The sequence below is a fragment of the Glycine soja genome, chromosome 19 (assembly GCF_004193775.1).
Source record: "Glycine soja cultivar W05 chromosome 19, ASM419377v2, whole genome shotgun sequence".
Lineage (NCBI taxonomy): Eukaryota > Viridiplantae > Streptophyta > Magnoliopsida > Fabales > Fabaceae > Glycine > Glycine soja.
This window is the reverse complement of record NC_041020.1, coordinates 49,335,903-49,404,743: the sequence shown is the minus strand read 5'-3', so window position 1 is coordinate 49,404,743 and position 68,841 is coordinate 49,335,903. Positions and strand designations below refer to the sequence as shown.

The 68,841-nt window shown below is 32.1% G+C and overlaps 9 protein-coding genes, 1 long non-coding RNA gene and 1 pseudogene across 18 annotated transcripts in view; 6 read left to right on the top strand and 5 right to left on the bottom strand.

Moving 5' to 3' along the window:
• The first annotated feature begins 19,254 nt into the window (after positions 1 to 19,254).
• LOC114397995 (ankyrin repeat domain-containing protein 13C-A-like) lies at positions 19,255 to 23,875 on the top strand. Its single transcript, XM_028360097.1, has 3 exons — positions 19,255 to 19,509; positions 19,790 to 21,766; positions 23,096 to 23,875. Exons 2-3 carry the CDS (start codon positions 20,105 to 20,107, stop codon positions 23,483 to 23,485), a joined length of 2,052 nt encoding a protein of 683 aa, XP_028215898.1. The 5' UTR covers positions 19,255 to 19,509; positions 19,790 to 20,104; the 3' UTR covers positions 23,486 to 23,875.
• An 85-nt stretch (positions 23,876 to 23,960) lies between these two features.
• On the bottom strand, positions 23,961 to 28,002 carry LOC114397996 (annotated as a pseudogene).
• A 2,135-nt stretch (positions 28,003 to 30,137) lies between these two features.
• On the top strand, positions 30,138 to 32,012 carry LOC114400525. The gene is made up of 4 exons (XM_028363011.1): positions 30,138 to 30,364; positions 30,442 to 30,497; positions 30,568 to 31,699; positions 31,779 to 32,012. Exons 1-4 carry the CDS (start codon positions 30,290 to 30,292, stop codon positions 31,857 to 31,859), a joined length of 1,344 nt encoding a protein of 447 aa, XP_028218812.1. The 5' UTR covers positions 30,138 to 30,289; the 3' UTR covers positions 31,860 to 32,012.
• Positions 32,013 to 32,148: 136 nt separating this feature from the next.
• LOC114400527 (peroxisome biogenesis protein 12-like) lies at positions 32,149 to 36,365 on the bottom strand. Its single transcript, XM_028363012.1, has 9 exons — positions 36,045 to 36,365; positions 35,845 to 35,975; positions 35,547 to 35,766; positions 35,254 to 35,363; positions 34,416 to 34,490; positions 33,390 to 33,476; positions 32,982 to 33,068; positions 32,589 to 32,726; positions 32,149 to 32,371 (listed from the first exon to the last, which is right to left on the bottom strand). The coding sequence occupies exons 1-9, from the start codon at positions 36,256 to 36,258 to the stop codon at positions 32,300 to 32,302; spliced, it is 1,134 nt and encodes a 377-aa protein (XP_028218813.1). The 5' UTR covers positions 36,259 to 36,365; the 3' UTR covers positions 32,149 to 32,299.
• A 632-nt stretch (positions 36,366 to 36,997) lies between these two features.
• LOC114400573 (protein PHR1-LIKE 1-like) lies at positions 36,998 to 41,096 on the bottom strand. Of its 5 annotated transcripts, XM_028363085.1 has the most exons (9): positions 40,154 to 40,608; positions 39,536 to 39,775; positions 39,246 to 39,454; positions 38,614 to 38,767; positions 38,455 to 38,531; positions 38,323 to 38,362; positions 37,811 to 37,868; positions 37,510 to 37,579; positions 36,998 to 37,411 (listed from the first exon to the last, which is right to left on the bottom strand). In XM_028363085.1, exons 1-9 carry the CDS (start codon positions 40,170 to 40,172, stop codon positions 37,151 to 37,153), a joined length of 1,128 nt encoding a protein of 375 aa, XP_028218886.1. In that variant the 5' UTR covers positions 40,173 to 40,608; the 3' UTR covers positions 36,998 to 37,150. The 5 variants fall into 5 exon arrangements, with proteins under 5 accessions (XP_028218886.1, XP_028218882.1, XP_028218884.1 ...); XM_028363081.1 differs by lacking the exon at positions 40,154 to 40,608 and adding an exon at positions 40,854 to 41,096 and having other exon boundaries at positions 39,246 to 39,775; XM_028363083.1 differs by lacking the exon at positions 40,154 to 40,608 and adding an exon at positions 40,854 to 41,096 and having other exon boundaries at positions 39,246 to 39,770.
• Positions 41,097 to 44,442: 3,346 nt separating this feature from the next.
• LOC114399027 (peroxygenase 2-like) lies at positions 44,443 to 46,273 on the top strand. Its single transcript, XM_028361121.1, has 6 exons — positions 44,443 to 44,856; positions 45,068 to 45,217; positions 45,396 to 45,481; positions 45,579 to 45,673; positions 45,746 to 45,871; positions 45,975 to 46,273. Exons 1-6 carry the CDS (start codon positions 44,520 to 44,522, stop codon positions 46,126 to 46,128), a joined length of 948 nt encoding a protein of 315 aa, XP_028216922.1. The 5' UTR covers positions 44,443 to 44,519; the 3' UTR covers positions 46,129 to 46,273.
• A 986-nt stretch (positions 46,274 to 47,259) lies between these two features.
• On the bottom strand, positions 47,260 to 49,442 carry LOC114399850. The gene is made up of 3 exons (XR_003663847.1): positions 48,437 to 49,442; positions 48,077 to 48,174; positions 47,260 to 47,850 (listed from the first exon to the last, which is right to left on the bottom strand). It is a non-coding gene; the product is annotated as an uncharacterized LOC114399850 (long non-coding RNA).
• A 634-nt stretch (positions 49,443 to 50,076) lies between these two features.
• On the bottom strand, positions 50,077 to 51,627 carry LOC114399849 (histone-lysine N-methyltransferase SUVR4-like). The gene has a single exon (XM_028362067.1). It carries the CDS (start codon positions 51,322 to 51,324, stop codon positions 50,470 to 50,472), a length of 855 nt encoding a protein of 284 aa, XP_028217868.1. The 5' UTR covers positions 51,325 to 51,627; the 3' UTR covers positions 50,077 to 50,469.
• Positions 51,628 to 57,113: 5,486 nt separating this feature from the next.
• On the top strand, positions 57,114 to 60,417 carry LOC114400299. Of its 3 annotated transcripts, none has more exons than XM_028362688.1 (3): positions 57,288 to 57,402; positions 58,247 to 58,573; positions 58,712 to 60,417. In XM_028362688.1, exons 2-3 carry the CDS (start codon positions 58,417 to 58,419, stop codon positions 60,286 to 60,288), a joined length of 1,734 nt encoding a protein of 577 aa, XP_028218489.1. In that variant the 5' UTR covers positions 57,288 to 57,402; positions 58,247 to 58,416; the 3' UTR covers positions 60,289 to 60,417. The 3 variants fall into 3 exon arrangements, with proteins under 3 accessions (XP_028218490.1, XP_028218489.1, XP_028218488.1); XM_028362687.1 differs by having other exon boundaries at positions 57,310 to 57,402; positions 58,243 to 58,573; XM_028362689.1 differs by lacking the exon at positions 58,247 to 58,573 and having other exon boundaries at positions 57,114 to 57,402.
• Positions 60,418 to 61,110: 693 nt separating this feature from the next.
• LOC114399360 lies at positions 61,111 to 63,214 on the top strand. 2 transcript variants are annotated; one of them, XM_028361548.1, is made up of 6 exons: positions 61,111 to 61,257; positions 61,418 to 61,491; positions 61,590 to 61,659; positions 62,005 to 62,114; positions 62,711 to 62,825; positions 62,913 to 63,214. In XM_028361548.1, exons 2-6 carry the CDS (start codon positions 61,428 to 61,430, stop codon positions 62,995 to 62,997), a joined length of 444 nt encoding a protein of 147 aa, XP_028217349.1. In that variant the 5' UTR covers positions 61,111 to 61,257; positions 61,418 to 61,427; the 3' UTR covers positions 62,998 to 63,214. The 2 variants fall into 2 exon arrangements, with proteins under 2 accessions (XP_028217349.1, XP_028217350.1); XM_028361549.1 differs by having other exon boundaries at positions 62,905 to 63,214.
• Positions 63,215 to 64,114: 900 nt separating this feature from the next.
• The window catches only part of LOC114400722 (inositol phosphorylceramide glucuronosyltransferase 1-like), a 5,807-nt gene continuing 1,080 nt past the window's right edge, over positions 64,115 to 68,841 (top strand). The window contains exons 1-9 of one of the 2 annotated variants that reach the window (XM_028363329.1): positions 64,115 to 64,594; positions 64,748 to 64,868; positions 65,328 to 65,513; positions 65,695 to 65,858; positions 66,762 to 66,869; positions 67,042 to 67,179; positions 67,272 to 67,406; positions 67,710 to 67,995; positions 68,104 to 68,227. In XM_028363329.1, the coding sequence (XP_028219130.1) occupies positions 64,340 to 64,594; positions 64,748 to 64,868; positions 65,328 to 65,513; positions 65,695 to 65,858; positions 66,762 to 66,869; positions 67,042 to 67,179; positions 67,272 to 67,406; positions 67,710 to 67,995; positions 68,104 to 68,227 (1,517 nt within the window). In that variant the 5' untranslated portion in view covers positions 64,115 to 64,339. The remainder of the gene's footprint in view (positions 64,595 to 64,747; positions 64,869 to 65,327; positions 65,514 to 65,694; positions 65,859 to 66,761; positions 66,870 to 67,041; positions 67,180 to 67,271; positions 67,407 to 67,709; positions 67,996 to 68,103; positions 68,228 to 68,841) is intronic. The other variant, XM_028363330.1, reaches the window with a different exon arrangement.

Below are 68,841 nucleotides of genomic sequence, written 5' to 3'. Positions count from 1 at the left end.
GTCATTGTTAATTTTGTTAGTAAAAAAAATTTGAACTCACAATTTATCTTTTTTTTTTTATCATCAAATCAATCTTATATTTTAAAATTTGAAGGTAAAGTTTATTGACATAAGAATATAATTAAAGAAGTTGATCACTATATTTAACCATATTAGAAAAGTAAAAACATTTTTTTCTTTAAATAAATACTACATAGGAAGACCTTATCACATATATTTGTAATAATCTATAGAGAGATGGGCCACTAGAAGAAACTGCTAGCATAATTGAAAATGCAACAATAATGACTTTGAATCGTTTTGTCATAAAGTACCATTGCTTTGTAGACTCCAACTGACTCTTTAAAACTAGGGCGTCCTGTAAAAGGTTAAAAGTAATGATAGTTTTGGGAAGATAGGTCAAAAGTAGTATGCGGCATGGACAAAATGGACTTCTTGTCCATGTCTTGCTACTGTTTCTGCCGCCTCTTTCCATTGTCCTCGTTAAGTGCTGCTTATCATCTTCAATCTTCAATGGTTTTTGCCCTATTTTGGATTCTTCCAGCACCAGGATGATGCTGCAATACGTACAACAAATAAATAACACATGAAATTTGTGGCTCTCAAAATTCACGCATGTATATATCTTTTTCTTTCCTGTTGCATTATATTATATAGGAAATTGTTATTTAAATTAAATGAGAATACTTTAGTTACTGTGAGAAAGGAAAACAATAAAAAAAATAAGTTAAATTTCAATTTCGACCCATCTTTAATTTAATTCTTAATATGAAATTTTGATTTCTTTATTTTTTTTGTGATTTTAGTTCTTACATTTTAAAAAATTATAATTTTAGTCAAATTCTTAATTTTATATATGATTTGTTTTCTTTTAATTTAATTGGACTATAAATCTAGCATTCAGATAAGGTACAATCAAAAAATAATTTAATTGATTAAAATGGAAAATATAAAAAAATAAAAATACTAAATTAAAGATTAGACTTAAATTACAGATTTTTTAAAATATAGGGGCTAGTTAAAATCGAAAAAAAAATCATGAATCAGAAATTAAAAAGGTATTAAAACTGTAATTTAATCTAAAAATTATTAAATTTTATGTAAACGGTGAGAGGAATTAATCCTGATATAATCAAGTTTGTTTTAATTAATTTCAATCTTAATTTTCCTTTGTCCATCTCAATTGAACTTCATTTTGTTGTGTCTTTTATATATATATATATATATATATATATGCGCTCTCTCTTTCTCTCTGGCGATCTTTTCTATATACGAGATTCTTATATTAGAATCTTAGTAATATACATTTTTAAATACATCCTTTATCATTCATATATATCTATTAAAAATCATAAAATTAATTAAATCTCACTATTTATTTCATTGGATAAATGTTTTTTTATTATTGAATAAGTGTGAATTTAAATCAATATTGACAAAATTAATTTTGTAAAATTAATTTTAATTAAAATTACTTTTTAAATAACGTGATTTGTGTTTTGATATTTTTATTATAAATGCATGTTTGGAGTAAAATTATTTTAATCCAAAATCAATTTTAAACTATTATTCTTCGACACTCTTACACGCATACTATAAAACATGAAGTTTACTGTACTACGAAGAAATCAAGACACTATACATTCATGAAGAGTACGGGCTTTGAATCCATGTAATGTAATGCACTTTATGTTGTTTTTTTCATTCATCCCCTTTCTTCATATTCTTCTTCTCGCTTTGTGAGACATCCTATGAACATCAAGAAGATATATCTCGCCCGTGATCCCTCTTGAAAAGGTAGGAAAGTGGCTTTTTCAAGAAAAAAAACGTTTAAAAAAATGATTTCTTAAAATAAAAAAATCTTATTAAAGTAATAAATAAACTCTTATATTTTATATATTACTCGTCATTCTTTAATACATAATTATCTTTTTATCACTGATTAATACTTGTCCTATATTTTTTGAAATTTCTCAACTTTTACCCTTAGATTTCTATTCTTTTTAATTTTGAATTTACTATCGTAAAAAATATATTATATTACCCTAAGATCTCACCTCAAAAATTGTTTTAGATTTAAAGATAAATTGGATCGATGCTGAAAATAAGGTAACAATTTTTAATTAAAAAATAAAAGTAAGAAATAAAAACACAAATGAATTATTACAATCCCACGTGAATTGAATTACAGGTTGCAAAAATACTACTATCTAAATTTATGTAGTACCAAATTTTCCAACGGCACCCAATATATTCTATTCACGTTTAAGATATTAAGAATATGTGTCGGCATGGCATGGCATGCCAAACTTATGAAAGTGAAAGGAAGTGGGTTTCATATATATATAGCGCTCAATGGTCACTGCAAGATTTTCTTAGAATAATTTGTCTCCGTATCTCTTTGGGCATATTGCAGCTAGGTCAAATCATCATACAAAGGTTGACTTTGGTGTGAAAAAAAATATATAAAAGAGAGAAAGACTCTTCTTTACTTTGATCATTACGCCTTCAAATTAATTAATGAACTAAAAATTTGTGCATATATATCCCAATTCCCAAAACATTGAACTTAGATCACAATTGCAAAACTCAAACAATCATATCAACTGGTGATCCTTTGTTTAAATTTAGTTTTCTTTAAGTTTGACTGTTGATCATATTTAACAACAGATTTTACATTAAGATATGTATAGGATGAGAAAAAAAATAGTTTAAAAATTAGGAAAAAGTCAAAGAAAGAGTTTGCACCACGTTAATGCTTTGTTTAGTAGAGAAGAAATTGAATTTTGTCAACAGTGTTTTAAGGGTAGTAGTAAAAGATTAATAAAAACATTTTACTGAAAGTTACAGTGAAATGTGTTAAATATTTTTTTTTATATTTTTATTGTTTAATCAATATTTAAAGAATGTTTGTTACAGTAACGTTTTCCTTATTATTTAATTAAATATTATTAATCATCAAAAGATAAAAGTTAATAAGTATTTTAAGGACACTAATTAATGAAATAAAAGTATGACCTTTTTTTAACAAAAATGAATATTTATTGTATCTGCAGAAATGCAAAAGTCATATACTAACATTTACTTTTAAAATAATTTAAAACATTTAATATGACATATTTACTTGTATTTCTTAATCATTATCTTTAAAACACCCATCAGTAAGACCTTCATTTAAAAAAGCATGTACTAAATAATTTATTTAAATATATATTTTGATTAATTTAAATATCACGAGTTTCTTTTATTTAATCCATCCTTTTAAAAAAATTATAATTTTGTCGATGTGATTTTTTTGTATAATCATCTTAAGTACTCTTAAGTTATATTTTTGCTTAAATTTTGGTTTTTTAAAATATCAAATTTTGTATTTACTTCCTTTTTATCTCATTTTGTCTCCAGTTTTTAGAGTTGTGTAAGTATATAGCAGACAAAACTAACATAAGACTCATAAAATAATTAGATGGAAGAGGGAAAAATAATTGCAAGGATTACATATTTTTTAAAATAGGTAATTATAATTTTTACTTAGAGTACTGCTTAACATATTTTTGTGAAAGGATAGCATTGAACTAACCAAAATATGTTTGAATAAGTGAAGGTTTTGCAAAGAATCTAAATGCTTAGACAATTCCTTTCTTCATATTAAAAGAGATAGAGTAGACGCAACTAGAAGGAAAGTCATATCGCTTGGAACTTACATTAGTTTGTTTTTGACTGAATTGAGCAAGAAAGAGATACAGTAGAAGAAATGAAGTAAAAAGAGGAAAAATACGACTTTACGTTAAATACGATTTTTATTTATATTAAATACGACTTTACATGGAAAATGACGAAGAGGGTGGTGGGCGAAGAGAATATAGTTATATAAAATGAATTTGTAATAAGGATGTAAAAGTTTTTATATATAAAAATATATATTTCTTACTACTCAGTTTTTTATTCATTCAAATAAGATATTTTTAATTTTTTTTCTCTTCTTTTTTCCATCTTTGTTTATTTCCTCATCAAAACAAATGTCTTACCCCTTGCTTCTTTCAAAGAAATAAAAATAAGAAGAAAAATTTCAAATAATTTTTTTTTAAAAAACATTTTTTCTATTTTTTTTGTTTTATCTTCAACCATTCTCATTCTCACTATTTTATCAACTCTCATAACTTTGACTCCTTGTGGTATTTTTTTTTATTCAAAAAATATTAATTTTGTTATAATGTTAGTTTGGTCCTTAGAAGGAATCAAACTTTGAAATCTTTTCACTTTTTTATTTATTTTGTAATCATCCAACTCATCTTATATCTTTGACACCTCTTAGTATAAATGTGTAACAATGAACAAATTATATAATGCCTTCATGAACACAATAAATGCTAAAAGGTGGCTGCTCTTGGTGGTTTGTGATGGCAAAAGTGATCTTTCCTAAAATATAGAGATAAACATAAACTCCTTCAACTGATCAATGCTCCTCTTTTGGATTCCATTTCTCCTAGTGTTCCTTGAAATGAAATCATGATTTGGATATGCATTTGCTTAAGATGTCTTTTAAAATTTGGTTGACTTTTCTAATAGACTTGCCACTAAAGATGAATTGTTGAGACTAGATGCAAATGATGTGTGTCTATTTCATATTGAAAGACATAGGCATCTCTTCTTTAAATTGTTGGAACTAAAATAATTCCTTAGATAAAAATCATCATCTAATAATCTCAAATTAATCATGTTAATCATTAAGAAATTAAAACAGAAGCATAACTGAATTCATAATTACTAATTACTTTGTAGGGATAAGAATAATTATCATATGTATGTCTTAAGAATCATAACCTATTTAATAGACAATCCTAAAATTATCTTTTGGATATCTCTATCTTAGCTCATCATAAAATATAGGATTATCCATCCATACAAATTAAAGGCACATAGCATATTAGATATATTAAAGCCCAACTTACCTAAAATTATTAGATCACTTTTAATTGAGCTTTATGACATTCGCAATACTTAATTATTTACATATAAGGCGAACGTTGGATATTAAGGCTAGGATCGATCCAACATGAATGCCCCGGTTCAAGTGAAAATTCTGAAACCATTGATCAGCTTGGTTGACGTTTTACACTTGTTTGAATTTGACCATTAGTGCTAAAAAGGATTAAAAAAAAAACACCCACTTTCTTATTAAAAGTAATTATTTACTGGGCAGCAATTTATGCTATGTCGATGACTCGAAATGCAATTATATATTTTTCACCATGAAATTCGCAACAATTAGAGCATTTGCTTTACCTTGCTAAATTATCTCAATATTAAATAAATTATAAAAAATATAAATTTTACTAAATTATATTTTATTTATGTAACTACTTTTATTGAAATTATAATTATTACTCAAACATGTTTCTTTATAAAATATTTGAATAATAATTACTGAAAGGGATCAATGAAAGAGATATTCCTTATCCTTATAATTTATTTTCTAGAAATCTAATGATTAAGATTAATTCATTATAATCATTAAATTTTTAAAAAAATGAATGATGAGGATAAAAAATAACTCTAAAAGAATTATTTTTAAAGTAAGTTGATAATTTCTCATAATTTTTAATATTTTAATTATAATATAATTTAAATTTATGTTTTAAAGTTATATATATATATATATAAATATAATATGCTAATTTATCTAATCAGTTAGTAGAAATAATTCTTCTTGTTACATTTTTTAGATTTAATGTATTTTATGACTATTTATCGACATCATATATTTAAATTTATTCATAAAGAATATTTACCGAGATTAATGGCAAACTTTTTTTCTCTCCCTGCTAGCACTCTTCTCGGTGAGTAAATTCAAAGTGTCTGGTGATTTTTTTCTGTTTTGTTTCTTGAATCATGAAGCAACCTGAAATAGACAAGTTGACCTTGGATGGAGAGGAGGAAGAGCTCGTAGCCTAAGAGATTTTGTTTACCTTATCATCAAAATAAAGATTGGTCTCACTCTCACGTAGTACATTTGCCCAGTTTACTGTTTAGTGATTTTTTATTTTTATTTTTATTTTATTTTTTATCTATCTAAATTTATTTTGCTATTTTTAGTTCCAATAAGTTTATATTTTTTAATTTTAATCTTTGTAAGATATTTAATTTATTTTTAGTTCATGAAAATTTATATTTTTTTAATTTTGATTCTTATAAATACAAACTTATGGTAATTATAAAGGAAAATTTTAAATATTAAAGAAACTAAAATTTAAAAAATATTAACCTGTAGGGATCAAAATTAAAAAAAAAAACATCAATTTTCAGAAACTAAAATTAGGAAAAACTTACGGAAACAAAAAAAAAAAAAAAATGCTAACTTATATTTAAGTCTACTTTGTACAAGTCGATAAACTCTTTACATTGCTATGAAGAACTAAAACTCTTTTGAACTTGTACACACTTGTAGCACAAGCTTACAATATTTGCTGAATTGTTCATTATGAATCTAAAAAATATTTTATTTATTCAGAAATGTTTATTTATTATTATAAAAATAGTTATAGTTATACTCTACATTACAAAAACTAAAACTAAAATACCAGAGATTATAAATAAATTTACCACGCATATCTCATTGTATCATCGCATCTTTTCTATAATTTGATCCATCGTACATATCCAAGAGGTGAACAACCAGATTTTTTAGACAAAGAGCAACTTCTTAGAAGAATAATTTGAGGTGAAAAACTAAATCAATGGGATAATATTGACAAACAGAAACCATGATCGAATAAAATAAGGTTTTCTGACGAGCTGCATATACAGTACGTCGGAACTCTTAACGTATTCTACCGTGCCCAGGTATGTCTTTTTGATACATAACCTATAAGTGTTTCAAAAAACATTAAGAAATTGAAGAATCTGAAAAACTTAGAGCAATAAGAGGAATCATTGGTCCCGTGTATCTATTTCTTCTTCCGAATCTTCATCATATTTTGCCTCAATAAGCTCCGGCTGAACCGATGGCTTCCACTCTAACGGTTCTCCGGTCCGTGTTTCTATGATTGTTCAAGCTGTTCCTTTTTCTCTGGTAATTCAATTTTTGTATAGCACACACGTTAAGGAGGCACTATATGGATCTGTGCTCACGTGCTTATGTATCACATTAGATACTAGGATTCTTATGAATAATTGTGATCATTAATTTTTTTAGTTTAATTTCTTTATAAAAATAATTTACATTCTCAATCAATAAAAAATAATAATAAGTATAACTTTTAAAATAATTATTATAAAAGATAACATATTACTAAATAGTAATATTTAATAATTTCATAGTAATATTTAATAATTTCAAATTGGTTGATAGTGTATATGATATTCATATACTACTTACTTTTTCTATATAAAATACAAAGGATATTCTCTATTTCTTCCTCTAAGATTTGCACGGTCAATTTGATTTTGCAAATAGACTAGGGAGTCAGAATCCTCTGCAAGAACATATTCGTAAAGTGAGGATGGTCAGAAAAATAAGAATGACATCTAGAAACTATCAATATAACAACCAAAATGATTCATATTACATGTAAGTAGAAGAAAATGAATCACACATGCTAAGAGTTTTGTTATACATTCATGATAAAAGCCTACTTTTGTGAATCTAATTTTTAGTGAATAATAACCTTAGAAATCTATTTGGTATTTTTTCAAATTGGAAAAAATAACGAGAAAATAAAAATTGAAATTGAAAGATTGATAAGTTGAAGATAATTTATCAAATATAATTATTTTATAAGAACTTAAGGTTTCACACACTAATCAAAAGAAACACTCTCTTGGGTGTGTTTGATATAAAATTTTATCAAAAATTGTAAGTGATTAAGGAATCTATTTATAATCCTACCAATAATTCCTAGATTAGATCTAAGGCCCAATAACCAATCAAATCAAATAATTTAAAGTTTAAAAGCAAGAATAAATCATATCCTTGTGAGCTGAAATTTATGGGCTTTGATTCTTATTTTTTGCTGTAGTGATCATGTTAAGTCCACCCAAATCAAACTCTTCCTACTTGATGATCTTCTATCACTTCATAAAGCATATCTCTCACCCAGTCCCTTTCATAAGTTTGTCACCTCCTGGTCTTAAAAACTCATGTATCAACGATCTATATTGCTTACGCTGTTGGCAACACATAAATAGTTTCAATGTTCCATATCCAACATGATAGTTAGTAAAATAGTGTGGGATGAATATAACGTGAAACCCATATTTTGGAACAAATTTTAACAACAAAGTAGAATGGGTACGACGGCTAGGCCGGGGCTCAAACCCCTCCATACAGTATGGAAGCCATTTTTTTCACAAAGGAGTGGAGAAGAAAATGATGTAAAATAGTATTAAAAAAATAGATTATACCTTTATCTATTCATTTTATATCAGTCCGATACAAAGGCCCATGAATTAAAAAAAGTCCTCTATAATGGCCCATTGACATTTAAAAAATTATATTAATAACTTCATCCAGCACTATGTTTCTGTTAACACCCAGATTATAACAAAAAAACACTTGGCACTTCACTCAATCATGTACGGTAACACTCAAATTGTATGTTTTAAATTTAGATTGAATTGATTTTGAAAAAATTACTGTTAAATTAATTAACTTTGAAAGAACTGAGGTAGAGAAAAATGACTGTAACTCACTTTACAAGGAATAGCAGAAAAAGTAAAAGCCAATGACATGTACAAAATGTCAATGCTTTAATCAAGGGTTATTATATTCATACACTTGATTTCCATGGGATCTCACTTTCACCTCATTTTTCTTCTTATCTCTCACTTTATTTCCCATTTTATCATTTGTATTTTGTGGCATCTATCAGTGTCTATCTCTTCCTTAACTTTTCCTCTCTATCTCTCTCTTTCTTCTAATCAAACACTCAGAAATTAGGGTGTGCTTTTAACTTTTTTTGTTAATCAATCAAGCCAACTTAGAAAAGGAGCTCCCTTCTCTCCCATATTCTGTTAACTGTGTGTTACTCAAGGAAAAGTCAAGGTTTCAACCTGCAGTGGAACAAAGATAAATGTTCGATCCAGTAGTGGAACAAAGATATATGTTCACTAAGCATAGAGTCAGGGATCCATACTTGTTTTGTTATATCCTCGTGAAGAATTTCAGCCTTTTCTTGAACCTCCACCTGCCAAAATGCTAATAGGGAAAACAGAGTAGTTAAATCCCATTTTCTAAGCTATGACAAGATACATTCAGGAACTGACTGTAAACTATACAAAGACAAAAATCAATACAAGAATAAGTAGTAGAAATATGGTTTCCTATTACACTAATTTTCAAATTCTTAATTCCTATTTCAGATAGTTGTGTCCTTTAAAAGATAAAACACTTGTTCTTTATGTATCAAACAACTTACAACACTTAATTTTGGGAGCAAGCTGGCTTTCACTTTTTGCTGCAAATCCTCACATTCTTGCTGTAAGCAAAATAACACAATTGGTTATAATATATTCTAGGACAGTGAGAGAATCAATACTTATGTAATAACCATATAGTTTCCTATGCAACTATGCACTGAAATGTTCATAGTTGATTCAGGGGAAAAAATAATAGGTTCATTGCAAGTCATTTACCTCTGTGAAGTCTTCATCAGACAGCTCAGAAATGGGAACAGCCTTATACATGAAAGAAACTCGCAAGAGAGTTCCATTTAAGATATACATAGAGCCACATTAAGAAATATAAAGTAACTTAACAAAAGTAGAGAAAGAAAGTGGTCAGCACACAGTATCAGATCTGTATGTAATTTTGTACCTAGAACCCTCGTGAGATGGTAAGACTTCCTTTGCCTAGAATCATTGGAATCCACTTTGGCTCTGACAAAAGTTCCAACAGCTTCAACCATAAAACTTTCAGGCTGTTTTTGATAACTCTAGCACCAAACTTCGTTTTAGGTAAATGAGGTTTATATTATTGGCAGTAATGGACGCAAAGCGGCTATGCTAGATAAAAAAATCTCCCTTTTTCAATGGAGGTTTTCCAATTAAGCTTGATAGTCTGCTTCCCATGCTTGTAGTCTGATCATTGAAATGCTTGTCTGTAGAACTGTTTTCTATTTTATCATTATTTTTCTCCTCTGAATTGTACCAGTTCTGTCTGGCTGGCTTATATAATCTTCACCCCTATGCCTTGACATCGAATCATTTTGTTTTTCTTCTTCACCTTTACAATTTTTTCTATGATGCAGTAAATCTTTACCCTTTTTGTAGTTGGGCTGTGCAGCAAAGATATCATCACTAGTCAATCCTTCTTTCATCTCTGAATTGTACCTCTTCCGTTTGGCTGGCTTAGAATCATCATCAATAACCCGTGACATCGAATCATTTTGCTTTTCTTCTTCACCTTTACTAATTTGTTTATGATGCACAATTTATTTACCCTTCTTGTAGTTGGGCAGTGCAGCAAGGATATCACCACTAGTCAATCCTTCTTTTACCTTAATAATTTCCCAATACTCCTTGAATAGACATTCATATGTTTCTGTGTCATCTAAGGTTATTTTGTTCTGCAATGAACAAACAAGTTTTAAAGGACAATATATAGATAATATCTCTTTAAAAATAATCTGAACATAAAAAGAACAGGGATAAGCAACACATGTACTACCATCTGATTAAATCAGTTTAGCTGTTCCAACAACAAAAAAATGGACTCTAGAATTTTGGCTCTATACTCATCTGTAGCACAATGACTTGACCAACCATTTTCACTTTAACCACAAGATTCAAGCTATGTTTTCGCCGTACACAATCCCCGATGTTGCACATTATTTTTACATTTAGAAACTGAAAACATCTTTAGCTTCCACAAAATTATAATGCTGGCATCACCCAAATCTTTGTCTTCACACCATTATCACCTAATTTTTTTTCCCTTTTTCCCTCTAATCCATTATGGTATTTACATGTCTCCAGCTTGAAAATGGATAATTTAGCCTTTAGGAATTTGTAAATTATTGTTGAAGTAAAGATAACTAAATTATGTGCAGTTATAGTAAGAGAAGGAAGGGTACGACAGGGGAACCAGATTGAGTGCATTCACACAGTCGTGAATCATCACTGTTGGATGAAGAATGAGCGGTTTACATTCCATATACATTTTTTAAGTTTGATTTAAGAGAAAAATATGATCCATCTGATCTTCATCTAACAGTTCCGGGCTCGTGTAACAAGTAAGTTTGCTAAAGCCTATTCAAATTCATGTTATCACACAGCTACCCTCTCTGAGTCATTGTCCAAATTTCGTTCTACAATCAGCGCTAGTTCAGAACAGTCAATGCATAAGCTTTTTACCCCTCAAACAAAAGTAAATTCTGAGGCAGCAAAGCACTTTCTGCACACACCTTTTGGACAGCCAGTACAATGAAACTTAGAATGTTCATTACAGTCGAAGCAAAAATGGCGACCTGAAATTGAAAAATATATAGAAAGAAAAGCGCATCATTATATGTTAAACTATATTTGCATAAACCTCTCACTACAGCTAATCACTCCCAAAAAGAGAATACTGACTACAAAACTTGGAAATATTCAGTAGGAAACCGAGAATGTGGCAAATAGAACTTATCCCCTCCCCACATGCAAAACGTTACTCTTATATTTCTATCACATGATGGACCAAGTATCTTCGTTAGTACTAATTAATAATTAATACTAATGGAGTATTGTTTTTCGGTAGATGCGCAAAATAAAATCCTCGTATTCAGTTTTATTGTAGGCAATAAAATTTTCAAAGAAAATATAATATTCGGATTTTATTCTGATTTTATTTCTTAACCTTTTTAACCATAACTTCATAAGATAACTTTAAATATATATATATATAAACAATAACTTAAAATTTATAATAAACAAATATTTTAATATTAAATCATAATTAGAATTTTTTAGAAATGAATATTTCTAAATATATAGTGAATAATTTAAATTATAATATATAATTTTTTTAACTATTATCCATTTTTAAAAAAATATATTAATGAAAAAATAACAAATTAAGAATACAGATAAAAAAATAGTATTTTGGAATGATTGAGAGATTAATTCTTTTTATTAATTGTAATGATAGTGTGTAAAATATAAATCCAAAGGAGAACGAAGATATAATATATTTTTTTAAAAGCAAAAAGATCAAGTTTTATATATGATATTCACAATATCTAAGTTGATTTATAAGTAAATATGTTCAATTTTGTTTTCGTTATCTCTAAACTGATTTCATCACTATTTATTATGGTTGAAACCTTGACAAAAAAATAAGTATAATAAACTCTGAAATAAATTTGATCACGATTTAATTTAACATGCCAAAGTAAGATAAAGTCTTTTGTCTTTTATTTATTTTTTAATTAACTTAGGCCCTGTTTGGAAATGGTTTTTGTTGTTTTGAGTTTTAAAATTTTTATAATCAACAACCAGTTTTATTTTTAATTTCAAAAAAATCTTAAACCAATTTTTAAAATATGATTAATTTCAAAATAAACTCATTCTGAAAGTTTTATATTGTATTAAGGTTTTGTGTGATGGTGATGATAATAATGATGTCAACAATAAAGATTTGTAATGACAATAACCATGATAGCTATGGTGGCCACGGGTACTTGGTGGTGTCAGCATTGATGTTGGAGGCATGACTTTGAAAAAATGTGTGTTTTTTAAACTAAAATCAAATTTACAAAATATTTTTTCTTGGTTTAAAAAATGAAGGTAAAATTCTTTAGAAAATGATTTAGAAACTATTTTAACTCCATTTCTTGCCAAACACATTTTATTTTAAAATTTATATTTAAAATCAAAAACTAAAAACTCACAGATCACACCAAATACATCGTTATTAAACTAAAAATTTTCTTTTCAATTTTTTATGGTTATTGTTTTCATCTTCTTAATTTTAGGTATTTTTTAAAATAAATAAAAGACATTTGTGATAATCAAATTAATAAAAGTGATTATCAATACCTTTTATACTTTTCATGGTAATTAAATGAGAAGTGAATCCAAAGTAGTTAGTGTTAAAGCTTTATTTATTAAAAAACTCGACAAGATATCAAATTAATGTTAATTAAAAAGATAATTTAAGCAACTTATTATTAACAATAAAATATATATTTTTTATTAAAAGACATTTGATTTCATAAAAGGTCATCATCAATACTTGTATCACACTGTAAGACTTAGTTATTCAAATACACTAGTTTAATGTCCCGTGTCTTACATAAATATTAAATCTATATTTATAATTTATAGGAATAATTTTTATATTATTTTTAATATATTATTAATTAATTAGTTTAAAATTTAAGAAATGTATATAAAGGTATTTGAATGAAGCATATGTATACGAAAGAAATGGAAACTCTTATTCATGTGTGACTCTTAATTTATGAAAATTTTAGAAATTGATAGTTAAGAGGAAAAATATTTTAAATTTTAATTTAATACATTAATTTTTTAAAAATATATTTATTGATTTAATTTTATATTTATTAAGTATACACAAATTTTGTATTAATTATAATAACTACGTGATTTTTATGATTTAAACATTCAAATTGACAGCATATTAAAGAAAGTCTCAAAAAGACAACATTAATTCAAAATATTTTCTATTATTATTATTATTATTATTTATAAAAATTGTGTATATATTTAAGTTACATGTATATGCAAATATATTTATAAAGTGATTATTTGTAAAAAAATATATTTTTATTGTATATTAGTATCAATAGAATATGTTCTCCACGGAAATTAAAATATTTATTTGATCGAATAACTGAACTAAATAATGTTATTTAATAATTTTGAACGAAATGAATAAGGGATTATCATATGTCATTACTTCATAGAAATTAAATCAAATTTTATGTAGTGGTTTTAAACTGTCATAGATTGTAATTTCTTAATATTGTTAGTCCAATTTACATGATATGATAAAATTGAATCAATTTTAAAAATTAGAGTAATAAATTAAATTTAAAAAATTAAATCAAAACTAAAAAATAAATTAGAGGATTGATAAAGTAATTTAACCTAAAAAATATTGAAGACTGGGGGGATTCAGCAAGGTACATTGACCAGGGAAGAATGCTTGAAGATCAGATTTGATTTTAGCATTGACCAACCAAAGCTCTCTGCACGACCAGACCAGTACTTGCTTTCCTTTATGTGAGTTGAAGCAGTAGCCATAAATAAGCCATCGGTGGTTACAGTAATCAAACTTCACCAAATTGAGCTTCTGTTTCCTTATGCACATGCATATTGAAACTTTTTTCTTTGGCTTACGCATATGACTTGTCGACTGATAAAAAAATATGACTTTTGCCCTTTTTGTCATTTTTTTGTTGTATTTTCTGGTTGTATTTATTAAAAGATTGATTTTTTTCTATTTTTTGTTATGGGTATATTCACGGCTCTTTGCCATTTAAATTTTTCTCAACTTTTTTGTATTTTTATTTTTATTTTATTATCCATACAAATTGGGTGTGTTCACAAAGAACTAATTATAACGTAGTCTAGACAAGACTCATAAAGTGAAACTTGTTTAAATGGGTCAAGTTAAATATGTTTTAAAAGCTTATTTAGTTTTTTTCTTCTTAAATAGGTCATAGTTTTCAATACTTTTCATAATCATTAATCATAAATAAATAAATAAATTCTAAAAACCAAACATGCTATTGGCACGAGGAAGGAAGAAAACTTCCATTGCGTTCTCCTTTGCCTCTGCTTTGTTGGCTCTTGTATTTATTTCTGATTCTGATTATCGCACTTCACTTCACTTGTACCCATATTTTCTTTAAATTTCTATATTCAGTGACAATATATTTGTGGGTGCCCGTGCCACCGAGATTATGAGAAATAAAACATGTTATTGAATGCAACTATGTCTATGGGGATTATGGGGACCAAGAACGTTGCCTATTGCCTGCTAATGCTATGAGCAAAAATTGGGAACCCAAAGTTGTCGGATCGTAGTAGGAAGCAAAAAGGGACAACATATTGTAAATTGATTCCGTGCTGAATCATATAAAACAGACGGGCTTAGTATTTTTTTTTTTCTAACTCAAATATTTTTTACCCAAAAATTAGGAATTAATTTCTTAAGATATTGAGACACATTTAAAAAATTAATATTTTTATTTTTATTCTTGTAATTAGACCGTGCCTCAAAATAAGAATACCTAATCTTAGAACATTTAAGTGTAAAGTGTAACATGTTTGATGTTTAGGTCAAATATTAAGTTATATTTTTTATGACATTCAATTGGGTCGTGATATTTCAATGATAATTTTTCGCAATTGACATAACCATTATTCCGAGATCATCGATGTGCACCCTAGGCAGTTACACGGTAACGTTGATATGACTTTAAACTAAAAATATTACTCATTCAAGATCAATCGGTATACGGAAAGGGAGTCAATCAGTATATGACTTGGAAGATACACAATCCCTTAACCTGAAACCCAATAGCATGAATAGGCTAAAAGATAATCATTTCTAAGTTGGCATATGACTAAAAGGGTACAGAATATATATATATATATATATATATATATATATATATATATATATATATATATATATATATATATATATAAAGGTCACATATGACTTTGAGGGTACAATTTTTTATTTTTTTTTAAATTTCATCTTCATCTTATTTTTCCTAATTTTTCTTTTCTTTTCATCACAAATTTTATTATATTTATTACTTTTTTTTTATTTCTATCTCTCTTTTTCTTTTACCCCATCTTACCTTAAAATGGGGTGGAGAATTAGCTAGCATTTTTTTCTTATAGATAGAAACAAAACAACAAGTCCTATTGATCAACAATGAACTGAAAAAACTTCATTGATAGAAATAGGGAGTTGCCACTAAATTTATTTTGAGAAAACATTAGAAAAAGAGTTAAGAGAAAATATCCTCAAAATTAATCTTTAGAGTTAATTATGCGTAAGAAAAGTGTTAATATCTTACTATGTCTATCAAAAAGACAATTATTTTTAATTAAATGTAAGAAAATTAAGATTACTTTTAAAATATCTGTATAACCTATAAAAAAAATCGTCAGTGTTTTATCTTTTTTTTTAATTAGTAAGAAATACTCCTCCAAAGTGCAATGGAGTTCACCCTAGGCCACAGAACTTCTTGAATAATATAATTAAAATGGAAAATAATTTTGTCTCGACAATTTGATTCTTACTCCTACTTAATATCATCCAATCTAAGGAGAAACGCAAAATCACAGAATTTTTCTAGAAAATATTTATGTGTTGCTCGATTTAATTGAATATTATTACTTGTTAAAATACAAACAAAAAACATTGATTTTGGGTTTTGAAAAGATGAAGATTACCAAATTGTCAAGTTTCATCTGTTTCCTAAAACATAAAGTTCTCGCAATAACGAAAAAAAAATATAAAAAAATGATCATCAATAAAAGTTGAATTTATCATTATTTTCAAGTGTTTTTAGAAATAGATGATTGTTAGAACTTATAAATTATCAAACTTTCTTTAAAACTTAAGATTCTCACAATCTTGAACAACAAATATTTTTTTTTAAATGATTATCACTAACATTTTTATTTTATTTCATCACACACCTATTATACTTTTATCTTTCTCTTAATACATAAGTTATACAAAATTAAATGCAATTATAATTTCACTTAAGCTATGTTCGGATTGGTGATAAAAGATAGGATAGAGAGGGATGGAATAGAAAGGGAAGTTGCTCCAATATTTGGTTAGTAAAAATAGGGGTGAAACATATTGGAATTATTCATTCTATTTCACTGCTTTAACACACATTCTTTCAAATGCATTTTATCTAATTAATTAAAATTTATTGAAAATTATAAAATTACAACTATATTTAACAAAACATTTTAATTAGTTAAAAAACTTACTTGATAAATATTTTTTTTAGTATTTTCTAATGTTTTTTTATGTTATTTAAGTAACACTTTTTAAAGTATTAGTTGATAGCTCCTAGTTTTTTTTTGTTTACATTATCAATATATTTTTAGAATAATTAAAGAAATTAATGTTTATGTATTGATTATCATCTAATTATAAATTATTATTTAAATTTCTTTAATATGATTATTTTAAATATTAATAAATTTATCATGTTAATTGTGAATGACTTCGTAAAATTCTTGATACTAGGTAACCCTTTTTCTCACAACTAAAACATTAAGTTTCCTTGAATTAAAAAAAAAACATTAAAGTATCCTCAAAATTTTATCATTAAAAATTTGAAATGGTAGCCATCCTCGACCGAAATTCTTGCAAACAAGTATTTCAACGTACGCATACATTAAAAATGATGGCTCATGATGTACTCTTGTGAAGCCAGTAACTAGAGGTGAATGATGTTGCCTTGTAAATAATGGACGAACTTGCATGATCGGTTACACATATTGTCTTTCTTTTTTAAAAAAAATACAAAAGTATTTTTTAATAAAAACAATTTTGTTAGAGTTGAGTAAGACTATTATCAATATAACATTTATCTTTCAAATATTTAATATAATTATATTGCTTAAAATTTGTACTCAAGATTTGTTAAATTAAAATAAATTTACGTCAATTAGTTCATTAGTTCATTAGTTCATGTGTTTGATGATATTACAATTGTTTTTAAAGACTAGAAAATGACCATGACTCCATATGAGATGTTCTAACAAATAAGGTGCTGGTAATATAATTATATATTATTTAGTGAAATTATTTTTCATTGTAAATTTTTTTGAGTATTTTCTTATTAAGTTAAAAACAATAATTAAAGATAAAACGGCTAATAAAACATAACAATTATTACAACTATTGAGGTCTTCCATATAGCCTTCAATTCAATCGAGTTTGATGTCTTTATCAAAAAAAATTTCAAACACTCACTAAGAAGAAGTTGGAGATAAGAAAAATAAGTAGAGTTTTAAAGAGTAAGCCAACAATTTCATCTTTCAAGTATTACTTTCTCTCGTAACTGGTTCTTGAAAAAGGGAAGAAAAAAACTACTTTAAGTAGTCCAATAATAAGAATTAAAAATCATACAAAATAATTCTTAAAGTGTTAAAAAAAGCATTCAAATTAGAGATATTCGGTGCTTTAGAAGTTATTAAATTAATTTTATTATTTTAGAATTTTTTTCCTAGGTCAAAGAACACGGGAGTGACCCTCAATCCATTGAATCATAGACTAATTCTATTTACAGTGCGTGACTGTCATTGATCTAAAATTATTTTACACAAAGTAAAAATCAAACACAAATTTTCTCTCTAAATAAATTATTTTCACTCATTTGAACGTAGTAAAACTTTACATGTTCAACAACATTTGAGTTATTTTAGAGTTCATTTAAGAGAAAGGGTAACAATTTATGGCTTTAATTGATGATTTATTCATTTTTAAATTATTTGAATTTGAGAAGAAAAAAAGTTATGTTTTTTCCCTTATTTACTTAGTTGTATAATAAAAGTTATATATACATATATAAATATATTTTTTTATCATTGTATAAAATAATAAATATACAGTAAAAAATAATAAATATAATTTTTGTGTTGTTTTGAAATAAAGTATACCATACAAGGGGTAAAATGGTATATATGAAAAAAAACTAGGCCTCATCACTACTTTATTTGCATTCACACGAAATTTTTTAATTCAGTAGACCTCAATCCTTTTACTTTCATTTTTTTTCCTAAATGGAAATAGACATTCATCAAGAATGAGAATGTTTGAAAAGAAATTATGTTCGTGAATGTCTTGAAATTTGATTTATACTTAATTTAATTGTAGAAGTCAACTCATGATATAAAATTCACTCTTACCTGTATAAATTATTTTGTTCGTGTAGATGTGTGAAATTTGTAAAATTAAATATTTGCAAAGTAATCCAAAATTAGGTGGTCTTTGAGGCTTAATAAAATAAAATGTCATCATAATATATAGGTTTGAATCTACTTAATTTTTAAAATTGAGTTAATATGTTGAGTTTGTAGAAAAAGAAATGATTTGATTCCACAAAATATATTTTGGAAATATGATTGGAAAACCTAATATCCTAATTATGACGGTATTAAAAAAAAAGTATTGAGTTTTTGGTTTGTAAAGAAAAAAGAAAAGAAGTAAAGGGGAAAGAGGCGCATTAAACAGTAGGGCGCGGGATGTTGGGGAAGACCGAGTCGTGACCGATTCCTTTTGAGTGGCGTTGTCATTTGTCAGCATTAATGGTCCCATCCATCCTCACCCTTGGATCTCATCTTTCCCATTCCATTCTCACCGTCCGATCTTCCTCTTTCTCTTCCATTTCAATTTCAATTCGCGAGTGCGCGAGTGGGTTTGAACGAAGAACCCTAACCATCTCCGCAGCGCAAGCTGCTCATTGCAACCCTCCAAACTATCAACTGGGATCGTAACCGCTCTCTCGCCCTCGCCAGGTCTTTGATTCTTGTTTCCTCTATTTCCTTATTTCTTGCCAGCACACCAATCTTATTCTGTTCTTTTCCTCCCTAATTCTTATTTTGTTTTGCTTTCTCTCTTATTCTACTTCCTTAATTCTCTCTGTGGTTTTAATTTATGTTTTACAAAATTTTCTTTTTCTGTAAGCGGTTACAATTATTTAATGAACAAGCGCTCAGTGTTTTTAATTGTAAATCTTGGCGCTCTATCTGTGAATCTTTGTTCGGTGGTTTAGGCTCAGACTCGCTTTGTTTGCAGATTTGATTGGATCGGCTTCCTGCATTCTTGGACTCGGGAATTTGGACCAAAAACAGTTCCCCAAATCTTGCTTTTGTCTTGTTCTTGTTTCTAAGTCGTTAATGTCGGTGCAGCGAAGTAATCTCTGGCAAGTTGATTGTGGCAGGGGAGAGGAGGGTTCTAAATTGGGCAGCATATAAACTTGGATTAACCATTTTGGTGGTTTTCCCTTTGTCATTGAAACCATGGAAATTGTTGATTTGAGTGTCTAAGGTAAGTCCGAGGTATGAGTGCAGCCTGTGCTGTATCTGCTTTGTAACTCAAGATTTACGGACCATGGAAGCCAATGGAATCACTCATGATAGTAGTAGCCTAGGAGCGGGGAGAAGGGATAAGAGAGAGGTGGGAGACAAAATGGTGGAAGATTTAAGTAAATATGCACACAGCCCTGCTCACTTGGCAGTTGCCAGGCGTGACCATGCTTCCCTAAGGCGCATTGTTTCCGCCCTACCTAGGCTTGCTAAGGCTGGTGAAGTCCACACAGAAGCAGAATCTATTGCTGCTGAACTTCAAGCTGATGAGGTATCTTCTTTTATTGATCGGCGTGACGTTCCTGGCAGGGAGACTCCTCTTCACCTTGCAGTGCGTCTCCGGGATCCAGTCTCTGCTGAGATTTTGATGGCTGCTGGTGCGGATTGGAGTCTGCAGAATGAGCATGGTTGGAGTGCTCTCCAAGAAGCAGTGTGCACCAGAGAGGAAGCAATTGCCATGATTATTGCACGGCATTATCAACCTCTGGCTTGGGCTAAATGGTGTCGTAGACTTCCCCGCATTGTTGCTTCAGCATCTCGAATTCGTGATTTTTATATGGAGATAAGTTTTCATTTTGAGAGCTCTGTTATTCCTTTTATTGGGCGAATAGCTCCTTCAGATACTTATCGGATTTGGAAGCGTGGGTCTAATCTTCGTGCTGATATGACCCTTGCTGGTTTTGATGGCTTACGCATCCAGCGATCGGACCAAACATTTTTGTTCCTTGGAGAGGGCTATGTTGCAGAGGAGGGTAATTTAGCTCTGCCACCTGGTTCTTTGATTGCTCTTTCTCATAAGGAGAAGGAAATCACAAATGCTTTGGAAGGAGCTGGTACACAACCAACAGAGTCTGAAGTTGCTCATGAAGTTTCCTTGATGTCTCAGACAAATATGTATAGACCAGGTATTGATGTTACTCAGGCTGAGCTTGTTCCCCATTTAAATTGGAGGCGTCAGGAGAAGACTGAGATGGTTGGGAATTGGAAGGCAAAAGTTTATGACATGCTTCATGTGATGGTTAGTGTGAAGTCAAGGCGGGTTCCAGGTGCTATGACAGATGAAGAACTTTTTGCTGTGGAGGATGGAGAAAGCATGATGAATGGGGAAAACAATGATGAGTATGATGATGTATTGACTGCAGAGGAAAGAATGCAATTAGATTCTGCCCTGCATATGGGGAACTCTGATGTTACTTACGAGGATGAGGAACATGGAGCCTTTGATGGTCAAGAAAATGGTTCTGCAGCTTCCTGTGAGACTTCTGAAGCCAATGGTGTGGTTAAAGAAAAGAAGAGCTGGTTTGGTTGGAACAAGAAAAGTTTGAAGAGTAGCAGTGATGATCCTGAGGATTCCAAAGCTGTGAAGAAAAATTCCAGGTTTGGCTCAGAAGGTAGCAATCAGAGATCAGCTGATCAGCAAAAGTCAGCATCTGACTTTCTGAGGGAGGATAGTGTAGACTCTAAGAAGGGAAAAGATAAAAGCATTAAAAAGAAGAAAAAAGGAGCAAACAATGAGAGTGAGTATAAAAAGGGTTTAAGACCTGTGTTGTGGTTGACACCAGACTTCCCTCTAAAAACTGATGAGCTGCTGCCTCTGCTTGACATCTTAGCAAATAAGATTAAGGCTATTAGAAGACTCAGAGAGCTTTTGACAACTAAGCTACCTCATGGAACTTTTCCTGTCAAGGTAATCTAAATTCCATAACCCTTAGTTTTTTGTTTTTTATGCACTGTTTGCTCTGCACCCTTACAGTACAGCATGCTCATATTACCTGTAGCTGTTTTTTGTAGGCAGTAAGTGAGCTAAAATAGCAAGATTGTAATGCAGGTCTTAGAACCATACTGAAAGAAAATACAAAATTATACTTGTTTGCATAAAAAATAACGTCAAAATCACATTATTTAACTAAACAGGTAAACTTAAATTGAAAATTCATACCCGTAAATTCATGGTCATAATAAGTACTGAAAGCACCAAAACACAGAGAGAACAGAGAGACCAGATAACTATAGAGGTTGAAATTAAGACAAACAAATGGCCTGAAGTCAGAACCCAAGGCCAAAATGCAGTTGCAGATGGCTGAAATCAGCAAACAGACAAGGCAGAGACACAGATGGCTGAAGTCAAAATCTAAGACCAGAAATGCAGGTGGCTGAAGTCAGAACAGAGAAGGCCATAGTCAACACACAGAGAGAAGGCAGATAGTAGAGAAAAAGAGCAAGGAGTGAGGGAATGGGAGAGATTTGAGCATGTAAAGACAAAGTGCATCTTGGGAGAGACCAAGAGAGTAGGGCACGAATGATGGAATCATAATATTGAAGTTATTTGTTTATCTATTTATATATTTTTTGCAAACTGGGTTGTGAAACTCGACCTGCGAAACCCAGCTGCATTAGCCAAAATTGTCTTGCAAAAAATTGCTGATGCCACAATGTTATGAGCTAGATTGGCCATTTCACTTTGAATCTCTGATCATGCCAATTTATGATCACAGTTCTGTCGCAGCAGCACTGGGGTACGTTAGTTTTAGCTCTGTTTCAGCAGAGAGCCCCTCCAAAACACGTAAGATTGTGCAATTTTACAATCTTACACCTGATTTTGACAATATTGGCTTATATATACACATACCTGATAATTGATGAACATTTGAATTTTTCCTGAAGCTGGCGAGATGCTCAAGTTTCACAACTTTGATGAGATTCTGTCTGACATGAGTTTATTTTTATTATGTTGTGATTCTTGTACTGATATTTCTGCATGAGTAGATTGTAGGTGTCTCTTTGAGTGATTAAAATCATCACATGATACTTCTGTACTGTTGATTGTTATTTTAAACTGTGCCAAGAAATCAATTTTTTACGAAGAAATCAAATTGTGTTCTGAGTGTTGGTGCAATTTATGAAAGAATTCTACTTATCTGTCACTGTCTGTCTTGTGGCATGTTTCAGCATCCATTTTTTTTTTTTATATAAATAAAAGCTTCTGATTTTAATGCTAATAACATCTGGTACTCAGGTTGCTATCCCAATAGTTCCTACTATCCGGGTGCTTGTCACTTTTACAAAATTTGAGGAGCTTCAGCCAGTAGAGGAGTTTTCAACTCCGCTCTCCAGCCCAGCACATTTCTATGATGCCAAATCCAAGGAATCAGAGGGGTCTAGTTCATGGATTTCATGGATGAAAGGAAGTCGTGGGGGGCAGTCCAGTGACTCAGATAGTCACAGATACAAGGATGAAGTTGATCCTTTCAGCATACCTGCGGACTACAAATGGGTGGACGCCAATGAGAAGAAGCGCAGAATGAAGGCGAAGAAAGCCAGAAGTAAGAAGCATAAGAAGCAAGCAGCGGCAAAAGGTGGAGATGGAGTGCAGCATCAAAGGACGGATGATGTAGAAGAACAGTAATATCGTGGTTTGGTATCTCTGGGTAAAATCACGGCTTTGATAATTGTTGCCAAAGAGTCTTTCTTTGTGCACGCCACAACTGACGTTACAGTTCTATGTTGGAGGGCTTCTACAAGAATTTACTAGAAATTTCTTGGCCAACCAATTGTTATTAGTTAAGAAAAAGGTGCCTTTATTTTTTTTCTCCTATCGCGAAGAAAGCTTTGTCTTCTATAAATTGTTGTATTGCCAGTGAAGAGGAATTGAAGAGCAAGAGTGTTTTGCTCCCTAGATCTCGCTTTGGCTTCATTCTAGTTGTCCTTAGATACCTACTATTTGTATCTACACCTGTCGATGATTATCGATTTTTACATTTTCGTGAGTGGTAATCTCCAGTTTTAACGGTTTCAAGATTTTGGATGCTTTAAAAGGATTTATGATTGAATTGAAAATTGCATGGTATAAGCTAAAAATTCACTATTTCACGAATCGCCAACAAATCTCCCAGCCCCAGGAACTAGGATAAAATATGGGCAACTGAAATAATAATGGATAAAGAACAAGTTCCAAGTATTTTGCCCTTTAATTACTTTAAATAGATGGAGTGCTATTTTTGGCATGTGTAATGAAATTACATTATTATTCTAAAAATGCAAAAAAAAAAAATCTATATAGACAACATATTATTGTTGACAAACTCTAATTTACAGTCCCTACCAAAATCCGTCCTTGTTGACGCTCAAATAGCCAGCCATGACCTTTCCCCCAGTATTTCTCATTCTATCTATGAGGAAGCACCAAGTAGATCCCAACGCTCCAACCAAAAAATCAGAGTCAGCAGCCATCATGAAATTAACCAGTGGGTAATTAGTGCTGCTCTCCCTCCCCAAGCTAGCTTCATACTTCGCCATTGACACATTAGTCCTTCCTTGGCGTCTTACCTTAGTGTAGTGCGAAAGTTCCAACCAGAATATTCTTTGGTTTTGTCTATGACTTCCTGAAATCAAATTGATTAACAAGTTTGATGAATAAGAAAAACTGAAAAATCCAACACAGTCGCAGTACCTGCATCTCTGTGGACAGCCATATGCTATTAAGGTTTGGGAAATGCCTCCTGATCTGGCGGCTGCAAGTTGCATATATTCTTCGAACTCAACCACTTTCATTTCACACGCTTTGTCTCCCATCCTTACATGCATGCTTAGAAGAGGACTAGGAATCCATGGCTTGTGATTAGACAACACATATTCCTCAATATCAGACCCCGCCTTGTTACTATTTTCCTAAGACATCACCATAAGTAATTTTCAAGAATACACACAGTTTTCATAAAATCTCATGCTTTTGATCACGAAGTTCAAGTTAAAGGTCAATTTTCATACTATCATCAGAATTATCATGTAATCAGCCCAATTATCTTGAATGGAAAGTTAGGTAGATTTCCAAACTAATAACCCCTTCTCATTCTTCCCATGGGTATATAGATGTAGAGCATATTCATGTCTGTATTTTCTTCTCCACTTTCTGTATCCAACAAGAAAAATAGTACAAGGTTTACCTTAGGCCATTCTTCAGCAGGACTTTCAAGAACCATTTCCGCAGCTATTTTTCCAAAGGCAGCATGCCGGGCTTCATTCAATAAATTGCATGTGTACTCAGTTGGGAACCTCATTAAGTAGCGTACAGCCTGAAAATATTAATATTTATTTATGGCAACAACATTAAATCATGAACATAAGTAAAGAAACAAGAATAACAGTGAAGGTTGTTGTTGAGGCAAATTGCTAAAATGAGGACACAAGCAACGAGTGTACCTGTGCTCTCCACCATCGTCTATCCATTTTTCTGTGAGAAGCCACCAGACTTCCATTTATATCGGTTGTTGGTTGCAAATACTTCCACGGCTCGCCCCATATCCTGCAGCATACATTATTCACATTGAAAGAGAAAAAGCCCTTACTGTATAATTTTCTTTTGTAGTCACAATTCCTTTACTCTATGCATCTTGTTGTGACTTGTGATAGCTTATCTTGGAGTTGGTCCTGCCCATATATGCCTTGATGTATAATTTTCTTTTGAAGTCACAATTCCTTTACTCCATGCATCTTCACTTCTCATGAGTTCCAACGCACGTTGACGACATTCTAGTGAAGTTTCTAGAAAGAAGTAACAATTCCAACTAGGCCGGGAAGATCCTGTATGAACACGGGTGTCAGTTACAGTAACAATATCTAGCCAATGTTCACATTGTACATAAGTTGTTCAAAATTAATTGAACAATAACCACAAGATGGTACAATGCCATAGTATTGATCACAATAATTATATCTTTGCATCCATCATGATCAGCTCTTTTATAGAAGTTAGTGAGAAGGACTCTTATTTCATTGATTGCAATAGCAAGAAGCCCACACATTCCAGCAATTTGGGCACTAATACCAAAGCCAGGTAATCTCTCCCAGTCAGCCAGAAGAAACTTGACATTCGGGTTGTTACAGTTTAATGGATCCATATGTCACGTTGAACTTTTCTAGTTAAAAGATAGTTCTCTTCATCAGATCCTGCAATCTGTCATAAGCATCTATAGAATAATAGTGGCAAGTAATTACAACATTCTTTTTAGTTACAAACCTAAGTGTCATTTTTATGATCTGAATGATGCAGTTCATGAATCTTCTTTACATGCTGTTGTTCAGATAACAATTGTATCCTAAATGTTGGAATTTGTACCGAAAAAGGTGACTTATCCAAGATAACCAACAACTCCATAATTGAAAAAAAAAATCAATTTTTTTATTTAATTTAATCAAAACTCCATTACATAATAATGCATCTGTAACCCCGATAGTAATCAAATACTAATCCTAATTAAATACAAAACTAATATGATAATAGTTTCCTAAAATAATAATGTCAGTGAGTCCATAAAAAGTACTAATAATTAAGAAACATACCCAAGGTGGATAAGCACCCTCAAATACAGCCTGACGCCTTGAAATTTTAATCTGTTCAGTGGTTGCAGCAGCAGGGTGTGTGTCCAACAATCCTTTCCAACTTGTCCATGGGGGAAAGCTATGATTTCCTGTGTGCTTATCGAGACGGTCATATAGCTGCGTTTTCACCTTGCTGTTTTCTAAATGAGGGGCTTTAGGCAAACTGGACCTACTAATTCCAAGTTTCAGCAAGCACTCATTGCCCTCACTTTCAGATTTAGACAACACACAACTCCAAGCTGAATAAAGCAAAGACTCTCTCTCTTCTCTGCTCTTCAAATCCGTTAATCTCTCTCTTTCCTTAGGTTTAAAATTGGAGTCTGTTCTTGTCACCATAAGAAGCAAAAAAATAACATTATTTAAAGGGTTACTACATTAAAGTGCCCAGTTTATGTGTTTTATCGTATTATAATTTATAAACAGTTGGTGCATGTAAGATTGTTCTTATTGTAGTAGTGATCATGCAAAGCAAAACAATGTGCGTAGTGCATAAACATTAGTATAATTATAAGTTGCTTCGATTACAAGTGATAAAAGTCATACTCATCAAGCTTGTTTCAACGTCCTTAAAGTTTCAACTGAATTTAATAATTATTTGCATTAAATTTAGGAAAAAACGGTAGGGACTCATAGCAAAAAAAGAAAACAAAATTGTAATGGGAAATGCTATGACCCTTGCTTTTTTCTTGTGCAAAATTTTGGCCAAAATTACGTTTGACTTCTTGTTAAACCAGTTATAAAGTAATGGAAGTATACTGAATTGCTCCGATTCTATTTATAAACTTCAAAAGGCAACAGAGACATAAAATTAAAGTAATAATTGTAGACTTATAGTAATGGTGAGATGGAAATTGACTCGCTGATGTTGTTATTGAGATCAGAGTTCCGAGACAAATTAAGAACTGACGTGGTTGAGAATGAAACCGATCAAGCTGTAAATTGCCAAAGGAAGTGAGAGCAGCCAAGATGAAAGAGGCAAGACAGACCCCACAAAGAAACCCCACAACACAAATCTGACATGGGAATGAGGTTCCCATTTGAAGGGCTCTATGTGAAACCACTCTCTCAATAGACCTTTGATTCAATGCCTCCATTTCATAAAAAATGTTTCTCCTTTCTTCTTTTCTCAAAAAATTTCATGGACTAGCTAGCTTTTCATGATCCATGAAGCTTCAAACTCGTGTCTTGTTCCAACTTCTCTAAAGACACAAACCATTTTGTGGGGCCATGATGAAAATTTATCAAAGCTACATTCTTACAGAGTCAGAAATTTTGTGTATATCTCTCTTACTAGAAATAGAAACTAGATAAGTGTGGAGTCATATTAAAATTTGTTTATATTTAAGAAAAAAGATAGATACAAAATTTTAGCATAATATGGTGATCCTGTCTATACACACAAGAAAAGCGTGATCAAAGTTGGATGAAGGTAGGAAGGAAGCGGCAACTAATAATACAGGCATTGCAAATTAAGAATGGAATGGGAAGCCATGACGTGATGACTGGCTAAGCAAAAGTGGCAAAGAAAGACACATTCCGTGAGCAAGATAAGAAACTGTGAGCCTGGTTTATCTTTTCTTTACCCGTCCCTTTTGTTTTTCTTTTATTTATACACATATTGGTTAGAAAAACCTGGGAAGGTGAATGAATGAGAATGTTGAGTTGAGGTTGGGGTAAAAAAAGAGAGAAGAGGTCCATATGATATGAGTGAAATGCAGTATTTTGATGCCACACAATCACAATTCACAGGTGTCTGTGTGTGGAGGGAAGTGAGAAGTGGTGCCACTTGGCATTTACTGGTACAGTGTCTGTGTCCAATCCAAGATGGTCCCCTCTCTTCTTTCATTTCTATCTCTACTGTACCTCAACTTCAATTAAAATGTGCCCTCATTCCCTTTAGCTTTATTTATTTTTAAGCAAAATCCGCAACCCAACCATTATTTATCCTTCATGTAGTTACAGAACAATAATACAATAAGAGTTTAATAGACGTGTAATCTCACTGTATTAGAAAAAAAATAAAAGGAAGTGATTTGAGAGTAGGGCAAGATTATGAGATTAAAATACATATCCAAAAGAAAAAAGAGAAAAATATTAAGAATGTCAAATTGAGATAAGTTGTGTATGCTTACTCACAATATTTATAATATAGGAGTAGATTAAAATCACAATAATATTAAAATTCAATTATCTAAAAAATAAAATATCTTTAATTTAATATAATTTATTAAGATTTAAAATTTAAAATTAAAATTATAAAAGGAATAAAAATTAAATACTCAATATATAAGATTAAGATAAGTCATGTGACTCAATGAGAGTAAAAACTAAAAATAACTCATAAAAACTCTCATTTACAATCAACGTTATTTTGAAATTTAAGGTTTGAATTTTAACAAAAGATCTCAATTAGTTTACTAGTTTAGTATGTTAATAAAAACGCTCCTTTTTAAATAAAATCTTCAGGACTCATTCAAAATAATAGTTTTAAAAGCTGGTATATTACATTTAAGTTGCTCCAATGTTAATTCCAGAAAATATATTATTATTTAATTTTATAATTTTTATATTCTTTATGTAGAAGCATTTAACAATATAGTTTATTTATTCTCTTTTGCCTTGAAAAAAACAGTATAGTTTATTTAATTTTTTCTTTAAATTATTAAAATGATTAAAAATGAATAATATATTTACAGATAAAATAGTATTTTAAATTTTACTACACTGCAGTAAAAGTTTCTTATGCATTCTATTATTATTATTATTATTATTATTATTATTATTAAATAAGTGTTAACAAGTATACTTAGTACATTGATTAAAGAAATAAAATGAGAATTTTTTTTATTGAGATGTTTAAAATTGTGGTGTCCATGATTTTTTTTTTATGTTCTCCTATAAATTTCACATTAAATACTTTCTTTTTTTAAGGTCCTTAACCAATATTTTTATAACACTTGTTAGCAAGACCTTTATTATTATTATTACACGCTTAACTGTTAAAGGATATTTAATAGCATTTTTTATCTGTTATTTAATACCATTTATTGAGTGCTTTAATTCTTTTTACTGATTTATTGTATTGAAGATTGAAAATTCAGAACAAATATCTCCGTTCCTTTTTAATTGCTTATTTTTTTTTTGAAAAAAATTGTTTTCGCTTATCTATCATTTATAAAATTTAAGATTACATTAATTACTTTTTTTTATCAATTACTATATTCTTATTTTTCACCTAATAATGTTTAATTAATTCACATATATGCATTTATTGTGAAGTAGAAAAGAAAAAAAAGTAAAATAAGAAACCTATAACTTTTTATTAGAATCAAGAAAATTTATTTAGATTTATTTAGTTTTTACGTAGAAACGAATGGAGAAAGTGGAAGTATAAAAAAGAAAAGGTATATTCTTAAGAAATTAAATAGAAAAAAATTATTGGAAAAGTCATAAGAAAGTGAAAAAAAATCATAAATAACATAATTTTTTATCTTCCCATAAAAATATTTTTACATTAAGTTCGGTTAACATAAAAAAAAAAAAAAAACTAGTAGTATTAATTAAAGTCAAATAGTCTAGTTTTGTGGAACGTGCTAGGGTGCGAGAATACAGTTTCCAAAGACTTGTTTAATGAAGGAAGAGCAAAATGCATGGGCCCAAATTGACGTGGGAATCTTAACGGTCAAATTTGAAAAAGCTCCGCTCCGAGATTCTGAAGCTTTTTCATGACCGTTTGGTTGTCTTTCTCTGTTGTGTTCCTCAAATCACTCACTCTCACTCTTCTTTTAGAAGCAGCAAATTAAAGTCACTTTTATACAAAATCAATTAGTTAATGATGAGGTGCTTTCTACCTTGCTTTCGTACTTCTAAACGGAGGAACCACTTGCGTTCCGCCGATGAAGCCCAAGTAAGCAAGCAAAACCTCACTCTGTCTTAAGTCTTAACGATTTAGATATTTTGGTTCTCAAAACTTGTTTGTTACAGAACCATGTGGGAGAAGGAGCTGTTGAAGAACTCATTGATTCCATAGCAGAGTCAAAGTAAGCAATCCATTCATTCCTTTAGTATTTTGATAATATATATTTATTATCCTGTCATTTACGCTTTCAGAACAAAAAATGAAGAGCAATTGAATAAGAGTGTTGAAACCAAGGATGATCGGAAAGAGGAAGCACCTCAAATAGATGAGACAAATAAAAGATCGCATCAAGAAGAGTCTTCGGAGTCACTGTTCTCTCTCTCCATTTCTTCTAGGAAAAAAGCTTCAGATGCCGAGCCTGAAGTTAACAGTCCTATTCGACTCGTATGCACAAAAGAAGCATTTGGGTCATCCCCAAGTGTTGAAGAAAGGAAGCCATCAGAGAACACCAAGCAACCAAGTTTCAATGCCATAAAGAAGGAAGAAGAAACCAAGGAATTAATCAAGAATGAAGGTGAAAAAGAGAAAGCGAATGACCCCGTCACTCAGTATAGATATCGAGATTGCCCTGATGACGGGTACGACGATATTAATTTAAATGTTAATGATTTGGATGCTACACTTAAAGATGATGATGATGATCCTCCCAGTGAGAAGAAAGGGGAAGCAGGCGCTGATGTTAACCAAACATGGGTTCAAGAAGAGTCCTCAGAATCTTTCTTTTCTCTGTCCGCTAATTCTAGAATACGAATTTCATCAGCTGAAGCGGAGAATGAAGTTAACAGTCAAATGTCAGCCCCTGCTACAAACAGCATCACACAAGGAAAGATTCCAGATCTTTCCTTAGTGCTGAATCCAATTCAGAATCTTACCAAAGGGAGGGTAGTCAAAGCAACCCTGAAGAATGATAAAGAAAACATCAACATGGTAGTGAAAGATATCAACATACCCATTAGTCCAGAGCCTAGTTTGAAGCTGTCAAACCGCAAGGCAAAGCAGAGGTTCGATGACAAAATTGGGGTAGACACCAGCCTCTCGAGCTGGTTGGTTGAATCATCGGAAACCACACCAATTTCCATCAACAATACCAGTTCTGTGGGAGAACAAACACCAAAAGGAAGAAGAGGCTCACCATGGAGTCGCGAGGATAGGCCAATTTTAGGAGCATTAACCGTTGAAGAGATCAGGATGTTTTCTTTATCTGCATCTTCAAGAAGGTCTAGAAGCCGGAGTCCTGACGAGACACCCATAATAGGTACTGTTGGGAGCTATTGGAGTCACACAGAGCAGACCATGGATTTAGAATTCAACAAAAGTGGAAAGGTAAGTATCAGAACTACGATTTTATTTTTATACATTTACTATTAGTTAGTAGACAAAATCAGAACTGCTTGTATTGCAGGATGTGAAACCAAAGAGGAGTTCAACTGCATTGCAGACCAGACTAGAAAGAGCGTTTGAAGCCAGTGCTGCAGAAGTTTGAGCTAGGGTCCTACAGGCAGTTTTTTTCTTCTGAGTGATAAAGAATCGTGATTTTTGTTGTAGCCCTGGAAGAATATTCGTGACAAATGCATTTCTTTACTAGTATATCATTCAGTTCTTCAATTATTTTATGCATAGATTATTCTAAGTTGAAGTTCTTTCTTTCACAATTGTTTTGTGCAAATATCGAGTAATAATTAGGGTCTCAATTTGTATGTTTCTTGTATTGGCAATAGTTCATTTGCCGAAGCAGAGTACCCAGCCACCAGCAGTGCTACTGAGCGACGAATGAATAAGGGGAAAATAACAAAAATGATGCCTCTTATTAAGCCACTTACTAAAAGAGAAAGATATACTATACATTAGTACAACAATAATTGGGAATCTTTTGCTTATGTACTCAAGATAACTGTAATTCTACCAACCCCAGCTCCAACAGGCCTAGACATCATGAAAGAGTCTCCTTATCTGGTCAACTGTAGAAGGCATTAACGTAATTGGGCAGCGCTTATACTGTAATGGGGAAACACGGAAACTAGCATTAGATAAAAAGTAAAAAAAAAAAGGTGATGACTCGATGAGTTAACATTTGTTATTCAGTTGTTTGAGTGATCCCATCTGACAAGCACAGTGGGATTATGTAACTTCTGGCTATCAAAAAACTTAAATATAGGTAGAGTGATTTGTATTCCAATAGCTTAAATTTAGCCATCAAGTCTAGAGCTCTCACCTGAGTAATATACTTAAATATGCAAGCATAGCAGAAGACAAACCCTGAAACAGTAACTACAGATGGATTTGCACGCTTTTGCGAGCATAAGGGGCAAATTGTTCTGTCTGGTGGTAGTGGTATCCCTTCTTTGGCTACCTGTTTATATTATATATTAGATTCACAGATCCTTTAGGCAATGAACCAACACATTTTTTATAATTACATTGACATTCTAATTCCTGACAGCGTGACACATCATAGATAATGTAGTGAAAAAGAAGCTTTTACAACGAAACTTTAAAATAGTTATAATTTATTTGTCCAGAATAAGTCATTCAGGTAAAATAAAGTCAAAACAACTACCGATGGAGAAAGAGAGGTGGGAGAAAAGTTAAAAATTTGTTTCTTCACCTTTGGTGGAGGCGGAGGAGGGGGAGGAGGATATACTGTAGGAGCTGACATTCTCTCCTCAGCAGATTGGTACCACCATTCCATCATCTACAAAATTCAAATAGGTGATGTGTTAATAATTATGCTCCTTAGTGATTGGCACATAAAGCTAACCTATTTAGCAGCATATCACCAGAAGGCATACTTAAGGGGGCCTCTAGACAGAACAAGAAGTCAAACTTGAGATAAACTGAACCTCCCATTAGCAGAAATATTTGATAATTGGTTTGGGTAAAAATCAAATCTAAAATTGAAAACTAACCCAGTAATATCTACCAAGCCACAACATTGTTAGTACATCTTTCACAATATTGTTAGTACACAATGAAAGGAGGGAAAAATATATATTTAAAGGGTTAACCATCTCACTTTAAAGAAGAACACTGCTGCAATCAAACCGGTTTGTGCATAGTCAAGTACAGTGTACGTACAGCTGAGCAATGCTCCTTGCAATGTCTGAGATATGAATACATCATATAATCATAATCATGTGATTAAAATGGAGCACAAAACAGAACATTAATTCATACAGTCAGCATTATCATGAGTTTTATATACAGAAGGAAATTTTCCATTTTATTCTGCATAGACATAAAAGATTTGATTACACAGTAAGTTTCTCACTATGCAGGTGCAATAAGATTTGTGAACTTGAAAGCTACAGGTGCAAATGCACCAGTTATATAAGTTCTACTTCTGAATTGCTTGATTGCAATGACTTTATGGAAAACATTATAAAGATTTTATTTGTAGGATCATCGTTCATATAGATTTAATAAAGTTAAAGGTGCAAAAAACAAACATAACACAATATAATATAATAATTTATACTTATTGTTAAAATTAATTAGAACTGACTTAGAATTACTTGTTACAAAATCAATTTTAGAAATTAAGGTCTTTCAAATGTAAGAAATAAATGGGAAGCAATAAGAAAGGATATTTTATCAAATAACATTTCACTTAAAAAACATGGTGATAGTCAATAGGTGAGGGTAAACTCACTAAAGAAACAAGTGCAAACAAGCCACAGAGTTGAATAATGGCAAAATATAAACAACATGTAATGACAATTTATCTTAAATTGTTATACAGTTATTTATTATAGCTATACCAAGCCATAAAGACAGTTTATTATCCAGAAATATACTCATAAAACCTTACACAATGATTTCTAAATTAAACTCTTCTAGATGTGAAAAGCAAATATTTAAACACCCCCCGCCCCCCATAAAAAAGTAAAAGTAAATATAGGACAATATTATGTGTCAGTCAAAAGCAGAAAACACATGAACAGTGTCTATAAAGTATTATAACTAATTTCTTCAGTTTCTTCTTAATTCATGGAAAGTCAGGGAAAGATAAAGTCATTATACTGATAAGAAAATCACATACCTTCAACCATTGAGGCCCACGAAGTCTCTCACGTTCACGGTTACGCATCTTTGAAATTCTAGAAGAGGTATCCATCTATCTTGACATGAAAGGAGAAAAGAGCAAAATCAATCATACAAACAGAAATGACAAATTTATCTTTCACCATTTAACCCAACAAATATAAAGTTTTTAAGCCGCAAAACAAAGCCCACAAATTGTTACTATCAATTATTTATTTGAGTCTGACATATTGAAGAAGGCAAATAATAATAGTATATTAGTATGTACATATCTATCTATCTATCTATCTATCTATCTATCTATATATATATATATATATATATATATATATATTCAAGCATAATTACCACACCATAGAACATAGGTACATGACAGATTGATGCAGACAACCACTCATAGCATTTGAAACAAGAGTTGGTGTTATGAGAAGGATTGTGCATTAAATTAGCAACAATTACAAACTTAGTCTAATATTACAACCCAAAAGATTTTTTCTTCCATAATTCCACTCATTAACCACTTTAACACACACTCACAACAAACAAAAGATGCAAACCATAACACTACAGCACTTAACAACCACCAGATGGTAAGAATATTTTTAAATGTTGACGACTGAGGCATGGTGGAAAAGTTTTTTCATTTAATTACACTTTGGGAACAAGGAGGCTGCCGCCAATGTATGGCAAGGTTGAGAATTGTGATATTGCTCATGTGCAAAAAAGTAAATAAAAATTATGCATGAATGCATGGCCGTTTAGTTTTTTTTACCCTTCAAATAACACAAAACAATGAAGATTTTTCTAAATGCAATATCTTATTTCTAATTTTGTACCAGCTCCTGGCCTGTAGCTCGGCAAACATGAATCCCAAGTGCGTGCAGTGCTAGCGAGTAGTATCCAGTAGCATCCAACAGGTATAAGAGCTGGTAAGCAAATTGCAAGCCTGCATTGTAAATATCTTTAACATTAGAGGTTTAAGGATATTCAGACACCAAAGAATTAATTAATTGTGACAGACAGGATGCATAGCATAACCTTGGGGGGAAAAAAATAGAAATCTTAAAAATTAAGTTGATATAAACAGCCAATCCTAATTCTGAGTAACCTGTATTTGAATTTGACATACCCTCAGCACTAGCATGTAACCACGGGTAGCAAAACCCTAAAATTCTCTGAACTCTCTTCGTGACACGCGTTGTAACGGGGGCACCGGCATCAGAGGTTGGCACTGACACCGGAGAATAATCGTGTTCGGTTTCATCTCCCCATAGAGTGGCTTGAAGCCTGGCTTCCCTTTCTCTGTTGTAGATTGAATGCAGCTTGGATTTCAAATACGGCAACACAACCTGTTCCAACACAGCAGCACTCAATCAGAATCGAGAAAATGAAGAAGCAGCAATTAGGGTTAAACGAGAAAAGAGTACCAAAAAAAGAACGGAAAGAACTCTCTGGCGCCTCCGTAATGCGGTGTTGCTGGTAGTGGCGTCGTCATTCTTGAGGGCGATATTGGCTGGTCTTCTTCGGAGGCCGTAGAGAGATTCGGAAAAGGAAGCATCTAGAAAGAAGGAATGAGTAAGTAACTTAACGTTATGCGTGAGGGAGTGTGTGTTTGATTTTTTTTAACCTGTGGTTCGTAAGGTGTGGGATTCGAGGACGAGCATGAGTAAGGCGAAGGATTCGTCTTCGAAGTCGAGGAGCTTGTGAAGGAAGGGTCTCCGTAAGGCCAAGACGCCGATGGAGTATGTCAGAGCGGCGCGGAGGCTCGCCGGAAGTTGTTGAGCCGCCGCCATCTCGAAGAAGGTGGGGCGACTGCCTTGCCCGCCCACCTGAAACAACATCTCTCTTTCTTCACTGTTTCAATTCAATTCCGGCAGGCACCACCACCAACCACCGCCATGCTTAGCTCGCTTCCATTTATCTATGATATGTTTACACCTTACACGTATAATGGATCCCTAATTAAAATACAATGATTTTAGATTTTCATCTAACCCTAATAAAATTGTTAATTTTTATAATAATTATTATTTTACTAAAAAATAAATTAGATTGATAATATATGCATTGGTTTAATTAAAAACTAATATATCTAATTTATTAATTTATTTGCACTAATTACTTTTAAAGTTATATGATATTTTTATTATTATTGATAATATAAAAATTGCACGTATCTATTAAAATCAAATATTTTTTTCCTCATCATTTATTTCATTTTACTATGAAGTAATTTCAATAATAACTACTAAAATTATTTTATTTTATTTCTTTCCGTTTCATTTTTCATTCACTATATAAGATTGATTCAGTACCCAAAAAAAAAAGATTGATAACTTCAATTATTTTTAATAAGGTACATGAAACCATTCCTCTATATTTCATTTTTTTTCTTGGTGAAATCCTCTATATTCCATTTCATCATGTATCTCTAAAATTGTGAAAAAAAATGAAACACAACATTTTATTTAAATTCCATTTCATCTTATTTTATCATTAATAGTAATATTTATTTCATTTCACTCTTGAACTTTTTGAAAATGTATTATTTCTTTCATTCTTCCATTCTGATTTTGTATATGATAACAAATATAAAACAAGATTTTACTTCTGGCAGTGATAAATGAGCAAGTCGAAACATCCTTGGATCCAATAATATTTTTACAAGTTCCATGCAGTCCAAACCAGTCTAAGAATATTAAACAAATCTAGAACCATAAAACGATCTTGCTGTTATGAACTTTTCACCCGTTTTGTGGGTGGTGCAGCTTCATCTTCATTGATCACTTCTTCAGCTTCACCTGCTATTTGTTTTCTTGTGCTTGAATCCTTCTCTTCAGGCATGGCTTTTGGAATGCTTTCAAATTTGTCGCCTTCCTCGTTTGTGTCCGAGGAGCCATTAACCTTGTTGTCACCCATCTCTCCCTGTTTCTCAAACATCATCTGAAGACGTTTCCCTTGGTCTTCAATTTGAATCTGCAACTTTCTTTGGATCTGCATCAAAATTACAATATCAGAACATGCCTAAAATTTGCAAAGCAAGCAAAACTCCCCCCCCTCAAGAAAATCTCAACTATTACTAAATTAATTACCTCAAGTTGTTCGTGAAGTCGCTTCTGGAGTTCCATCTGTAAACGTAATGCTTCAGTGATCCCCTTACTCCTGCAAAAGAAAAACAAACCCAAGTATGTTTCTGAGCGTTACTGTTCATTTTAAGACAAAAGAATCTTATGGAGCAACTGTTCATATACGATATGAAAATAGTATCACAGCAATGACGAAAATCAAATTGTACCTATCTTTGTTAGATTATATTTCATTTTAAAATAAATAATAATTAGAGGAAAGTTATATTGAGTAAACATTACACGCACACAGAGAAAGAGAACTCACGTTTTCAAATCTAGAGATTTCATTTCTTCCATTGGAGTCACCTTTTTCTCAGAATTTCCTGCAGGCATATAGAAAAGGAACTCATTCACAACCTTACTCATTTTTGTTTTTTTTTTTTTGTCAAAAATGAAAAGGAATTTCTGTGCGCTTATAATGTACTGTAACTCTAAAGAAATGGTATTGTTGAAACGTATGGAGAATGGGGGAAAAAATAGCATTCAACACTTTCTTTTTGTTTGGATGAGAGAGAAAGAGAAAAAAATTAATTTTTCTTTTCTAGACTTATCTTTCCTCCCTACTTTTATTTTCATTATCTCTTCAACAATTAAGAGAAATTCCCAATTTTTAAGATGTTCTTCCGTAACTATTTTCTTTCTCCCGATCCAAAAATAGGGCTAAAGAAGTACGAAGAAGAGCAATTCATATAAAAAAGCATTTGATATAGCAAACAGAATATCTTCCTTGATACCTGGTAATATGCACATTAGAAGTAGTAAATACACTCTACATACCTTCTGACGGCTCTGGTTTATATCTGGCAGTTCTATACTTCTGAAATTTAAAAATAATGTGAAAAACATTAGATTAAATAAATTGACATACACCCATAAGCTATTTAAGAGGATGATAAATCACAGATGTACCTGCAAGTGGCTTTTTACATGATAGATAGTAAGGCCCTCAACTTTCATTAGATTCAACACACCCTTTGGAGTAGCCTCTGCAGGTTAAGTTGTTAACATCATGAGATGACAAGAAAAATTCCAGAGGTAAGGTATGAGATTATGGAGACGGAAACATACTATCACTACCACCAAGCTGATTAACTGCTTCCACAAAGGCCTCGTGAAGTTCTGGAGTCCAACGCATTCTAGGCTTAGTCTGCGGTGCAGTTGATGCTGAATTGCCAACAACTTCTACAGATGCTATATGCTGCTGCTGAGGAACATGAGATGCCTGCATCAACAGAGTAGGATATGTTTCTGCAGCTTGTGCAATAGAAATAAATACATAAATAAGAGAACTATTGAACAAAAAGTAAGGTACATGATAAAAATAGACTTCAAACTCTTAAGAACCACATATACAGCATAAAAGAGAAGAGGGAATGAACTATATACACAAATTCATATGTACATGGTGATGAAATAAATAGAAATTGGAACTGAGCACTTAAACGCACCAAAAATATTACAACCCTCTCCATGTAGAAAGGTGAATTTATAGAAATCATTTATCAGTCATTACAAGATAAAAAAAATCAATATTAAATTAATTTTCATCTGCATCAATATAGTTCATGTATGAAAATCATGACCCATAGACAACAAAGAGGCATCCAAAAATGAGATGCCTCATGCCACCTATGCATTCTAGTAACTTCACAGATGAGAACAAGCATTGCAGTAATCAGCTTGAAATTTGAGAGACAAACCTTTGGTTTTGGTTCTGCTACATTGTCATCACCAAGAAGTTGACTCCAGTTCGGGTGAAGAGAATCATCAATTGACATTAACTGATCAACCCACTCCCCAAAATCAGATCTTTTGACATTATCATCATTTATGTAACAACCATTGTTTTGCACCTGATCATGCTGGACAGAAACATTTTCAGGAAAGCCAAGAATATCCTGAAATGGATCTGGTCCCCAGGAAAGATCTTCATTATCTTGAGGGTGAGAAATCAATGCTGTTGAATGAATTTCGGAAGACACATTGTCACCTGATGTCTGAGAAACAAAGGAAAAAGGGATATCATCGGGACATTCAGAAGGTGAAGACAACATCTTCCCAGCACTTCTGATTGAATTTGATGAGGCAGAATTTGCAGTCAGATCTCTGACGGGTGAAAGCTGAAAAGAATCTGGGGGTTTCATATACTTGTTTTCCAAGGGAGTGGGAAGAGCACGAGAAGATGTAGACATAGCTCTTGAGGCTCCTAAGTGAATCAGCTTTGTCTGTCCTGATTTCAACATAAAAAACAAGTTGTGTGTCAGCTAATCAACCACTAATAGTAAGTTATCTTTACCACCCATTGATATACAGAAATTTGGTAAGCTAATGTTGTTTCTGCCTTTTCATATCTCACTGGTCTAGATTTTAAGCTTAATCCTCTAAGTAAAGGGTTCAAGTCACAAAAGCTCTAGAAAACGGATAGAAGTACTGCAACATGATTATCCAATACCCAAACACATCAAAATTTTCATGGATATTACTCTAAGAATGGCAAAATATTATGAGGAAACAAATAAGCTAGCCAACAGAAGCTTAGAAAAAAAAATGTCATTTGAATCACAATATCTACAACTTATGTGGGGTACAAAAGGAAAATCAGCCGCACCTGCACAAGGTGTGTACATTGGTTTAGCCTTGAAGCTTATTCTTAAGATAAAGTACAAGTTGAAATCGCCAAGGTAAATAACATATTAACATGAAATAAGAAGCCTAACATACAGCACAAGCCAGTTTATAACTAAAAAAATAGCAAACAACAAGAAGAAAAGATGATTAGCTTGAAGTCATAAATAAGAAGCCGCCACACTCATGAACAAAAACAAAAGGGTGGTGGTAATTGTGAGTTGCTGCTGAATTTAAAAACTAAGCTACTCATAGACCAATATAGAAAATACCAAAATGAATGGTAAATTAGAAACGAGTTCAGTTCAAGTGAGGCTTAAAAAAAAAAAGAGTGTTCAAGGGGGTCGGTCATCAAACTGAAATTCACGGTTAGTTAAAAGCAAGCATTGACAAGTGTCATCCTTCGTGTCAGAAAAACCAGAACTGCCACACCACGCTCTTTACAGCCACAAATTAAAGAAAAAAGGTACCCGCCACACAAGATGCCTCTTTTGCAACCAATAATCGTTCATTGAGACCACCAATTCAGACCAGAACAGATAAAAACCACACTCCCAGATTCAAAGAGATTTCAATAAAAAAAAAACTACAAAATTTAACAGATTAATAATCCTATGTGTAAACATAAGCAAGCCAATAATAATAAGCTGGGTCGCGTGAAAAGGGTGAACAGAAAAACATACCTATAAAGGGATGACGATGATAACAGACTACTTTGGAATTGGGAAAAACCAGAAACGGAATCTAAAAAGCCGAGAATCCAACCAAAAACGGAGGGGTATGTATGAGAGAGAAGAAGAGGATGAGGGGTTAGGAGTTGTAATGCACACGTATTTGAGTTTGTCGTGTTTAACTCAAACAAAACAATCTTAGAAGTTAGAACCCCAACCAACGCCGTCAGTTTTAGCCTAGGCTCTTGCTTTTGATTCTAGCTCTCACGATACTGGTAACAAGTGAAGAAAAAAAAAAACATCCTGCGACTCACACGTGTGGCCCACGTTGGTTCTGAGCCGTCCGATTCTAGTCCATGTCGTATGATTGCGTTTGTTTGTTTGTTCTAAGTTGCCATTTGCAAGTTGTTGACTTTGATAACGCAAGCAAAGGGAAGGAACTTGTATTAGTAATTATTAGTAATTAGTAATGCGATGAAAAATATTAATTAAAAAGGCAAAGTAAAGTGCATGTTGGCTGCTGATGAGTAAGAAAGGCTGCTAATGAGTGGTGTGAAGTGAAACTGGACACACACACACACACACGTCCAAAATGGTCAATCCAAGTCACTTTCTAATTCCTTTTTGGCTAGTTTGTGGTGCCACTTTCTTCCCTCCAAAGTCCTACTTGCCTTGCTGTGTCTATTTTGTGGAAAATGAATGGAAGCGATGCTGTAGTGTAGTGTAATCAGTTTGTAGCACCTTAGATCCTAATATATATTCTCAAATTTCATACTTTTTATGGAAAATTACAAATCTCAATGCCACCAAGGTAAGGGTGATAGTTGTATGCATACATTCAATAGAGTTTTATTTGTTCCTTTTATCCCAAGTGCAGTGAATATATAATGTTAATTCACACATGGAGACAAAGGGATAAAATGGAGAAAAACATAAATATAATAAGAAATATGATGTAATAAAAAGATAATATTGAAAACAACAAAAGGTTTTAATATGATGTAATTTTTTAATTATTCGAATGAGTCTGTTTGTTTAAAAAACAGTTTTTTTTAATAAAATAAATATTTTTTTGGCTTTGTTAATCGAATGTCATTGTTCAAACTGTTTTTAAGCAATTTTTTTAAAGAAATAAATCTTATCTTCTTTTTTAAAACATTTTTTAAGAAGATTCTGTTTTAAATCACTTTTTTTAGTATAAACAAACTGATCATTCTAAATAAATTTTAGTATAGATTTTCGACGATCATGTTCATTAAATGTGATATATAATTAACTTATTTTTCTTGTTTATTTATTTATGTATTGATTTTTGCCCTTGCGATAGTCAAAAAAGAAGTAAATCCAAAATGAGTATTCTTAAAAACCTATTAATTTTTTGACAACAATAAGAAGTGAATATGAAATGGTCAAAACTAACTACCCATATTTATTATCATTGTAATTATTATATGATTTTTTTATGAGGTTTTTTTTTATGAGTATGAAAAACAAACAGGGAAGAAAACTAAAGCCTCAGGAAAACAGAATCCATAACATAAGCTAATAACAAGTGATGAGGACAATAAACAATTCATTACCAATAGAAGATTTAATTAGTAAGACAAGGCATAATAAAACCTTTACACCAAAAATTAGTATTTGGCTTAATTGCAACTTTGATTCCTACGTATCCTAATTGAGCGATTTTAGTTTCTTAAACTTCATTAAATCAATTGGGTCTCTAAATATCTCAATTGTGTGATTTTAATTTCCTAGGTATCACAAATGTGTGATTTTTGTCCCTAGAAAATTAGTTCCAATCATATAATTATGAAATCTAATTGACTAAAATCACATAATTAAAATACTTTGGAGACCCAAATGGAAAAATTGAAATTTGGGTGTCTAAAATTGTTCATTTACAAAATTTGAGGGATCTAATTTACACAATTGAAACTTGAGTGTCTAAGATTGCATAAATGCATTACCCAGGTAATAAAAAATGCAATTAAGCCATAAATTTTATATCATTTCCTTCTTTGGAACATATTTTTTATTTGTTATTTTATTATTTATTATTTAACTAAAACAAACCTGCACTTAAAACAAATATATATACATCTAGAACGGATCTAAAGGCCCATTTATTTGGAAATAAAAGAAGGCAGTTGATATATATACTCTTCTTTTTTACTAACTTACCTCCCTTCAGTATCTTTTTTCCAGAAACATCCTCAGTATAAATGCACCCCTGTAAGAATAAAACAAGTATGGTAACTTGGTTTCTTCATATTGTTGTAGGGGTACATTTATATAATGGATATTTTTAAAAAATAAACACATAAAAGGAGGGGTAAATTAATAAGAATGGTATATATATATATATATATATATATAGAGAGAGAGAGAGAGAGAGAGAGAGAGAGAGAACGTGGCTAATATGGAAAATCTTCTCAAGTCTCCCACTGTGAGAAACTAAGGTGGTCCCGTTAGATATGAAATTATTTATAGAATAGTATGGGACTATTTTAGGACTGCCACACTGGATTACAATTAAAAAAATACTATTATTATTATTATAGTTATCTCTTTAACTTTCCCAATTGTCGTGAAGTTTGGCAATGGATCACCGTCACCAAAGCCGATGGCGACACATCCTCTTTAGTTTTATTGCATGTTATCAGACCCACCAAAGAGGCGGTGGGATTTGTTGGAGAAGAAACATAAGAGAGATTAACTTTTTTTAGAAAAATAAAATATACAACTCATTAAAACTATCTTAAACAAACATCTTCACTAATTAAAACCAAACTGACCAACAAGACAAGCAAAATGGGCTCGCCCCACGTGCACCAATAAAAAATAGTCCAAACTCTAACATGTACTTTCGTCCATAAACATTCAAAAGAAACAAGCAGAATAAATAAATTATAAAAAATTAGGTGACCCAGAGAGATAATGTTATTGGAGTGGAGTAGAATTGTTAAGTACGTGATGAAGAAACTAATCTCATCAATCTGTTTGCACGCCTCCCTATTTGTTACACTTATCTCTAACTAAGATACAGCTTGATTTTGCGTCTCACTGACTTAGCTGCATAATGCACGTAAAACTATTCGTGTATTTGGACGGAGGTTGAGAAAATTTGATTTTGAAGTAATCTGATTTGACGTATGTTTGATAGTTTATGAATAAAATTTAGTATATAATTTTAAATTCAACGCAGAAATTATTAAACTTGTTTTAATTCATAATAAATTTTAGATTTAGAATCAATTTTGAAATTTTCTTTTAACATAAATCTAAACATATAAAAATATATCCAAAATCAATTATAAACTCAATTAATTCATAATTTTTTTCTAACATGATTCCGCACATATAAAAATTATATTCAAAATTAATTCTAAACTTAAAATTAATTCTTAATTTTTTTCCAACATAAATCCAAACATATAAAAATATATCTAAAATTAATTTTAAACTAATAATCAATTTCACAAACCCAATCAAACACACACTAAAAATCGTGACTTAATTCAAACACGCTATTTGTTAGCTAAGTTAGAATGCGGAGTTTCCTTTCTTGCGTAGCATAATAACCATTGAACAACGAACAAAATTGGGACGAAGACAAGAAAAAAAAATTGCAATGTGTGGCATCCAAAATTGTTAAAGATTGTGTGCTCCAATGCCATGTGTCGGATAGAATACACACCAGCAACGCGAGTCACGAGGAAGAATCTGAATCTGTTACTGTTGCGTGTACCATCCCTTCTTCTCCTCTCTTCGCGACACTTCTTTAAGTTCTTCTTCTTCCCTGTTAGTTTTATTCAGCATCCACCACTTCCAAACTTCTACAAAGAAGAGAAAAGAACAAGGGATTCTCTTCATCCAAGTTCGCTAGTAGGAGATATTGTAATGGCAACAGTGGAAGCATCCCATGAAGCTATGGCTACGGTGGCCAACAAGGCACCAATCACTGCTGAGAGAAAGGTCCCTGAGGACTTGGACACCAAACTCCCCAAACCATGTAATCATTGTTTTATCCATTCTCTTCTTAATCCTTTTGCTTTTTTTGGTTTGATGAAATCAAAGAATATGATATTCTGGACACACTAGCTAAGATGTCATCTAATTAAGGGTCTCAAAGCAGGAAATTTTAATGGGGTTTGATCAAGATTGCCTTTTGCACTTGTGGTGGGAATTGGAGTTTTATTTTTATTTTTCTTTTTTTAATTCAGATTTGCCTAGAGCTTTGAGTGCCCCTGACACAGAGAATGTGAATGGCACGTGGGGCCACAAACACAACGACATGTCCGTTCTTCAGCAGCATGTATCCTTCTTCGACCTTAACAATGATGGTGTCGTCTACCCATTGGACACATATATGGGTACTCTACTCTCAATCTTGTTTATTGTTTCTATGCTTATCCTCATGATTTTAATACACTTCACCCAATTTTCTTTTAAATACGTGTCTATTGTTAATTTGATCAACAATTTTGAAGTATTAGTTTAAATACGAAGGAGACCCCCTTTTTTTTTGTTGTTGTTTTCATGATTTTGTAGGATTCCGTGCACTCGGTTTCAATGTGATTCTTTCCTTCATATTTTCGATTGGTATTCATGTAACTCTCAGTTATCCTACTCTTCCTGTGAGTCACTCTTCACATGAAACTGACTTTAGTGTATTTGATTTACCTTACATTACGACTTCCACTTACTTGTTACATGTTCTGGTTTCTCACACAGACATGGCTACCTTCACCTTTTTTCCCAATTTACATAAAAAACATACATAGGGCAAAGCATGGAAGTGACACTGGTACCTATGACACAGAGGGAAGGTAAGTAAAATTAATAAAAAGAACGACATGTTGATGCCTGTTTTTGGTGAATGCTAACATCAAGTATTGCAGGTTCATGCCAGCAAATTTGGAATTCATGTTCAGCAAGTATGCACGTGAGGTGCCTGATAAATTGACATTGAAGGAGCTGTGGCACATGACTGAAGGAAACAGGGTTGCATATGACTTCTTTGGCTGGTCCTCTATCTTTCTCTTTCAACTTTTTGCATACACACACATACATGTTGAGAATCTTGAACTGAAAATGGGTGAATTTTTATTTTTTTTTAACAAACTACAGGGCTGCCAGTAAGTTTGAGTGGGGAGTTTTGTATGTCCTGGCAAGAGATGAACAAGGGTATCTATCAAAAGAAGCTGTGAGGCGTTGCTTTGATGGGAGCTTGTTTGATTATTGTGCTAAAAACAGCAAAGGTGCTGCTGGAAAGATGGCTTGACAGTTATTGTTTTGTTCCCTACTTGGTGCTCTGCTGTATTTTAAGTTCAACAAAATTTGCAAAACAGAACTGTTATTTAGTAAAATTGTCTTGCAGTTGTATTGTATGTGTGTTGTTTTATAGAAGCCTAATTATTATTATGGTATATACTTTCTCTTTTATTAAAGAAATAATTACTTTTTAATCTAAAAATTAAAAAATAATTGACTTCTGGAATTTTTATGATTTGATTGAATTGAAAGAATGAAGAACACAATTAAACAAATTTAGAAAATTTAATTAATTAAAGTGTTTAGGTATCAGAATCTCCTTTATTCTTCCTAGAGGTAATTTCTTTCCCTTCAAAATATGTTCATATGATATGATTAATATTTAGTTTCTCTAATATTATTTTTAACCTTAATTCCTTGGACGGTAAGCCCTTTTCTCCAAATATGATCCTTAATATTGCTTGGGCGAACAAAATTAGTAACATGCATTAAGTCTAATGCATACACTCTATTCCTGTGCTTAAGAATTATATGATTATTGAATTGGAACGATCTAAACCCAAATTTCTCAAATGCAAGATTTAGATTATGAATCAATTTCTCAATGGGAGTCAATCATGGAAAGGCGCTATATATTCAATAACTTAATCCACGTAAATCAATTACAAAAAGTTCAAACCAAAGTTCATCCGAATCTAATCTTAAGGAAATTAAAAACTCAGAAGAGAGAGAAAACAAATCTATGAAAGAGAGACTTTATATAGCCACGAATCTTCAATGGTGGTTGTCATTTATATCTATTTTTTTCATTTTATATTTATTTTTAACAGACAATTTTATCAAAGAGTTTAATTATTATACAGTAGTATAAAACAATTTTTACAGTCATTTAGTTACAAATTACTATTTGTATAATTTTAAAATTAATAGGATAAAAGTTAACAAAGTTATCATACATAATTATTTGTAATTAAATGAATATATTATAAAATTAATTTATATTATTAGTACATAATTTTTTCTCTTTTATCAAGATATTTACAATTCTATAAATTAAAAAAATCAACTTTCACTCACCAACTAATTTTTCAATTTTAACTAACTTTTCGGTTGGTTTTATTAAATATAGACTAAGAAGGCAATTAAGATAATTTATACATAGGATGATGCCTCATAATCATCTGATCCTTGACTAAAAGGATGTTATCCAATCCTAATAGACTACAATAAAATTTCTGACAAATTCAAATTGAGTTCTATATGCCCACTTTGGGCAGGATGTTACAAATCAATTAACAACAAATGCCCAAAACATTTGCAGACAAAATTAACGAATAAAAGTCCAAATTACTCCCACCTGTACATCTAGACTCCTGAGTTTCTTAGTTTTCATTTTCAGCATTGTAGTTCCTTCCCCTAATGATGAATAGTAGGTAGGCAACGGCATCTTAAGCGAAGGCACCAAATAGATCAAAGAGTGCTTCACAAAAGACATCATTGGAGAGAAAATGTCAAGACTATCATCTAATTAAAATTAATAATTTGTACTAACATGATGCTTCAATATATGAACCAAATGGTGTTGAAATTACAGTTTGGATACATAATGGAAATAGAACAAGGAATTCCTCAAGAAATTTATTTGTTTCCCACCTTCGAGTGCTTCACTTCAATTGTTTGAGTTCAGACATTCCTCTTGTTACATCAACCTGATTTTCTATTTTTCCTTTTCCTACAAGTTGAATCACCATAAATGAAAGTAGAAACTTCATCAGTCTTCTCATATTCTTTTAAACAATACAGTCAAAGACCAAAAGCCTCCTGAACATTATTTATTAGAAAGTAACAAACAATATACAGATAAAGCTTGATGAGAATGGAGAAGCCAGCCAAACTAAAAGCAGAATTCACCTACAAACAATATATAAGCAAAACACCACTTGTTTCATTGAACTAACCTTTTTGTTTCTTATCACAACAAAAGACGTACGCTTCCACAACAACACTGAAATGCTTTAATAGGATGGTCGTGATCAGCAAAAACAATACCATAATCCTGCAGATAATGTCATATAAGTATTATAGACCTAACACTAGAAAACCATGCCTGTGCCAAAACAAAAGAATGCTTTACTTGTCACCAATGTTGCAGGAATTTTTTTTGCCAAAAGCTCTCTAAAACCTTTTACGTTGCAGGACAATTTATAACTAAATGATAATGCAAAAACTCTTTACAACATTAGTGCATTAAACTAAATTCATAAACTATTGCAAACGCACAATAAGAAGTAAGTCTTAAATCGGTCCAATTGACTTACCCATGTCAACTCCTCATTTGCACTCACTCTCCTGTTGGTGAAGAACGCAAGCTGCACAAAAGGAACAAAACACAAAATCTAAGTATATGCCCGTAATTTAATTTTTGCTTAATAACAATGTTGGTTCTCCAGGTATTGCAATTGTTAGATTTTGACCCCTCTTTCATTCTATAAAATATATTTTGCTGGCATGGACTAGATGATGGTGGCAGCTAACATGTTGCTTGACACATGATGACGTCATGTTTGGTCTCACAAATGTGATATCATAGGGATTAAAAATGTGACTAAAATTGCACAGTTGCAATAACGGGAGGAGTTAATTCATGTAATTAGAAACTGAGATACCAAAATCACACAATTATTATATTTGAGATCAAAAGTACAATTAAGCATTTAATTTTTATGGTGTTGCACAAAACTAAGCAAATCAATATCGTAAAAGAGAACTATGCAAATATAAAAGAAACTAATCATCACATGATAAAATGATGAGCACGACTCTCTATTTCAACAGGAATGTCTATGAGATTTGCATCATAGCATCTGCAATGACAAACACAGATCAATAATGGTTGGCGAACAGTACACAGTGAAAACATAAAACTGAACATGTTTGGCCATTAAAGATGCTAAAATTTTATCTGCTAGGTCATGCAAATAATAATTTTAAAAGATTACTTTTCATATTATCATTTTAGGCAGACATAACTTTTCTTTTTGGGTGTGAAAAGTGTTAAACTAAACTACCCAACAAGCATTAGCTCTCCCTGAAAAGGAGGTGATCCAACCGCACCTTCCAGGACAACTACCTTGTTACGACTTCACTCCAGTCACTAGCCCTACCTTTGGCACCCCTCTCCTTGCGTTAAGGTAACGACTTCGGGCATAGCCAGCTCCCATAGTGTGACGGGTGGTATGTACAAGACCCGAGAACGAATTCACCGCCGTATGACTGACCGGCGATTACTAGCGATTCCGGCTTCATGCAGGTAAGTGACAGCCTACAATTCAAATTGAAGACGAGTTTTTGGAGTTAGCTCATTATAAGGATTTTTATATTTTCATCTGAAATTATTTTTACATTTTCAACCAAGGTTTAAATATATTTTTTGTCATTATAAGTCGGCGTTTTTCAATTTTTTATTCCTGTAAGTTCATTTTTTAAATTTTAATTCCACTACATTTATGTCTTTTCAATTTTGATCCATGTTAGATATTTTATTCATTTTTAATTATTATAAATTTGCATTTTTTCTAGTTTTGATCTTCGTAAGGGTGAACTGATGGGGACTATAATTTAGAATCTTACAAGGACCAAAATTGGAAAACACACATTTACAACGACTAAAAATTAACAAAATATTTTAGAGGAACCAAAATTGGTAAAATGCCTACTTAGATGAACTAAAATTAGAAAAATGAAAAAGCACTACCAAAAACATATTTAAGCCTTCAACCAATTAGGAATCATCTAAGGTATAACTTTTAAAAATAGTTATTATAAAAGTTAACAAAACTATCACACACGATAGTTTATGATTGGATAAAAAATTGATACATTGTAATTCTAATTTTAAATGGAAAATGCTATTGATGAATTTCAAAAAGGTATTATTCTTGGTATTTGGTTACCTATGATTGATGAGCCTTTCAACATTTCCATTGTTTGTTGCATCTAAACATAGTGCCTCCTCATCCTTTAACCCTTGTTTTGAGCCCCAGTCCGCATCAAGAGTTACAGGATATGTATGTCTCTCGTTGCCAATATCCTGCATAATCCTGTCGTATAACTCCGTATTGGTTAATATTTCTCCTACATATTCACATACAAAAGTTCCTTTTGGTAGGCCCAGCCTTTTCCTTCACCAGTTGAGAACACCTGAAGAAGGCGGGAAGATGACGATGTATTCATCAACAACTAACATTCGTAGCGCTGAGCAAACATACTTTTGATAACCAAACACGTCATGAAACTGAGTTTACTATCCAAACTGAATTTAGAGCATCCCAAACAAAACTCCAAACATGCTCTAAGTTGTAAGAGTATTCGGAGAATTGCTTACCTGCAATTTGCATGTTATACCCCGTTGCACTATCCGATTCCCACATTTCCTCCAACATTCCTTTATAAATTTCCTAACCATATGCCCCTTGCATCGTTCGGGCATGTACTCATTCTTGGACTTCTCCAAAGGGCATTCTTGACAGTACACATAATGATGATCTTGAGGTTCATTCTTCATAGACACACAAGCTATTAAAAATTCTTCTTTCAACAAACCTTGTGGAGTGTAAGCAAACTCTCCACCAGTTTCCTGAGCACATGGACAAGGCAATGGTGAGGAAAGACAGTTGCCTGAACAATCAGAACAGCAACCCTGATCATCCGAAATCCGAGCCAAAGAAATATTTACAATAGTACTTTGATATATTATATTACATGGTATGTAATTAAACTTTGGCAAGTCTTCACTACCAGTTTCATCTATTAATGATATTTTCACCTTTTCTGAACCTTTTGTTATGTCACGGATAAAACGAAAATGATTCCTTTCACCTTGATTAACATATTGCTGTGAATTGGCATGCTTGGAATTTGATCCCTTTCGATATCCCAACTTGAGATAAGACCTGCAAAGGTCATCCAATAGCTTTGCCATAGAAAATTGAGGCTCAAAAGTGTTGCAAGAGCGAATGTACTTCTTATCCATGAACTTCATAACAATATCCAAATTAGGAATACTAAAGTTTGGTTGTCCCAACGCAGAGTCAGAATTCAAAGATATTTTTACTTCTCCCAGACGTGAAGAACTAGCCATCGTAATATTTTCATTATAAGCTGTGGTATTATGCTTGCATGCTGATTTAACATCTTTACTTTTCATATCCTGATCCTGAGTTGACAGAGGTTTGACACAAAGATTTTGATCTGACGCATCAGATAAGCCTTGAGAAAATCAACAAAAAATTAACTACAACAAAAATCTTCAATTACTTTAAAATAAATTCTATAGATTAATTGTGGATATAACTAAAAACGATACTCACCCAATTGGTTAGGGTTTGTTTGTTTGTGAATTTTGTTTTCCGTTCCCTGCGCACATAACCTAATGACCCAAAAATAGAAGGTTGACGCTTCCAATATAATGAAAATAACTATAACCCAAACAAAATGAGTTGAGAGACTTTTGACTTTTGAATTGGCACGACGGGTGAGTGAGTGGTTGTGATCATTGATCCACCACCGTAGCACCACCCCATTCAAACCATGTCGGCGGTTGCACCTCCGTACCAGCTCCTAGAAATCAACGTGATCTCGGCCCAAGAGCTGGCCCAGGTGTCGAAATCCGTTCGGGCCTACGCGGTGGCGTGGCTCCACCCAGAGCGCAAATTGGCCACACCAACCCCACCTGGAACGAGAAGTTTGTCTTCCGCGTCGACGACAACTTCCTCAATTCCGACAACTCCGTCATCATGGTCGAGATCTACTCCCACGCCTGGCTCCGCCAGGTCCTCATCGGCACCGTCGCCGTCCTGGTTACCAACCTCCTCCCTCCCAACCGCAAACCCAAGCTCCGCTTCGTAGCCCTCCAAATTCGCCGTCCCTCCGGCCGCCCGCAAGGGATTCTCAACATCGGCATCAACCTCCTCGACAGCACCATGCGGAGCATGCCGCTTTATTCCGAACTCAGCTCCTCCGCTGTGGGCTATTGGGACAACATCATTAAAAACAAAAACGCGAAAACCGAGGACGACGACGACGACAATACTCAGCATCACCACTTGCCCTTGGATTCTAGTCTTTTGACGCTACAACGTTGTCAGAGCGAGAAAAACGACTCCACCGTTAATGATTACGCCTACCATGGGAATGCAAAGCATTACGGTTACGATGGGCAGGATTCGGACGAGGGTGTGCGGAAAGGTGGCGTTTTCAACGAAGGCTCGCTTATTTCAGATGTGGGGCCCTAGCCGTCGGTGGTGGCGGCGGCGATCGCGAAGGGGTTGTTACCCATGCCGCCGCCTGCGCCGTGCACTTCGGAGATCTCGGGGATGGATGGGTGGTCGGAGAATAGCGGCACGGAGGGGATGAAGACGAAGATTGAGAGGTGGAGGAACGAGCTTACGCCGGCGTATGAGGACTACGACGATGAGAGGAAGAAGGTGATGAGGAAAACGTCGAAGCGCGTGGGTCAGACGTCGAGACGGCGTGGGCGTGGCGGCGGGCCGTGTTCATGTTTCGGGTCGGTGTTTGGGATTGAGATTTCAATTACTTGCGGCGGGGGGAACCGCCGGAAAGGACAGGGAGGTGGCAAGGGCCGTGTAACTACCGCGTCGTCTGAACTCACTTACGATGATTCCTATATTTGAGGAATGGGATATGCGGCTGTGAATATTAATTCTTAGTGCATGCAGGCTGTGATATAAACCTTGTCACGGAATGCTGAGATAGAACAACCTCATATCTCATCTATTTTTTTTATTCTTTTTTCTCCTCTGTATTTCTTTCGTCTTCTTTTCTCACATTTGACTTTAGACATTGTATATTTGATTCAATGCATTGAGTCATAATGGATTTTGTTTACCTACATGATTTTTCTTTAACAATTATTTTCGTGTAGGACGCTGCTAAATTTATTTTTGAGTATTTAAATTTTAATATCTAGTGTGATGAATATAAGTCAAACAAGTTAATTTTATCTTATTTGATCACATCATTTAATTTTAATTTTATTTTCAAGAATTCTTTTTATTTATGATATCAAGTTTTAATGAAAAATATTTTTAAAATATTTTTATTTTTTACTTGAGATTAATAATATTAAGTGATGTCAACTAACTTTTTTGATTAGTGTAAATTTAATTATTTTTTCTTATACATGAGCTTAGACGGAATAACACACTCTAAAAAAATAAAGAGAATACATATGAGTTGAATGACACAAGAAAATGAAACATTTACATAAAAAATTACAATAAATGATTGAAAAAAATGACAAATAATTATTTTTATTCTTGAATGTGTAAAGCACTGATAAATTAAAGATAAAAATTCAAACTTTAGTCTCTAAAAGTGAAAAAAGTACAATAAATTTATTCATCCGTCAACTTTTATCTGTTATATTTAATGAAAGAGTTTGCGTAATACATTTAGGAATAAATTTGTCAACTCACTACCCATACAAAGACGAAAATGACTATTTATCAAAAATATAATTTAATCTTCACATTTTCCTTCTTTTTTAATCATTTTAAGCATAACATTACAATAAACACTTTAAAAATAGGAAAGCATACATAAATTAGAACAAACATAATAATATGCATACTATTTGTTAATAAACATAATCAGTTTGTTGCTATGAAATACAACATTAGGTAGTGATAAAATTAAGTTAGATTTCTTTTTTTTTAAGGATTAACTTAATAATTGTGGATTTTTATTTAAGTCTCATATTTTGGGTAAGGTATTGTTACATTAGAAGTTTCGGAGTAACAAACAAATTATGCTTATTAATCAATATTATGTTTACTATTATATTTGTTCTAACTTATACATGTTTTCCTATATTTTTATGTACTTATTGTAATGTTGTGTTCGATTAAAACATGAGAGAAAATAAAGATTAAATTGTATTTTGAGTAAATAACCATTTTCATTCTTAAATGTGTAGAGTTTTAATAAATTTGTTTTTAAATGTGTCACGGATGCTCTTTGGTCACAAATGAAAGTTAGTAGATGGATAGATTTATCACACTTTTGGTAATTCTTTATGTAAATGTTTTATTTTCTTGTGTCATTCAATTCATATGCATTCTCTTTGTTTTCTTAGAATGTGTTATTCCCTCTAACCTCATGTATATGAAAAAATAATTAAATTTATACTAATTAAAAAGTTAATTGACATTATTTAATTTTATTAATCTTAAGTAAAATATTACACTATTTTAAAAATATTTTCATTGAAACTTGACATCATAAATAAAAAAAAAGTTATTAAAAATAGAATTAAAATTAAATAAAAAATGAGTTAAAAATAATAAAAATAAAATTAGTTAAATTTACTTATGTTTAAATCTAACCTATAATATCATTTTTTTTATTAATATATGATTTCATGGGATGGGAAGTATTAATTGTACAAGGTATTTTCACACGTCTAATTTATTTTTCTTTAAAAAAATAATTATTGGTTTGAGATAATTTTAATGAGAAAATAGGCTAGAATGGAATCTACCACATGCTGGGATTGGGATGCTTTATGATGAGTCCACTTTTTCTTGTACTCCCCACATTTGAGATAATCTCAATCTTTCCAATTATCTAAGGGTTTATTTAGAATAACGTCATCCTTGAAATTGTAATTAATAATGCTCTCCTCTTCCAATTATTTTCCAGTAGATATTTGGTGCCAAATTAACGAGCGAGTTTGCAATTACGTTGAAGCCACGATTGCTTAATTATGACTCTTGTGATGATACGTTGGTTGCACATGACTCCTTATCTTCATCTCTCCTCTTTATCTTCATCCTCTGTAAGTTGCAAAAACACATCTCTGCTCTTTGCAATTTTTCTTCTTCTACATAATGTTGTGTTATAGTATACGTATTGGTTTGACAATTTTTATATGTCTGAAATTGTTGCTTTTTTTTTTATGTGATTTTTCAGAACTCAACGAAATCTTTCTTTTGCAGTTTTTATATGTTGTCTTAGCCAGTGTTTTGGTTTGGTAAGTGATACTACCATACAATATTGTCAGAGAAGCTATATATTGTTATAGTACTGCGTGCAAATAAGGCTTGAATATGAAGCGAATCATAGTATAAAGAGAAAACGAGAATGAAATCAATCAAGTGAAGTCAATGAATGCAATCAAGGAAAAATAATGGACAACATTTCAATGAAGGAAGCATTTACCCAAGGAATGTGAAGAACTTATAACTTAATTTTAGACGTTTCTATTTTTCTTAATTTTACTTTTCATAAAAACTAAAAACTGTTAGTACTATCAAAATCATTTTTTTTTTGGTGCGACTTCACTTTTTCTTAATAGCTAACCAAGCATATCTTAATGCCGAAACCAATTAACGTCTTATTTACGATTATCTGTTTTCCTAACAAAACAAACAGAAGGCTAATGGTGGGACAGGGACATGCATCCAAATTGACAGTGACATCCACAATCAGTAACCCACAAATAGACTTTTCAGTTTTGTTTTTGATTGATTCACTTCATTTCTTTTCTCTTGTCTGATCCATTATCCACTTCATTCTGGTCCAATTAAGTTGGTCGGAAACTCGGAATTTTTCACAGGACTCAACAAGTAAATCGTTGGATTAAGAAAAACCTAGTAAATTGGTAATCTTATGCTTAAATTTAATATTCATTTTCTAAATTCATATATTTTGATTTATGAAACTCGCATTCAATTTATTTTTTTAAATCAATAAAGCGAGATGTGAAAAATTGAGATGGAATTTATAAATTCGAGACATAATTTATACACATAAATAATTTTAAAATAAAATTAAGTGAATTTTTTTTAAAGAAATGATCTTCCTATTTACTCCTTAAATAACTGTGTTTATGTCTTTTTTTTATTTACTATACTAATTCAATCTTAAGCAATGAATTCCAAATTTTTTTCTTAAAAAATAAAAATATCTGTTCATATTTTTTTATCATGCAATTATCAATTAATACTAAACATAATGAAATATTTGTATATTAATGCTAAAATAACATTCTTTCCAAAAGAAAATATCATTTTATTCGTTAAATTAATTTTAGGACTTTTTTTTAATTTAAAAGTATACTAGTTTTCTTTTTCGGGTAGGACTTATAATAGGAATTATGGTAGACATTCACCTTAAGTGATTTGATCATACATGAAAAATACTTAGCCAATGTTGAGATTAAATCATCTGGAAAGCAGTCAAAATGATAGAAGTAGGGGTTGTAATTTTATTTTCCCTAGATCACAACCTACTAAATCATACCAATTTCACTCATATTAGGTAATTGTTAATCTAAGAGAATTTTACACAAATAAAAACAAATATGATTTTTTTATTAAATAAATTGTTATATCTCGTGTGAATGTAACATTAACATAATCTTATATGATTATATCATGATTTAAAAAATTATTGAAATCATTAAAGAAAAGTCAATAGTTTATTTATAAGTATAATTTATAACAGAACATTATAATATTTTTTATTCATGAAACCAATCTCATATAGCTAATAAGAAAAAACTTTGGTTGTTTGTTTATACACCGAAAAAAAACAATTGCATGTATTAGGAGGAAAAATATCACTTTTTTTTTCCGGAGGCAAACGTCCCTTAAATATATTCTAACAAAAAAGAATCAAAACATACATTATTTTTTTTATTGAACTAACTTCATCTACATATATACATTTTTGTATAATGCATAACACTAATTTGATTTTACATTAAATATAATGAAGAAGGGTAGTTGAGGTTTGAAACGTGCGCATAAAGGTTACGTCAAGACAAAAGACTGAAAGCAAATTAAATGGAGCATGTTTTTCTTCTCTCCGGTCTCCAATACTCTTCTCTTGGATCTCTGTAGTCAACGCAGTTATAAAGGGAAGAGAGTAGTACACGTCTTTGCCTTGTTTAAGTTGTTTTCCTTTGAACAACAAATTAAAACATCATTTGAAGCCAAAGGAAAGGAAAATCATTCTCTCTCTCTCTCTCTCTCTCTCTCTCTCTCTCTCTCTCTCTCTCCTCCACCGCTTGATTGAGAGATTTGGAGAGGGGGAGGGACTCTGAGGAATAAACCATCTCTCTACCTCTTTCTCTGCTGAGTGCTGACAGTGTTAGAGATGTTTGGGTGTGAGTGTTTTTGGTGGAACAGTGTTCCTGAATCCTACCCTTCTCAGCCAGAGCCCTTCTCTCTACCAGCACCTCTTCCACAATGGCCACAAGGTGCGTGCTTTTTCTTAGAATTCGTTTATATCTAAATACGTTATCTTTATCTGTTGGATTATAACAGCTATTCCATTGGTTTATGCTTCAGAGTCTTTCCTTTTTAGAGGATGATGGTGTGGTACATATAGAATTAGACCATGTTCTTTTTTCTCCTTATGCATTCAGCTATCAGACTCTCTCTCTTCATCTATGCAAGCAAGACGATCGAGTGATAGACAATTTTGAGTCATTTATATAAACAAAATATCAATATTGATCTTTTGAAAACAATTTACTGATATGAGTTTTTTTTTACCATTTACCATTCACCGATTAAAATTACATATTTAACCACCAGATTCAAAGAGAACATAACATGTCTCAAAGAACATGTCACATGTCATGATTTCCTTAAATCTATCCCTCAAACTATTAATTTTGACCATTCAATAATTAAAAGAGACCCATACTAGTAATTTGTTTTGAAAGAGACTCATAATAGTATTTTGTTTATAAAAATGACCCAAAATTGCCAATAACTAAGTTATTAATCCAAACAGATAACAAAACCAACTTACTTTTATATCTTTTGATTGAAAATCATGGATAATCCTTCTTGTTGTAATAATAGTCTGGAGGTACTTACGAGAAGATTTTACTGCATATTAGCATATAGAATTAAATTAATTAGAACAGAGATTCATAATACATGTCATTCTTTTATTTTGTCATCTTGCCTAGTATTTTAAGATACATTTATTTCTTTGCAAATAAAATAATAGATGGTACTGGATTTCTTAACTTTTGGGTTAAACATGATTAGTTGGCTTATCTTCAGTTCTTTCCTTTAACCTGAAGGCAGCGCACAGAGTGTCTTTAACGTGATATTAACTTATGGAGCTGAGGGTGATACACCGGGACTGATTGGACTGGTACAACTGATGGAATAATTGGGTTTGTTGTTTTAATGGGGTTATCAAGTTACCAACTAATTTAAAAAGAAAAATGTTGTGTCGTTGTCCTTGATTTCGCATGTTGTCTCACAAATCAACTCAGAGAAGCAGAGAACCACTCCTCCATTTTCTTTTTCTTGGATGTAAAATTGTGGCCATAGCATTAATCAATGCTCTACATACTGCTTTGCCTCAACAAATGGCTGAAAAAACTGGTTTTTGTTACGGAAAACAAAGTACAACATGACTTGCCTATTCTAGTTCTCAATATTTCTTTAATTATGTACTAGTATTCGACTTTCTATTGCAGTGCCATCAAATGTTTGTGGCGTAATTATATTCTTCATCTAAACTTGTGAATGATATGGTGTTAGGTGATGGTTTTGCTAGTGGAAGAATAAGCCTTGGAAGACTAGAAGTTTTAAAAGTAAGCAAGTTTGAGAGAGTTTGGAGCTGCCCAAGTTCGCATGGTAAATCACAGGGCTTTGTATTTTACAAACCTTTAGAGATTCCAGATGGTTTTTTCTGCCTAGGTCACTACTGCCAGTCCAATGACCAGCCATTGAGAGGGCATGTTCTTGTGGCTCGTGAAACTTGTTCTGAACCTGAACTTGAATCTCCAGCTCTTAAAAAACCAATTAACTACTCTTTGATATGGAGTGCTGATTCACCACATGATGGATGTGGTTATTTTTGGTTACCAAATCCTCCATTAGGATACAAAGCAATGGGCATAGTAGTTACCAACAAACCAGACGAACCTGAAGTTGAAGAAGTCAGATGTGTACGAGCCGATTTGACGGAAACATGCGAGACTTGTGATCTATTACTATCCATGAGCTCAAAATTTTCAAGAATTTCATTCAAGGTTTGGAACACAAGGCCTTGTAAAAGAGGGATGTGGGGTAGAGGTGTATCAGTTGGGACATTCTTCTGCAGCACCTATTCTAACTCTGAAAAAATAGCAGATATTGCTTGCTTGAAGAATCTTGACTCCACCTTACATGCCATGCCAAACATAAACCAAGTTCATGCACTCATCAATGAATATGGCCCCACTGTATACTTCCACCCTGATGAGATATACTTGCCATCATCAGTGCAATGGTTTTTCAAAAACGGAGCACTTGTGTATTCAAGAGACAGTGAGAAGGGTAAAGCAATAGATTACCAGGGATCAAACTTACCAAGTGGAGGAACAAATGATGGTGCTTATTGGATAGATTTGCCTACTAATGATGATGCTAGAAATAATGTAAAGAAGGGAGACATAGAGAGTGCAGAGCTTTATGTTCATGTAAAACCAGCTCTGGGAGGAACATTTACTGACATTGCTATGTGGGTTTTTTGTCCCTTCAATGGACCTGGCATACTTCAAGTGGGGTTGGTGAACATTGAGATGAACAAAATAGGTGAACATGTGGGTGACTGGGAGCACTTCACGCTTCGCGTGAGCAACTTCACAGGAGAACTATGGTCTGTGTTCTTTTCTCAGCACAGTGGAGGAGAATGGGTAGATGCATTCGGTTTGGAGTTTATAGAAGGAAACAAACCAGTTGTTTATTCATCAAGGCATGGCCATGCAAGTTTCCCTCATCCTGGGAGCTATCTTCAGGGATCATCCACACTTGGAATAGGAGCAAAGAATGAAGCAGCTAAAAGTAAACTGACAGTGGATTCCAGCACCAGATACAAGGTTGTTGCGGCCGAGTATCTTGGTGAGGGAGAAATTGCTGAACCATGTTGGTTGCAGTACATGAGAGAGTGGGGTCCTACAGTTGTGTATGACTCACGTTCTGAAATAGATAAGTTGATAGACCTGCTTCCTGTGTTTGTTAGATTTTCTTTGGTGAATTTGTTTGAATTGTTTCCTACGGAGCTTTATGGTGAGGAGGGGCCAATTGGTCCAAAGGGAAAGGCCAACTGGGTAGGAGATGAAAAGTGTTACTAGTCCCTCCTCTTTGTTTCATCAATTCTTCTCTGTTACTCTGCTATCTGCCTTGTTAAACGGAATCAATTATTTTGTGCTGCAAAAAGAGAATGAAATCTAAAATAATAACTGACCCAACATTCCAACTACTATTTATAGGATTTTTTTGAGGATCACAACTTCACAAGTGTTTATTAGTCCAAACTATTAACGGACCCTAAGTTAGGTGAGGCTTTAATTTTAATACGAGAATGCAACCAACTATTGTCTTTATTTTAATTAGAGAAATATTAGGAGTGTTTTTTTTAGCACATTTTTTTAATATTTTTATTGATTAAAATTTATTTAAAATAACATTTTTGCATATTTTATTTTATGAACCTCTTCCATAATTTTTTTAATGAAATAAAATGTAACTAAAGCAAACAAATTGAATCGCTTGGCCAAGTCAAAGTCCGTCGAACCAAAGTGAGAAATCAACTCGATCGGGTTTGAATTTTTTATAACAGTCGAATGAAATGACCTAATTAAAAGATAAATACAAATTTAAGGACCTAATTGAAAAAATAGTTTAGAGATTTGATTAGAAATGAACAAATAATTTAGGTATTTAAGAGTCATTTAAAAAAAATTAAACCGGATGAAAGAATAAATGAAAGAGAAGGTAATGAATATTTATATTTATTATTTTAAACTTTAAACTGTACAATGAATATTAATTTCAATTGTTTTCTATAATAACTTCTTACTTCTTTTATATAATATTGAATGTATTTTATATTTTCAATACATTAAATATATATATATATATATATATATTTTTTATAAGATAACAGGTGAATTTATAAGAAAAGTTTGAAGAGAATAGTATAAAGCCGCTGGCACCTGAGACTCAATCTCAAACGCTGTGTTGTGTTCTTGAACTGGTTAAGGGCAGCTCCTCCAATCTCCATTGGCGAGAATCGACTCACTCCCACTCTCTGTATCCAGGTTTTGATTTGAGATTTATGACTGTCAACACTCGCTAGCCCCCTTTTCCTGCTTTTATTAAATTATTATACTCTGTCACATCATCAATTATCTGTTTTGTTCCAGTTAAACTGCAAACAAGGTTACTCTAATCCCTAAACTATATTCCTTTTCTTATCAGACGCAACGCAATGGATTGGGCTTTTGTGCATAAAACCTGGGATAAGTGGGCTTCTACAAACATTGGTTATTCTGGTGAGCCACATTTTGCTTTCAAGCCACGCTGATATGCATACAAACTGTTTGAAACATTGTCAGATTGGTGACATTTATCTGATCCTCCTATCTTCTAGGTCATCCGTTAAAAGCTGCTTTGCTAATTAATTATGACCCGACTGGACCATCTCGATTGTTATCTACCATGTAAGAAGGATTGTCATGTTTCATTCTTGTTATGAATTTTAGTTTTACTTTTTAGCGAATCTGTTAAGAAGAAGCTGTATTGTTATTGTTACATTGTTTTTAATCTAAACACAAAAGTAGCTGTAACATTGTAAGTTATTCTGTTTTTTATTTTTAAAATCTCTTTATATGTTTTAATACCGTCAGTGGTTGAAGAAGTTTAAGTATTTATTTCTGAAAAATTGCACAAATTGCCTGGTAAACTTTATGCTGCCTTTGTTGTGGCACTTTTATTGCATATTCGGAATTTTCTTTGTCATTTCTAGTAATATTGGATTTATCAATTGAGCTATTTGATGCTGACAGTGCTGAACAAGAAGGGATAAGAGCTAATCCCATTGAATTGAGTCACTTTGTGGACTTCATCAAACAAAATAAACTCCAGTCCGAGCTCTTCATTATTGGGTCCAATCAGTGTAGGCTCAAACTCAGCTGTATTTAGTTTGCCTAAATAATTACTTGCAGCTTTCTGTTTTTCAACTTCTTTTTGTATGCCCTCTACTACAAGGACATTTGAAATTTCTGAAACTAAGGAATATACTATTTTAAGAATTCTCCCACATGTCTAGGTAATAGGAATTTAAGAATCTTGGAGGGATAATAAACTGTGTTTAGTCCGATATATATAATTATGAACTATACGCTGCTATCTTTTAGAGGTTTAAGAGGTTAGTTGAGGAGATTTAGAAGAAGGAATTATACTTATTGCTTAAGTATATATATGGTTGTCTGTGAATAAAATGCATAGCTGTTTTTCATTTGGGATTTAGGAGATCATAAATAGCACACAAGGTGTGTGTTCATACAGACTCGCATATGCGTAAAAGTTTGAAAATTTTCCATGTCCTGGAGTGGATTGCAGATATAGATGGAAATACATGTTATTCTATGTGCGATGATAATGCATGTCATTTGAGTCATTACACATTGTATACCCTATGTGTAACTTTATCTACTGCCATGGTGCATTGTAGTTTACCTTATACTTTACTAATGGAAATTTGGATGGCAGACTTGGTCACGTCAATTCATGAGAACTGGTTTAGTGCAAGGTGTATAAACACATCGAAGCCTGCCGGTGAAGGTGCAATTGTTATACAAACAGCAGCTTATATCTTGGTTGCTCTGTAAGCATATAATTCAAATTCAGCATATTTATCATGGACTATTAATGCACTTTACTCTCTCTGTATAGTCATCTTTTAGTTTCACAGGTACGAAGGTTCCATTGGTCCAGCATCTCGGGCTATGGCAGCTGCTGATCAGTTAACTTGGCAATTAGGGCGAAAAAATCTTTAAATTAATGCTACTTCAGATCTGTACCATGCACTTACCAAAGGGCTAATTTTTCTGTTTTACTCCGATTTTGTTTAGATGGTTGCAGCCAAGTATCTTGGTGATAGAGCCATTACAGAACCGCATTGGTTACAGTATATGAGAGGGAGGTCCTCCCATTATGTATGATATACGTTTTGAAATAGATGAGTTGATACATCTGCTTTCGGTCTTTGTTAAATTTTCTGTGGAGAGGTCCAAAGGGGTCGGTTAATTGCATGGGAGATGGAATGTTATTCCTGTTTAACTTACCATCTCTTCTTGTCACAATCACAAGTGAGCATATCTTAGATGAAGAATTATATAAATAAACAACTAAACAAGATAAGGTCTTAGGTATCTCTCTTATTTTTACCTTTTACTCGTATCATGCCTATATTAACTAACTTCAATGTTGAAATCCTTAATGTATATTTACTCTTGTCTTAAATATAAGAGAAAAAAAAATACTTTTGTTGAAATCTTAAATATAAACAAATTTTAACTCATTTGAACTTATTTAATACCTATTATCTCTAAAATATCATTTGTTTAATGGAGGTTTTAGTTTCAATAATGTTTCTTTTTTTATGTTAAGTTTTAATAAAAGATAAATGGAAAAAAAATAATTAAGATTTTTTTTATATAATTAAATATGATCAATTAACATTTTTAAATTAGCGTGAATGATTTTTTCTTACATTTAAGACGAGGAAGTATCACTTAAATTCAACTAACTTGTCAAGATTTTGATTGGATGTTTTTTTAAATCACTATCACATGATGTAAAATATTTATTAATTTTAATAATTATTAACCTCGTTTGGACATTTTCAATACATAAAATGATTTCTTATCATACCATTAGGTAAGAGTAAAAATGTATAAATGAAAAATACTTATAATCTTTTTTTGTTTAGTTGTAAAAAATATAAAAGGACTTAATGTTTAAAAACAATTTTTTTTTATTTTTTTAATTTATTTTTCAAAAAAAAAAGTCCCATACCTCATTTTTGAACAAAATATTAAAGAACAGAAAAAAAAGAAAAAAAAAAAGAGGCTTTTGTAGAATTGTTGCGATTTATTCTTGGATTCCCGAAAATGACAGTGGAGAGGAGGCAGCATTTTCCCGTGGAACTCACTGCAGTGGATCACAAATCGCAAGCACGCAGCCAGAGAAGACCGCCAGAGTTCTGGTCAGAGACGACGGAGAAAACAAAACTTCGAAAATTCAATTCAACTTCCAACCATTATTTAATCCGCAACTATAAATTCAAGTCAGAGTCCTACCGAAAAAAAAAAGGTGGCGAATCGGAATCGAGTTACAATGAAATCAAATGATGTTACACATTGGTTATGTTCGATACTATTTTGCATAGTTTTAGTTTGTGTTCAATTTGAAGGATGTGTGGGATCCAAGACTAAGAAAACGGACGAGGCATACGTCACTCTTTTGTACGGGGATGAATTCTTGTTGGGTGTTCGAGTTCTGGGCAAATCAATACGGAACACTGGATCCAACAAGGACATGGTCGTGTTGGTCTCCGATGGTGTGTCTGATTATGCCAAAAGCCTACTCCGGGTAATAATCATCTTCTCTTTAATGGGTCTTCGTCAAAATTTGAAATTTTGAACTTTAACTTTCTGTTTGACATGAATCTGTTGACACCTGAGTTTTGTGTAGTTTGTAATTTTAACTCTATATTTGGTGGATTTTTGTTCGAATTTTGTGAAGGCTGATGGGTGGATAGTGGAGATGATTAGTTTACTGGCTAATCCTAATCGAGTGCGTCCAAAGAGATTTTGGGGTGTCTACACAAAGCTCAAAATATTTAACATGACTGACTACAAGAAAGGTAACATTTTTCTTTTGGCCTTTGGTGTGTATATATCATCTGGTTGTAGAAATAAGGATGGAACCGTATAATTCTCATTTAGGTTGTGAGTTTAATTTTCATGCACTCCCTGGATAAAGACTTTTGCACTAGCAATCAATAAAAAATGATTTCAAGTAGAGTTTTTAAAGTAACTATAATAAAAGTCAACAACTTACCATACATAACAATAACAACAATATGTGATTGAATGATAATATAAAAATCTGTATATTCTAATTAAATTCTCGCCATTGAAATGGGAGTATTTACTATTCTGTGCTGTTTGGTTAAAATTTTCCTTTTATTTCCAGTTAGTTGCTTTTTAAATCAAGTGAAACTGGAGGAGACAGTTTAGGTTTCAGGTTTTCAGCTTTCTATCTTATAAGCGGTACAATGTGTGGTTTATTGGTTGTTTATGCATTGAATGTGAATGTGCAGTTGTTTACCTTGATGCGGACACTATTGTGGTTAAAAATATTGATGATCTTTTCAAGTGTGGGAAATTCTGTGCTAATTTAAAGCATTCTGAGAGGTTGAATTCGGGAGTCATGGTTGTGGAGCCATCTGCAACTCTTTTTAATGACATGATGAGCAAAATAAAAACTACTGCATCTTACACTGGAGGTAAAAACAAATTTTGGGTACTTTTATATTCTATTACTTTTGTTCTTTTGATTTTGATTTTTTTATTTTATTTTATTTTGTATTATTTATTTTTTTGTTTTAAAGACCATATATGCTAGATGTTGATTTAAACCCGATAGCTTTTAACAATGGCCTTCATCTGTCTTTCTCCCTTTGACAGGCGATCAAGGATTTCTCAATTCATATTACTCTGGATTTCCCAATGCACATGTTTTTGAGCCAAATTTGAGCCCAGAGATGTTTAGTTCCAGACCCATTCCTGAAATGGAGCGACTATCAACACTGTATAATGCTGATGTTGGTCTTTACATGCTTGCTAACAAGGTACTATGATATAGATAATGAGTGAATAGTACTTTCCTTTTAAGTAATTAGAGCCAGTGAGACATAAGAGATATATTCCCCATTTTAGATTAATTATGCTGGATCTGCTCATTTGAGTTCAGTTGAGATGAACTGTATACTGGGTTATGTTGCTTTTACAAATCAATGATTAACTTGTCTGAAAGAGTCCTACACTTTCATGTATATGATGTTTAATTATTGTGATGTTGTTCAGTAATTATGATGTGATTTGTTTTGCATGTACTGTCTTCTTTGTGACCATTGGAATAAATTATGGCATTCAAGTGACCCTATATTACTGTTGGCAATGTGGTAGTTTCAGTGTGTTTGGTTTTCCATTAGCACAAATTCCCAAGCATGCAAACAAAAAAAGTAATCACTAGTTGCTTGCAGGCAAACATACATTAGGCTCTTTCCCAATGGAAAACCAAACACACATGCAGCAGTTAGAATCAGCATTTGTTAATCTGAGCTTATTAATGGGTCAAGGTGATGATTTGAGAAATCTTTATATTTGTCATCATCTTAGCATTTTCATCTTCCTTTAGTTAGTGTTAGAAGTTTAGTTTTTGGGCATGTGTGGTCTGTAGAAACTTATGCTTTCAATCAATTCTGAAATGTTTAGCTAATTTTTAAAATTAGTGATACTGTGATAGGTGTGTGGAAATTGTTTCATTTAGAAATAAGTAGTTCAGATTCTTGTTAAGATTTTGTTTTATTATGCCCTATTATAGGGCACCTAGCCTACATAACAAATATTATGTAGAAGATATAGTATAACACCCTGGATACCAAATATATATTTGTCTCTGAGCATTCATTTGTATTGCATCTTTCGATTCTATTATCTAACATTCAAACTATTCGTGCTGATCAATCCAGTGGATGGTAGATGAGAATGAACTCCGTGTGATTCACTATACACTGGGCCCCCTTAAGCCTTGGGACTGGTGGACGTCTTGGCTTTTGAAACCTGTTGATGTCTGGCAGGTACTTTTGCAACTCATTATCCTTTTTTTGGTCTTCTATTAATATCATAAAAAATGTTCTCATCCTCATAGTTATAGAGACCACATTTGTCTAAGTAACTCCATCTTCCCAGTTGAAGCTTGTTACAAAAAGTATACTGACTTGTTTGTTCGAACCTTGGTGATATGTTTAGGATGTAAGGGAGCAGCTTGATGAATCCCTTCCTGGAACAGGAGGGGGCCAGAATTCTAAAGACAGTTTTCTTGTGAAATTTCTGTTTCTGCTACCATTCTGTGCTTTACTCTTCTGCTGCTATCATTCATTTACAAAGGTCAGCTATCATGGATTGATATACTTGTCCAATCTCTTTGCTTTAAGCTAATACAGCTTTATATAAGTCTCATAACATTGTATTTTCTGCAGAATCAAGGGTACTTCAGTACACTTTGCAGAAGCTCACTATGTGATCAAGTCAGACACCTTTATTATAGGATTAGATCAAATGGACCACTTGCATATAATAGTATTTCGACATCAACAACCAATTCAGTCCATCAGGTTGGTTTTCTATTCTGTGTTCTAGTTGAGGATTTGGATCCTGCCATGCAATGACCTCACATGATGGAATCATTTGATGAAAGACAAGCACACTGCCCTACATGGGTGGCTTCCCCAAATCCCTGACACTGAGTCCCACATTCTTTCCTGCACAGGAAGTTATGTCTATATGACTATCTATCATCAAATGACCTGGTCATGTTATGGCTTCAAACTAGAGAATGCATATCCTCTAGTTGGATGCACTTAATGCTTAGATTTATGTATTTTCAACATACTAATTTTTGTTTCTATGGTGTCTAGCAGCTCTTAAATGGTGCTCAGAACAAGGCTCCTGCATATTTGGGTGGCATTTCTGTCTGTGTCTGTTTTGTGGTTGCAGTGGTGTCTCTGGGACTAGCTCTCTTGATTGTTCCTCGGCAAGTGATGCCATGGACTGGATTGCTTTTGATGTATGAATGGACATTCACAATTTTCTTTATATTATTTGGAGGTTATATCCATTTGATTTATCAGTGGGGAAAAATAGTGGGATCACGCGTAGCATCTTCCTTGTCACAGCCTGGGTCTGATTATGATTCCGAAAAACGTATGTTCTCAAGAGTAAAGCTTCTTTTGTGGTTGTTTTTCATTTAATTGTGATGTTGAGATACTTTTTTTTATATATATTGAATCTATATGTTATCTGTATTTACAGGTCATCAGCGACAGATATCATCTTGTGATGTTGCTACATGGTACTATGGTTTAGGGATGGCCCTGTTGGCCATTGCAGCTCCATCGTTGCCTTGTCTTTTTGGAATTACTGCCTTGTTTTTAAGGTAATTTATGCTCTAATATATCATGGCAAGTCTAGTTAAAATACTTCTAAACTTTTTTTTCTTTATTGGGAAACTTATATCTTTGTTCCCAATGGCATGTCTTTGTTATTTAATCATTGACTATTAGGAAATTTTGAAATGTCAAAATTCAACAATAACCCTCTTTATGTTTCAGAGGAAAGAAAATGAGGAAGGAAATAAAATTTTGAATTGGAGAGAAAATGAGAAATTTTTGAAGTTTTTTTTCTAGAAGTAAACTTTTTTCTTTTGTTCATTTTCTCTTCAACCAAACCAAAGAAAATGTATTGTTTTCGTATTTTCTCCTCTATTTTTTACCCTTTCATCCAAACACATCATAAAAGAACCTCCAATGTCCAATGTCTGCCCAATTAGCAATTATTTCATTGATAACTTGTTTGTATCCACATGATATAGGAGCAGTAAACAAATAGTAATTATAATTAAAAGTTGGGTTATCTTTGAGTTTAATGGTCATACATTGACAATATAAAACAATCTTATGTTGGTATCCAATCACAAATTACTATTTATATGATTTTTAAATTGTATAGCATAAAAGTTAACAAGCTCACCATACATGACGAATTGTGATT

What these genes read in the sequence shown, in the direction of transcription:
- LOC114397995 (XM_028360097.1), top strand. Translation starts at nt 20,105, where the DNA reads ATGGAAGCCAATGGAATCACTCATGATAGTAGTAGCCTAGGAGCGGGG. An exon ending in ATGGAACTTTTCCTGTCAAG is followed by an intron (nt 21,767 to 23,095) that starts GTAATCTAAATT and finishes TCTGGTACTCAG; the next exon opens with GTTGCTATCCCAATAGTTCC.
- LOC114400525 (XM_028363011.1), top strand. Translation starts at nt 30,290, where the DNA reads ATGATGAGGTGCTTTCTACCTTGCTTTCGTACTTCTAAACGGAGGAAC. An exon ending in GTTCCGCCGATGAAGCCCAA is followed by an intron (nt 30,365 to 30,441) that starts GTAAGCAAGCAA and finishes TGTTTGTTACAG; the next exon opens with AACCATGTGGGAGAAGGAGC. An exon ending in AATTCAACAAAAGTGGAAAG is followed by an intron (nt 31,700 to 31,778) that starts GTAAGTATCAGA and finishes CTTGTATTGCAG; the next exon opens with GATGTGAAACCAAAGAGGAG.
- LOC114400527 (XM_028363012.1), bottom strand. Translation starts at nt 36,258, where the DNA reads ATGTTGTTTCAGGTGGGCGGGCAAGGCAGTCGCCCCACCTTCTTCGAG. An exon ending in GTGGGCCTCAATGGTTGAAG is followed by an intron (nt 33,477 to 34,415) that starts GTATGTGATTTT and finishes TTCATATCTCAG; the next exon opens with ACATTGCAAGGAGCATTGCT. An exon ending in CAGCAGTGTTCTTCTTTAAA is followed by an intron (nt 33,069 to 33,389) that starts GTGAGATGGTTA and finishes TGAATTTTGTAG; the next exon opens with ATGATGGAATGGTGGTACCA.
- LOC114400573 (XM_028363080.1), bottom strand. An exon ending in TCAGCTTGGTGGTAGTGATA is followed by an intron (nt 38,532 to 38,613) that starts GTATGTTTCCGT and finishes CTTAACCTGCAG; the next exon opens with AGGCTACTCCAAAGGGTGTG. An exon ending in GACTTCACGAACAACTTGAG is followed by an intron (nt 37,412 to 37,509) that starts GTAATTAATTTA and finishes ATTTTGATGCAG; the next exon opens with ATCCAAAGAAAGTTGCAGAT.
- LOC114399027 (XM_028361121.1), top strand. Translation starts at nt 44,520, where the DNA reads ATGTGTCGGATAGAATACACACCAGCAACGCGAGTCACGAGGAAGAAT. An exon ending in TCAGTTATCCTACTCTTCCT is followed by an intron (nt 45,482 to 45,578) that starts GTGAGTCACTCT and finishes TTTCTCACACAG; the next exon opens with ACATGGCTACCTTCACCTTT. An exon ending in GCATATGACTTCTTTGGCTG is followed by an intron (nt 45,872 to 45,974) that starts GTCCTCTATCTT and finishes AACAAACTACAG; the next exon opens with GGCTGCCAGTAAGTTTGAGT.
- LOC114399849 (XM_028362067.1), bottom strand. Translation starts at nt 51,324, where the DNA reads ATGAAAAGTAAAGATGTTAAATCAGCATGCAAGCATAATACCACAGCT.
- LOC114400299 (XM_028362688.1), top strand. Translation starts at nt 58,417, where the DNA reads ATGTTGTCTCACAAATCAACTCAGAGAAGCAGAGAACCACTCCTCCAT. An exon ending in TTTTTGTTACGGAAAACAAA is followed by an intron (nt 58,574 to 58,711) that starts GTACAACATGAC and finishes ATATGGTGTTAG; the next exon opens with GTGATGGTTTTGCTAGTGGA.
- LOC114399360 (XM_028361548.1), top strand. Translation starts at nt 61,428, where the DNA reads ATGGATTGGGCTTTTGTGCATAAAACCTGGGATAAGTGGGCTTCTACA. An exon ending in TCTCGATTGTTATCTACCAT is followed by an intron (nt 61,660 to 62,004) that starts GTAAGAAGGATT and finishes TGATGCTGACAG; the next exon opens with TGCTGAACAAGAAGGGATAA. An exon ending in GCTTATATCTTGGTTGCTCT is followed by an intron (nt 62,826 to 62,912) that starts GTAAGCATATAA and finishes TTAGTTTCACAG; the next exon opens with GTACGAAGGTTCCATTGGTC.